The following is a 62505-nucleotide window of genomic DNA, read 5'->3' as shown; positions in this document are numbered from 1 at the left end:
TCTAAGTTTCTTTTCTTTTCCTCCTGTTTCTCGTGTCCTTTTTTCACTCCTTCTCCCATTCCCCTTTTCCACCCCGTTTAGGAACGTTTCTTCTCCTCTCTTCTTTTGTTTACCTTTTTTGAGTCCGTCCTTCCGTTCTTCTTCCTCTTCCTCTTCCCACGTCGTCGTTCAGTCCAAACAGTCCACATACAGCGACTCCTCCATCATCCTTACATTTGTTCCACTTTCCCAATCCGTCTTCCTCCTTTTTAACCTTTCACTCTTTTTCTTCACCTCCTCCCGTCCTTCGTCCTCTTCGTTTTCCTTCATTGTCGTCCAGTCCATACAGTCTTCCATAATTTTTTTTATTTCTTCCCTTTTTCCAAGCTGTGGACGCGAGGGTGTTTGTGACGGTGAACAGGGACGAGAAAGAAATAATTACCACCATTATTCGGCGAAGCGACAAACTGTAACGCCGGCACCGACCTGTGAGTGCCATCCTGGTCTTGCTTAGTTGTCTGGTTCAGTGTCTGGGTTAGCGTGGCACTTGGTAGGCATATAGTAGGCAAATTGAAACCATACACACTCCAAGTGCACCTGTTGAGCACCTTAGATGAATGCAGTTCTTAAACACATGTTGTCTAGACACACGCACTTATTAAGCTTTATCCACAAACTTATCCATACACTCAGTAGCTCCATTAGTCATTCAGTCACTTCCCCAAAGCACTTCTTCAGACACCAAGAATTGCATGGAGATAATCACTTATCCAGTCACTTATTCACTCAGTCTCACATGCACTCTTTTATTCCCTCACAATCACATATATTGAATCACATGGTCAGTTAGCGACCCATTCATTCACTCACGCATTTGTTCACTCCCTCACGGTAGCAATAGTGTAATCATTTGTTATGTCACTCGGTCACCCGGTCATCAATCACACACTCGCACACTGTACGCCTGCCGGCCTCACCGCACCTGTCACCTGCACCATTCAGCACCATGATAGCATTTTCTTTTGACCGGATGGTAAAGAGGTACGCAGAATCAAGCAAAATGCTGACACCAGAAAGTAATTCAAATGTGTGTAAAGCTGGTTGACTTACACACACACACACACACACACACACACACACACACACACACACACACACCACAACACAACACTGAACAAAATGGTGTATTACTCATTGTGGCTGTGCTATGCAAGGCTTCTGTGAACACCGAACTTTACAGGTGAGAGTACAGCGGCTCACCTGTACTGGTCTTAGAACCTGTCAAGCTGTCATTTGCACTCTTTCCGAAACCCGTGATGGAGAGCCGTGGATCAGTGTGCCGGGCACTTACGCTCCTTGTTTGTTCGTGCTTTTGCTTATGCCTCTCTCTCTCTCTCTCTCTCTCTCTCTCTCTCTCTCTCTCTCTCTCTCTCTCTCTCTCTCTCTCTCTCTCTCTCTCTCTCTCTCTCTCTCTCTCTCTCTCTCTCTCTCTCTCTCTCTCTCTCTCTCTCTCTAATCCTTCTGCTTACTCTGTCAAACTGTTCTCTCCGTTGGCCTCGTCTGATCACAACCATATTTCTGTATCCTCATCTGTCCTCTAAGCTCATGTACTCCCTCTGGACACACCGAAGAAGCGATGCTTCCTGGCATTTGCTTCCAGCTCGGTGGGACGACCTGAAGATATATGTTTTCCGATTTCCCGTGGAATGATTACTGCTTCAGGAGAGAGATACTCTGTGTGTGCTTGTGTCCAGCCATTACAGAGGTGATTGTCATCTGAGATGGAGTCCTAATCCCCACGTAAATTTCCTCTACTCCTCATGCTAAAAAGCCTTGGTTTAATCAAAGCTTGTTTCCTCGTGCTATTAAAAGATAAGAGGGCAGCTCACAAAATGTACCAGAGCCATCCCACTCCCATAACCATGATCTTTACATATCTGCCCGGAATCGTTTTTAAATCTATTCTTATTTGAAAACCTCTTTCATCAATAAACAGTAAAGCAGCACCTCGCCGATCCACCTCAGCTACTCCTTCCCTTTGCCGCCTTGGCGCTACACGATGGAGTTCATCTACGCCGCCCTGCATGATCGTCTCTGAGGAGAAAGAGCTGGCGATTTCGCCCGATCGCCTTGTACCCTCTCTCCTTAAGAAAGTGACAGGGAGCTCGTGAGCACTACCGGTTTCCCCAGGCATTATTATTTATTGAGCTCATCCAGGAGGTTGAGCCCTGCCCCTAAGGAGGAGGACAAGGAGGTCACGCCATGCAATACCATACACACACAAGTTTTGGTGACCTTAAGACTGATCCAGCCAGCGGTTCCTTTCAGCACGTCATAGGCACGACGTATGCAGTGAAGTTCATTCTCATTAGTCCTTTTAATACTCAGGTTTATCACTCTGCCAGGCCCACCCCAAACTCCAACCACTTTTACTCTTTTCAAAGTGATTCCTTAACCACTATTACCATTCTAAGCTAACAGGAACCATGTATAGGATGTGAGGAAACAGCAGGTAAGATTTGGTTAAATTTAATGGTTTAAGAGTTAACCCTAACCAGTAACTTCTTATAACCCAACTGGTCTGCAGCTCAGCGAAAATGTAATAAATAGCTTCAAATGCTTATTTACCTCCCTGGTTAAAATAAAATAAAATACAAAGTTATTATCGCGAGTGGTGACATGTGGAAGAAAACAATACACAAAAGTGTGCTGTGTGTGTGCACAAAGTACTTAATAAAAGCATAAAAATGCAGCACAGTGAGAATGGGTATACTTTCTGGAATAAATACCATTCACTGAACAATCTCTTTACTTAATTATTCATAATTTCATAATGATTGAATAAATGTACTTAGAATTAAATTCACTAAATATATATATATATATATATATATATATATATATATATATATATATATATATATATATATACATATATATATATATATATATATATATATATATATATATATATATATATATTTTTCCTCTAAATCAGTGAGGTGCAGCTGATTTATCTTAATTGAAGAAGAGAATTTTATTACAATAAGTTTGCAAATTTTACTTGTAAGGTAAGGTGATAGAGAAATCCCCAAATGATGCTTCAAACAATTAAAAATTAATGCATTTCAGGGCTTGCACAGGGCAGTGTCAGCATACGTGTAGTCAGGACAATGACAGCTGTGTTGAGTGACATAGCTCGACAAGAGATAAACCATGACCTCCACGATGCATGCATTGATGGAGATCGGCAACAGCTTTTGCAAGAGTTCAGGAGTTTCCCTCAGGTTATTGGTGCCATTGATTGCTGAATTCCAAAATTACTAGGGACTGACGAATGAGCACATATGATATTGGTCTCAGGTAAAGAAATTACATGAATAGATTTACAATCGAGCCTTATCGCTAAATAATATTTATTTGCATAATGTTTATCAGCAGGTTACTCATATTTCCATTAAAGGCACCCCATGAAAATGGGGCTGCCTACGTGAACAGGAAGAGGTACCACTCTTTCCAACAGCCATCAGTTGTGTAATGTGATGCTGCTGGTATGATCATCAGCTATTGTGTCCATTTTCCAGGTAAGTGTTTAACTTATTGATGATATCATTTATTGTTGAGGCATGTTAATAGTTAAATCACAAACATCCCTTACCTGCTACAGCATTTCTAAAGTTTGATTTTAGCAAGAATAATAATTGCAGATTAGCTATTTAGGCAATGGAACTTGAGCATTTGAAGATGCTAAGACTCCACCAGCGTTGGGCACACCAAACCATGCTACAGCTTTCTCTCTTGAGTCTGGCCATTTTTTCCAGTATTAACATATGTCCATGTTTTTGGAATCTTTTTTATTCTCCCCTTTTGTGCAGGTCAAATCCACGACTCCTTCATCTGGCACCATTACGACCTATATGAACGCTTTCGCAGAAGGTGAGTTTAGGGGACTACCTGCTCCTTGGTGCGTATCTGGAGGGGATGTTGATGTTCTTGACAAATGTTGCATTACATTATGTTTACATAAATACCTTTTTCAGTAAATGTACTTAGTGTTACAGTAGCTTTCTTAAGTAGTTATTTCACATCCTGAAAATGATATCTTTATGACTTAATAATCTTTACCAGGTGACAGCAGCACATTATGCATTAGAGCCATTTTGATGACTCCAGTCCGCAACCCCCACAACAGAGACCAGAGGAGCGCTACAATAGGGCCCATACACGGACTACGTGTCGTTTGTGGAAACAAACCTTTGGAATACTAAAGAGCCGGTTCAGGTGAAACTTCTTTCCTTATTCCCAATATATGCATTCACATATGCTGGCCATCCATTAGAACCCAGTGAAATTTAGATTACTAACATGTTACAACAATAGAAGTGATTGGAAAGCCAATTTAAAAATAAATATTTGGTGAAAGTGAGCAGACGTGGGTTTGAATCCCCACGTTACCACCTTGCAGTTTTTCAGTCACCGCCAAGTGGCCTCAAGACTACCCAGTAGTAGGTAATGGTGACAGTGACGGGACCAAAATAATTCTAAAGCATGATCAAGAATTTGTAGCCAAAAAAATGACGTCGAAAAAGAATTTTGGCATACGTCGAGATTTCAGCCGGCCGTGCGGCCAGTCAGCCAGGCAGCCAGTCAGCCGGGCGGGCCAGCCAACCGCGCGGGCAGCCAGCCGCCGAGGGACCTCCACTAACCAACCGGGGACTGGTCACAAACCTACCCAAAGTGACCATTCCCCCCACCCACCCAACCCGCAAACACCTACAGCCTTCCACGCCATCGTGTCTCCCCGGAGGCACCTGAGCGTCACCCTCCTGCCGGGGATTGGTTGGGGCGTCCTTTCGCGCGCCGTGCCGGGCGTCGCCCTCCTGCCGGGGATCGGTTAAGCGCGAGCGGTGCCTTGTTCAGGGGATCGGTTAGGGGCGTCACTTCGCGCCGTGCCAGGGCGTCACCCTCTGCCCACGGGGATCGGTCCTTTCGCACCGTGCCGGGGCGTCGCCACTCCTGCCGGGGATCGGTCCTTTCGCGCCGTGCCAGGGCGTCGCCTCTCCTGCCGGGGATCAGTTAGCGCGCGAGCAGTGCCTTCCGCATTCAGGGGATCGGTTAGGGGCGTCGCTTCGCACTGTGCCGGGGCGTCACCCTCCTGCCGGGGATCGGTCGCTTTCGCACCGTGCCGGGGCGTCGCCACCCTCGCTGCCGGGGATCGGTCCTTTCGCACCGTGCCGGGGCGTCGCCCTCACTGCCGGGATCGGTCCTTTCGCGCCGTGCCGGGGCGTCGCGCCTTGCCCAGTGCCGGGGATCGGCTAAGGCGTCCCTTTCGCACCCGTGCCCTTTCGCACCGTCCTGCCGAGGGTCGGTCCCGTGCCAGGGCATCACCCTCCTGCCGAGGGATCGGTCCCTTTCTCGCACCGTGCCGAGGCGTCACCCTCCTGCCGGGATCGGTCCTGCACCGTGCCGGGGCGTCACCCTCCCTGCCAGGGGATCAGTTGGCGATCCAGTTGGCGAGCGGTGACTTGCTGAGGCGGAGGCCTGCAGGCTACACTGCTTCCCCTCCTCTCCTCTCCCGCTATTGATTTTTTCCAGTTTGCCAGCATGTGTGTGCGTGTCCCCCTCTTGCCCCCACCCTCGCGAGCGGTGACTTGATGGTCAGTCTGAGGTACCACTACCCTCCCTCTACCCTTTGCTATTGATTTTCAGTTTGCCAGCATATGCGTGTGTGTGTGTGTGCGTGTGTTACTGTTGATTTTCCATATTGACTGGAGTTATATCGATTGTTTTTTTCAGTGAGGTAGGAACGGAAAAAGTAGATTTTATACATTTTTATTGAAATATAGTGGAGAAAAAAAAAATGGTATGACAAATTATTATATTACCTTAATCTAGTCTATTTTATTTATTTCTTTTTCTTAATCCAGGCTAATTTGTTTCTTTCTTAATCCAGACTAAATACATGCTATGCCTACTAGTCTATTTTATTGTTGTTCTTTCTTAATCAGGAAATAATTTGTTCTTGCTTAATCCCAGACTAAATACATGCTAAGCCTACTAGTCTATTTTATTTGTTCTTTCTTAATCCAGGCTAATTTGTTCTTTCTTAATCCAGACTAAATACATACTAAGCCTACTAGTCTATTTTATTTGTTCTTTTCTTAATCCAAGACTAATTTGTTCTTTCTTAATCCAGACTAAATACATGCTAAGCCTAAAAAGCAAAAATACACAATCGCCATAAAAAAAATAGAAAAAAAAATACTGTACTAAGCACATATATATAAAAATAATACACACACAGAGCGAGTACATATATAAAAAAAAATTGCTAAGCACTAAATATGGGACTCTCATCAAAGAACATTTATAATATTATTTCACGTCCATGCTATGAGAAAAATTCAAAGAATTGAAAGCTGAAGGAAGGTCAGTGCTTGAGAAGCTTTCATTTGTTCGTCCGCACTGAGCCGCATTGGAAGGCCGGTTGTGGCGCAGATTTTCTCCAGCGGCCGCTGCTGCTGCACGCCGCGCTGGTGGGTCTTCAAGACGAGTTTCTTGGTCACAGAGATTTTTTCTTTGGTTTTCCCCGACCGTACGCCGCCGCTGAGGAGAAGAGACCGCCTGACGTTTGGCCACCTGGAAGTTTTTTTCTCCCCAACTTTATGGAGGCTCTTCTGAGACAGTCTTGGGTCCCAGTGTTCTTGCTGCTTCGGCAAATTATTCTTTGTCATTCTTCGCCGCCGTTCTTGTCCCCGGTCGCGATCTTGTTGTCTCTGGTGCGTCTCCTGCTGCTGGAGCTGCCGCAACACTTCCGCCATACTGCATTTTTTTTTTTCCAGTCGTGATTGACGCATTTCGCGATCTTTTGCTGCAGACGACTTCGCCGCCGCTCTCGCGATTCAGCGCCCGACGGAGAAGTCAGACACACCATCACCAGCGTGTCTGTTGTTGTTGCCGTGGACTTATGAAAAGATAGAGAAACATTATTAGACAAAAAAAAAAATCAATCTCTCTCTCTCTCTCTCTCTCTCTCTCTCTCTCTCTCTCTCTCTCTCTCTCTCTCTTTTTTTTTAATAAAAAAATACTTAATATGCGTTACGCTGGCCGGTGGGTCGTTCTTCAGACGAGACACTGGTAATGGAAATATCACATCCTTCAGAAGTCGCCAGAAGCCCCTCTCTCAACGCTCCGCCCCATTTACCGACACCTCCAACGCCGCGGTTGTTGTTGCTTAATGACTCGCCCGTGATGTGTTCACCGGTAGACTTGGGAGTTTCTGTAACATCCCCCCCCTCACCACCACCAAAATCCTCTGACATGACAAGAAATATATATATATATTTTTAAACACACACACACACACACACACACACACACACACACACACACACACACACACACACACACACACACCAGCGCTTGTGCGCGCAGAAAAAAAAAAATACAAGAGGCGGATATCTCACCTCCGTTTCTGGGATGTGATGTGTTATCCACGGCTTCAGCTTGGGATGTGTTATCCATGGCTTCAACTTCTAATGCGGCTTGACCCATTATCTGATCGTCAACATCGTCAGCATGAAGAGTTGCAGCGGCAGCGTGGGGCTGTTGTTGTTGTAAGTTCATGACGGCGAAGACTTCCTCCGCGATGCTCCTCTCGCAACGTTAGGGGACTGACTAAGCTACCCGGGGTTATTTGGGGCATATGCGCGCACTACAAGCCTTTTCTTCTTCCGAGGCTACCTCAGGTTATAGGGACACGCCACACATGTATGCAAACACGCGCGCACATGCCCAAAACCTGAAGCCATTCTTCTTCCGAACAATAGGAAGGCGTGAACAAACTCCACACCCACCGGTCACGTCGCACGAAAAAAACAGAATCCTGTTCTTAATAACTTCATATAACTACACACGCCATAAATGAATAAACTATATACTACTTCTCTACATTTTTACATAGGGAAAGCGTGAACAAACTCACACCCACCGGTCACGTCGCACGAAAAAAAAAAACAGGCGCACACTACCACAAGCCTTTTCTTCTTCGAGGCTACCCCAGGTTATAGGGGACACACACATGTATGCAAACACGCTCGCACATGCCCAAAACCACAAGCCATTCTTCTTCGAACAATAGGAAGGCGTGAACAAACTCACACCCACCAGGTCGTCGCACGAAAAAAAAACAGAATCCTGTTCTTAATAAATACATATAACAACACACACGCCATAAATGAATAAGCTACATGCTACTTCTCTACATTTTTTACACATAGGAAAGCGTGAACAAACTCACGCCCATCCGGTCACGTCGCACGAAAAAACAAAAAACAGAATCCTTGTTCTTAATAACTACATATAAATGCACACACACACACACGCCATAAATGAATAAGCCACATGCTACTTCAGAAAAATAGGAAGGCGTGAACAAACTCACACCCACCCGGTCACGTCGCACGAAACAAAACAACAACATAATCCTGTTCTTAATAACTACATATAATTGCACACACACACACACACACACACGACGCCATAAATGAATAAGCTACATACTACTTCTCTACATTTTTTACATAGGAAAGCGTGAACAAACTACGCCCATCCGGTCACGTCCTTTGAAAAAAAAAAAACAGAATCCTTGTTCTTAATAACTACATATAAATGCACACACACGCCATAAATGAATAAACCCATGCACTGCTCTACATTTTTACACACACACGCACATTGTAGCATTTAATAAGTTAGCCACATATCTTAGAAATACAATGCTTGTAAGTCAGTCCTTGACTAGATTGACAAAATGTTTTTTTATACATGGGGCATTTAAACATTCTATAAGCATATGTTAACTCCTTTCTGTCATTCTTCAAAAAAATTCCTAAATCATAATTATCTTTCAAAAACTGACTAGTCCTCTCTAAGCCTATTTTATTACATAAGTATACGAATTGAATGCAATACACGCCACACAGAGTTTTGTCCGACTGTAATCTTGTAGCAAGTTTAAAAACAGGATAATCTTTATGCTTATTTAAGAAACTTCGAAAGTACTTAGAATATAATGATGGGGTCAGGGCGTATGTGTCGAAGAAATATATACACTTATCACTAACATAGAACACCACCCAGTGACCCATTTTCGAAGCTTGCAGTGCGCCTAACACATTAGCAATAAAGACAATGGAAGCATCTGACTCCTCCTTAGATTTAATTTCGCTTCATCGTCAGCGGGAAGACAGCCTAAGAAATATATATTATTGTGATAAAGTCTTCCTTGTAGACTTTCATAATTTGTTGATTATTCATTATGCTCTAGTGTCACAAGACACGTGCCTCTCGAGTTGATTGACAACACTCCCTTTGTATCCCCAAAACAGATAATTACTAAATTTTCATCAAGCCTTTTAAGCTGAAGACTTATGCGTAAGTTTCCACTGTGTTCAAGAGGCACTGTGCCTCGTATGTCTTCAGTTCTGAATAGAAGGGCATTACACTCTTAGCTAGGTTTGCGAGCGTACTAAAAATACCGCCACCTCTTTGATGTAGTCTTGCAGGATGGGCGAAATGCAGTTCGAATATTGCAAAACCACCCCCACCTGATGTGGAAAGCTACTCAAAGACTTGAAAATTCACCTCCGTAGGCGGAAGAAACACTGTTCGCAACGATGACTGCATGACCACTAGTTAAAAAATATATAAACATCAATTTTTATAGCTACACAGTGGTTTGTGTCTGTCGCCCATCCCCGGCAGTTGAGGCTTTCGCGGGAGATTCTTAATCCCTCTTCCTGCCCCAAGAGCATTACCTTAACGTTATTCAAATCTGGTTGGTGGGCAAAGATCTTAGCTCCTTCAAGTAGGCCACGTTCCATTCATGATCCATCTTACCCCTTCGTCCTACGCCGGTAGGAAAAATGACTTTACTAATGTTTTTTTTTTCTGCTTTACCTAATCACCTAGCTCATTGAGGCAACATTTAAAAATTATCGCGTCTGCTTTTTGCTTGGTGTCCGACATTAAACCGTTCACATAATGCATATCTCTGCTGGTTTCAATAAAATATCTTGACACGTCATTATATTCTACAGATTCACCTGACAAAATTGAGTCACCATACCCACCACAATGGGATAATTTGATTCCGTAGGTGGTTCCTTCACTAACAACGACCCCAGTTTCGGTATGTCACTCAAAACGACTCTGTTCAAATTATAAAGTTGTTTACGATTTTCTAAGAGATTAGCATAGCCATACACTTCAGCCAAGTCCTTGGCTATACCGCTAAGTTTAAAACTGCTGGCGTTGATGGTGGCTACTAAACACACACTGTCGTCAATGAACTGGCGATCGGTCATTCGCCCTTCACAGGAATGATGGGATAGTCTGACATGTTTATAGAAAATATATATTAATTCTCGCTCTTACTCACGCTTAGAGTCTCCCCTGTCCTGCGAGGTCACACAAGTATCTATATCCCACCCCAAAACAAATCCTTTTTATACGCGATAATTCTCCCACGTCATACCCGGCATCCGCGCGGGGCGGAGAAAGAAGGCGTGGGGCGTGGCTTTGCCCGAGTGGGGCACTTCTCCTTCCTCCCCACCTCCTCCAAACAGTTGCTTCCTTGCCTTATTATTGCGTATAAATGAGGGATCTAAGTTTGTGTTGTGGAAAAGCATTTTAATAAATGGTATATCATCAGCTTTGAAGCCTAATTTGCTGTTGACGTCATAGGTTTGCAATATATCAATGACGTTAAAATTATTAATGGGGCTCAAAAGATTTCCGTTTGTATCCATGTAATTCCTGGGTATGTTTCATGAGGCTAAGCTTTGGCGTAATCCCTGAGCTGCTTTCATTCTAACATCAATCCTGTTATCTATGGCGGGTTTCGAATCGATAGTATTGGTGGGGAACGTCGTGCGAGGACCTTTGGCCGCTATAGATGGCAGGTGGTTGTTTTGGGGTTAATACATCTTGCAGCGCGCGTCTCTTTATATTTTTAATGCAGTTGACGCCTTGACCGTCGAAGCCGACAACGGTTTCCGCTCTCTTTTCTTTTTCCTCGTCCGTCTTTCTGTTTCGTTTTATGTTACGGCTCCCCGTAGAAGACTTGAGTAAAATTGTTCTGCTGTTGATTTCAGGGATGAGACAATATTCCTTCATTTTGTTAAAAGACCAGTTATGACACTGGCTGCCAGAGGTAACAGCACAGAGAGTATAGCGCCGCCCGCTGCGTTCTCAGTAGTTTTTTTTTAGTGTACTTACCCCTTGTTGGCGACTTTCCTTATGTGTTTTTATATTTGTTCAGGGATTTCACAATCTTTGTATTTCGCGTAAGATTAGTTTTAGGAAATTTAGAAACACTTCTGACAAACAATCTATATGTTTCTTGTTCAACACTGCAATTACTTTTTCCGCTTGTCGGGGAGAGTTTAGCCAACAACAAAACAAGATCCTTGTGAACAAAGGCGAGGGGAGGTGCTTTTTTCTTCTTGTTGGTGAATTCGAGGTCATTAGGAAATATCTTGAGCGTCGCCCACGAGTCGAACAATGGTCCCCGATGTTCAGCACCACGACTGGCTTTACCTTGACCTTTTCTCTGTTTTATAATTATGCATTTCTTAAACTGACAGATGATTCCTCGCGGGTCCTTCATGGCATGTACTTCGGCTGGGGTTTTTCCTAGACGTGCGTGAGGCGATGCAGTTATAGCTCTCGAGTACCTTCTGCAAGATGAAATATACTCAGGTTATTGTGAGCTGTCATATACCTATATATTCGACCTTTATATCAATGATTGCTTTTGGCGCGAGCTCTGTCACCGTTACAGCCACTCGCGTGAGCTCCTTTGTCTGAAACCCAGCCCGGTGGGGAGGAATCTCCATGCTATTCTCGGGGGTGGGAGGGTGAGGATAAAGGCAACCGTGGAGATGATGTTGACGCTGCTGGTAGCTGGCGTGATGGGGAGACGTTGGTTTCTCTCCTCTTTCTTTTGTTTGATCGATTAACGTTCTCTACGTTGTATTTCTATATCTTTTCTCCATAGATTACACGCCACTGGTCTAGTTCCGTGACTATACACACCCTCATCACCACTTTCACTTAAAGTATCCCCGACAACGTATGAGTAGTACTAGCAGTAGTGGCAGTAGTGGCGCGGCTAGTGAAACGGTTTGAGATGTCCTCCGCATTTGACGCAGATTCTCAGGTAAATCAGGGTGCATGGCTCTCGTAAAAACACGAGAAGGATTACCCGGCATGCTGTCATCAGAGAGCAGATGCACTCTTTTGTTGTCTAATGCGCTTAAGTCGCCTTCTCAATGGAGGTAGTGCATACCTGACCTTTCAGGGTGCGGATGCTATAGAGGCGTGCCTTATCCACCCCCCCTTACGGTACCTGTCTGTATTTTCATGATTATAGTTTCTCAAACTATAGTGAGATTACCCTTTAGCTTTTTTATTTCTGCATCCTCGCCGCTTGAGGGATCATGCAATTTGATAGAAGTGCATCTGGGTTTCAGGCAAAGCACTTCCTTTATATGGGCCGCACTTCTGACAACATACCCCTTGACCTTTCTTGGAAGTGTCATAGGCAGGGGTGGGTGGTAAAGGAAGTTACTAAAATTCATTATGGATTTTATGAGTGGAAGCGAATAAAATTCACTAATGTCTTGGAAGTTAGAGATGCATATGGCAGCCGAATCTGTGTCGCCGTAAATATATGAGACATTCTCTGCGCCACAGGCTTTTCGGGTTATGTGGTAATAGAAGTCGTACATTTCAACCTTAAGCTCCAAAATCTGATAACCAATGTAATTTGGTTGGTTGATGCGAATGTTCTTCCTTCCTCGAACAACAAGGACTCTGTCGTTACTAAGAGGTATGAGTCTCTTGAATAATGGGTCTCGTAACCTGCGCCGTAGTGCTGACTTGGAAGTTACAATGTCTGTATTTATGCTATATTTGACTGGATCCATAGGGTTCGACCAAATATACTATTTGAAATGACTTTATAGGCTTTCTGTAGGATTTTACTGCTGGCCTCGCGTCGTGCTGATGTTACCCTCCATAAACTCTTTAAGAAATGTGGATTGGGTAAACTGATAGATATCGTAGATTTCTGCAATTTTACCTCCCATTCCCAAGCAAAACTGCAACATGGGTAGCGTGGTGAGGGACACCATACTGAGCGCAATGCGATCAACAAGCTTTCGCGTCACCCCTAGGGAGTTGCCATCCTGTTTTCGCCATAAATGCCTTGCTGTGTTCAGACAGGTGTTGCTCGCTATCTATGTCCATGTGGTGGATGTGTGAAACTCATCCGTTGACCTAGCCACATCGGACTCAATGGGTGTAAGTCGCAGCAGAAACCAGTACCCACGCTTCCATTCGTCTCACATTTGCTATGTCATGGGTTCTTAACCACTCCTTTCTTTCTTCTACCGATAATTTTAAAATTTCTCTCAGGAAGCAGCCTACATTACTGTAGGATACAGACTATTCTTATCTAAATAGATAATGTGTGTTGGGGTGTCTCGTTCGGGGTTGAAATCAGGATTAATGTGATGGTTATTTACAACTGCCTGTGGTTGGACTACTGTAGTAAGCCTCCTCTTACATTGTCTCTTACAAGATGATACAAGTCTGGATCGCTCGGCTGTTCTATTTTGGCTTCTGTTGATTTTAGAAGCTGTCAGCGTATCCGGGGAGAGAGACATAATGTGTTATATCTAATCCATATGTTTCATACAACACGCTTCGCCATTTCTGTAGAATGTCAGCAAGCAAGCCTACATCTACTAGAAGGTATGCGCGCATGTAGTCTTTAGGTTTGACAACCCAGGGCATTCCACACTGCTTGCGCGTGGCTGTGCTCCTCCTCACTTACGCCGCGGCTTTTAAGCCTGCTATAAAAATCTTCAATGTCTGGAAGTGACTGACGCGCTAATTTGTCAAAATCATTGACGAACTCGTAAAGAAAACATTGCTTTCCTGTGAGGAGCTCTCACGCGCCAGTGCAGGGAAATGATTTATGAGCGCTCGGTGACAGGTAGAGATTCCCCGAGGCAATATGTTCTGCGCTGAGATGGGCCAGACTGCCATCAGAAAGGCTCTCGCGTCGAGAAACTTTATATTGTCCACATCTACCCTCAAAAACGTAATCCCTTTAGTGATTACGTTAGTTTTCTTCCTATGGAAACTCCTGTCGGTCGGCTTCTTTCAGTATCAGGCTCATATCATAAGTCATGTGAAAGGCAAATGTAGGAAGTTGACAGCGGTTACTGACACATAATGTATTGCATCTTCTACATAATGCACCAAGATAGTTTGGGCCAGGTCTGGTATGATCGTGATGGTGATGTTTGTCTTTTGTATTCTGAAATTCTTTCTTACAAATCTGACACGTCGTCTGACGTTTGAAATCAATTACCGCCTCGGGGTTAGGACCATGTCATATGTTTTCCTTTCCTCTTTAATTTTCCTCCAGGAGGAGGCCAGGTTCTTGAAAGTGTGACGCTGCATCTCTCCGCAGTAATTATGTTTGCAAACTACAGAGCCCGCTGAATCCAAGATGCAGAAGGCGTACGCCGTGGCTCTGTGCTGATTGATAACGTGACTGTTGGTTCAGAGTCGTCAGAATGAACTCAAAATCAAAAAAGGCAGTGTGCGATGGAGGGTATGTTTTACCGCTGTCAGTGAATTGCAGCACTGATTTTGAGGTGGGGAATACAAGTTTTGCTGAATCTGACAACTGGCTTCATGGTCCTCAAGGTCGGCTGTGTGAATTTATCCAGTCAAGCAGGTTTTGCAATAGCTAGAGTACTGATTCAGCGTCTGGCCTTTTCAGCGCCGTTTATGACCTCTCATACCTGCGGGCATGAATTTGGCGAAATCTTTTATGAGGGCAAAATGTTTGCCCATCCAGTAATAATAAAGCAACATATGTCCCAGTAGCTGCACCTTTCGGGTTACATAAATCTCGTGCCTAGTCCCACTCCAACTATTTCCGCTCGTCCGACGCATTCTTTGGCGCCCCTCCTCCTCCTCCTCCTCCTCCTCCTCCTCCTCCTCCTCCTCATCATCATCATCATCATCATCATCATCAATGGGGGCTACTGCGTACAGATAAATGGAAACTTATTCATCCGCTCGATTAGCGCAATATCTTCCCCACGCTAGAGAAATCTATATCTAGCACAGTCACTAATTTCTTGCATTGTCTCAGTGTTTTTTGTTTTGCGAGGAAGGTCCTGAATTTAGGATCTTTTTCCAAAGAGCGTGAGCCGCGAGACATTGCACAAGACAATAACCCTCCTCGCCCGAAGGGTTAAAAATAGTGCGAGCTCCCGAAGCCCAATGGTTTATTGACGTGTATACCTATCGCCGCTCGATGACCTGTTCTACCTAGATTACTTTAAACATGTCAATTTCAGTATCATGAAACCAGGCCTTCTACTTCATTCAAATGTCTTTCCAAGCGTTCCGCCATGTACTGGACTACGTTTCTACAAAACGCAGGTACCTCGCCCTGGGTAATGAGCTCTGATGGAAAAACCATATAAAACGGACTAATATCCTCTTCCTCGCCCAATCTCACAAGTTGGATTCGCATTTCAGCATACGCCCTGACTTGGGGAGGATGATCCATAGCTTCTATCTCATCACGTAATGTTTGAATAAATTCTACTCTGTTGTTTCTAAGAAAGCTCTGTGGATCGCTAGCGTCATCTGGAGGTATACTAAACTCTAAATAAAGTAAATCGCGATCAAAGGCGTATTCCCTTCTGATGACTTCTGCGCGCTGTCTCAACGTTATCTTCATCAGCGGGTGGTGTGTCGCTATCAATATTGCCGTCACCAACGCTCCTTCCTCTTCCTCGCTGGCAGCAGGACACCCACTTCCACCCCGCGTTGTTGGCTGACCTCATCTTTGCTTGCCGCTGGACAGGCCCTCTTTTCCCCTCCGCCCTTTCTCTGACAGGGGTATGCGCAAACCCCTGTCATCATCATCATCATCATCATCATCATCATCATCATCATCATTAATAGCATTGTCCTACAATCTTCGCCCTCCTCCTCTTCCTCCTCCTCCTTCTCTTCCTCCTCCTCTCCGTCCCATTCTCCACGCCGCTGCTGATAGTAATGTCAGCAATTTATCTAACTCCTCCTTTCTCTTTTCATCGAAACTCAAGCAAACATCATCATCCATCTCCTCCTCCTCCTCCTCCTCCTCCTCATCCTCATTCTCCCTCCTCCTCCTCCTCCTCATCCTCCTCCTCCTCCCCGTCCTCCTCCCATCCTCCTCCTCCCCTCCTCCTCCTCCTCCTCCTCCTCCTCCTCCTCCTCCTCCTCCTCCTCCTCCTCCTCCTCCTCCTCCTCCTCCTTCTCCTCCTCCTCCACTGTTGATAATAATGCCTTGGAGTTTATCTATCTCTTCATCAAACTCAAACAATTACCGTCCATATCCTCTCTCCTTCGCCACTGCTGTTAATAATGTCCATGGGTTTATCTACCTCCTCATTTATCTCTTTTTGAAACTCAAACAATTATCCTTACTATCGCCGGTATCTTCCATTTTTTTGAGTTCATTTATATAAAATATACACAATTCATGCGGATTTTTTCAAGCGCGTGTATATAAAATATGCGCAAATCACGGGACGTCTCCCCACCCTTTTCAAACCTCAGCCGCCGCCGCCGCCGCCGTTCGCGAGGATCAGGGGCTAAGCAGCCTCACGCTAGCCCAAACACATACCCATGCTTCACCGGGGGGCGTCAATGGTAGCTGGAGGAGGCACGCGCCAGCATAGCGTGAAGATAGTGGTGGCTCCCCAACACGGAGCGAACAGCGCCATTAACCGATCCCGGCAGGAGGGCGATGCTCAGCGCAGCACACCCTTTTGGTCGGTTTGACTGACTGTCGTCAATTTTCATATATAAAATACGGTCGTGGGAGATCGGAGGTATACGCCGCCAAATCACACCGATAAGCGCGTTCCCCACACTCTTTTTTTTTCATAGACGAAACGGTTACGCATATACACCACTTTACTCACGCTCGTGTCTCCCTTCCTTCGATTGTCGCAGATGGACTGAAAAGAGACGGCGTGGCGTGGTGGTGGCTGCTCAGGCAATAAATAACTCGGTCACCAAGCCGAGGCCTTGCTTCCGCTGTTCTACTTTTTTTTCCCCGTTCTCGCTCCTCTCTCTCTTTCTCTCCTTATAAGTTTATAAACTATACTTTTCACAGACTCATTCGTGATAAAATGAGCAACTTTTCTTCAATAAATTTCCCTGGGTGGAGGAGGTAGGGAATGGTAGCCACAGGCCTCCGCCCAAGGAGGAGGTGGGGAATGGTAACCACAGGTCTCCTTAACAAGCCGACGCTCACATAAGGGTGGGTATAGAGGGGAGGGGAGACATGGTGGCGTGGGCACGCCGGACAAGGCGTAGGGGACCAAGCCGCATGCACACCAGTTGTTTTTTTTTCCCTTAAACACACATGTCGTGCTCCAAAACTCGAGTCTTAAGTCCACCCGGCAGGAGGTGACGCCCGGCACAGTCTGAAAGGACGCCCTAACCGGTACTCGCTCTGTGTGTATTATTTTAATGTATGTACTTGTGTTGTGTATTTTTCTTCATTTGTCTATGTACTCGTGTTGTCATCCTTGTATGGGCTGTCTTTTGGCATGTACGACATAAGTTTGTAATCTGTCTCTTTCAATTAGGATTTATTTTGGGGGAGGGAAAAAAAGGGTAGGATGGGTGGGTTTCCATTGTATTTCTTTGAGCCTGTACGGTGTGAGTTTGTAATGTCTTTTTTTTTTGGCGATTGTGTGTTTTTTTAGTTTTTAGGCTTAGCATGTATTTAGTCTGGATTAAGCAAGAACAAATTAGCCTGGATTGAAAGACAATAAAATAAGACTAGTGAAGCAGTATGTATTTGGTCTGAACAGAAGAACCGTTATTTGGATTGGAAAAAGACAAATAAAATAGAGCTAGTAGGCATAGCATGTATTTAGTCTGGATTAAGAAGAACAAATTAGCCTGGATGAAAGAACAAATAAAATAGACTAGATTAGGGTAATATAATAACTTGTCATACCATTTTTCACTATATTTCAATAAAATGTATAAAATCTACTTTTCCCGTTCTACCCCTCACTGAAAAGACAATCGATATAACTCCAGTCAATATGAAAATCAACAGTACACGCACACACACACACACACACGCATACACACACGCGTGCTGGCAAACTGAAAAATCAATAGCAGGTGGGGAGGGTAGTAGTACCCTCAGACTGACCATCAAGTCACCGCTCGCGAGGGGTGGGGCATGCGAGGGGACACGCACATGCACATGCTGGCAATCTGGACAAACTAATCGATAGCGGGAGGGGGAGAGGGAAGGGAAAGAAAGTAGCCACAGGCCTCCACCCAACAAGTCACCGCTCGCGCTAACCGATCCCCGGCAGGAGGTGAAAGCCCGGCATCGGTGAAGTGCGAAAGGACCGATCCCCCGGCAGGAGGTGACGCCCGGCACGGTGCAGAAAGGACGCCCCTAGCCGATCCCCGGCACGGCGCGGGGACCGATCCCCCGGCAGGAGGTGACGCCCGGCACGGTGCGAAGGACCGATCCCCCATGCAGAGGGTGACGCCCCGGCACGGCGCGAAAGGACGCCTAACCGATCCCCCGAACTGTCACCGCTCCGCGCTAACCGATCCCCGGCGCCGGGGCGACGCCCCGGCGCACGGCGCGAAGGACGCTAACCAATCCCGGCAGGAGGGGGTGACGCTCAGAGCCTCGGGGGAGACACGATGTGGCGTGGAAGGTGGTGGGTGTTGCAGCAGGGGTGGGTGAAGATTGGGGTGGGGGATTGAAATTGAAATTGGGAATGGTCACTTTTGGGTAGGTTGTGACCTCCCCGGTTCGGGAGTAGTGGGAGAGGTCCCCTCGGCGGCTGGCTGCCCGCTTGCGGCTGGCTGGCCGCCCGGCTGACGCTGGCCGCCCGGCTGACTGGCCGCGCACGGTACCGGCAGGAAATTCGACGATTCTAAAAATTTTTTCGAACGTCATTTTTTTGGCACCGCAAATTCTTGATCATGCTTGCGAATTATTTTGGTCCCGTCACTGTCACCATTACCTCTTACTCTACCCGTATGCCATAGGCGAAGATGTAAACAAAAAAAGACACGACGGGAGTGCTTGGAAGATTTGTATTTCAATTGTCTTTGACTCGGTAATTTTGACAACTAATACTATTTACAGGTGCCTTCACAAATCTGGGGGTGCCTTGCAGTATGCTCCCATGAAGTTCCTCAACATCATCACCTCTTGTTTACTGCTGCACAACCGTTGTGTCCAGCGGGGTATTCCACTTCCCCAGCAGGTGCAAATTTATATTTCTGTTAGGTGGAAAGTTAGCTTTCAGCCATTCTTTCATGTGCTTCCTGTTGGATAAACTTTGTTGAGAACATAGCAACTTAACTTTGAAAGTTACAATCATTCAGATTTATGGCTGCAGCAGTGCAATTGCTATTAATACAGTAGATGTAAAAATGCAACAGTGTATCAGCAGACACATTCAGCAGAGCAAGAGTAATATAGTACTTTGTAAGTGGTTTTAAGATCTTATTTCCTCCTTAGCTTGAAGAGGATGAGGAAGAGCAGGATGCTTCTGCTGCTGTTCTTGAAGCAGCTGCTGGCCGAGGAGCTGGAAGAGCAGTACGTGAAGCAATAATTGCTAATTTCTTTGGGTGAAATGGTGAGGTGTGTATTTTATCGGTCACTCTTGAGTAAGAGCTCAGTAAGTTTGTCACACATGAGTCCCCTTTTCTGGAATCCATACTGTTTACTTGTTATTAAATTATGCTCTTCTAGAAATCTCGTCTATTGTTTCTTTATCACTTTTCACATATTTTACATAGTACACTGGTCAATTACACGGGTCTGTAGTTCAGGGGTTCTTCCTTTCTTCCACTTTTGTATATAGGGACCACTTTGGCCCTCCGCCACTCCTTAGGCACTGTACCAGTATTTATCGGTGTGTTGGTGTGTGTGTGTGTGAGAGAGAGAGAGAGAGAGAGAGAGAGAGAGAGAGAGAGAGAGAGAGAGAGAGAGAGAGATGAATGTATTAAAATATTTGCAAGTATTTTCTCTTTTGAGACCTTACTCAAAGTAAGTTAAACATGTGACAATGTTCTGTATTTTAGACTAATTAAAATGTACATAGTGTACAAGTCTCTGTGATTTTCCCTTGTGTGCTTGTGTTTCGGGCCCTGTGAGCATGTTAATGCAGTTTGTCTTCTGGTCACCCCCTTAAAAGTTGTTCTGCCAGCCCCTTAACCGTCAGGCCTCACAATTGATCCCTGACACGCAAACCAATATTCAAGGAATAAGAATATTTTAAGTTACGGCAAAAATATATTGAGCAATCCTCACATGTATAAAAAATATTGAATGACAAAAACTATTACACTTAAACCAATAATAATAAACTTATTGTAATATTATAAAAAAATAATTAGAAACTAAGGAACTATAAATGAGATCAAAATACATACTGCAGAATGGGGATATCCAGCAGGAAAGGAATGTCAGTCCCATGAGGTTTAGTTTAACCCGGTAGCAGCGGGGATCATGTTTCTTAATGGTACTTCTAAGCAAGAAAAAAAATTGAGAAAAAAATCATCACTCACACAAACCATTTCATAATATATATCGAAGCATTTGTGATCAGTTTATGTATCATCTATTTTGGGGGGTTTAAATCATGGCACACATTTGGTCCGTCGCTGCTACTGGGTTAATCATACCTTTTTAGGCACACTGTTTGTGAATTGCATATGTAAAGCTGTTTTTAGTAAAAAAAAATGTTACCTGAATTACACGGTTGGAAACTATGTCATTGAAGATGCAAAATATGTTTTTGATATTTTTTATCTCTTTATGCATCATGATGTTCCACTAGAAAATGGCCAGGAAAGAACCGTCCTACACTGAAGATGATGATACCTGTGGTCCGGCATCTGTAAATGATGTTAGGACTATACGCAAGGCAGGTAACGTCCTGTTCATGAACATTATACAGGCAAGATAGAAAACATGACGTGCTGAATTTAAAAAATATAAAATATAACACAACTTGGCAAAAATTAAAGTTCAGTGTATGATGGTTCTCTCTGAATTTTTTTTATAGTGGCATATCATAATGCACTAAGAAAAAAAATATGGAATGATTCCTGTCGTGCTGGATATCCCCCCTCTGTGGTATGCATTGGCTTGACAAACACCATCAAAGATCTTAAAGTTAATAATGAAAATGATTATATAAAATATTCTTATATAGAAATATTCAAATCTTAATTTATGAAAATAATAACTTAAAAAAAAAAAACTACTTTCTTGAACTGATAGTCCCCGTTATGGCCATCAGTGTCTCGCCTATTTCCCTAAGACTTTGGCCAATATCCAGTACATGGTTGCCTAAATTCCCCATTTCAGTAAAACCTCGGGCGATATCCCGTAGATGGTTTCCATTCGTCCGTTGCTCCTCCACCAGGTCCTTCAGCAGACCTCGAATTTCCTTTTGGGTAGTAAGGAACTCAGGAACCAGTTGTAACTCGTGACCTGATGAATATGCAATTCATTAGGATACATCTGCTATTTGACGAGCATGTTCTGATGAATAGTAATGCCATTTAGTATTCCAGCAGAAGCAATGATGATTGAACAGCAATGGCATTCAATATATAAGAAGCTATGCAAGATCACTGGAGTTTACTATCTGCAGATGAGCAAGGCTTGGTGAACAACTAAGTAGGCAGTTATTTGACAGCTAGGTAAATAACTACAGTATTTGCTTGATGTTTGAATTACACTTCAACTTATGTTTGAAAGTAATGACTTTCTATTTCTATTGAAAAAAAAAAGGTATATAAAGAATGAGTAGGTACCTGCTGCTGTGGGAGTTGCTGGTCTACTACCACTTCTACTGGCAGGAAGGGAAGTTGACCTTTGGGGTTTATGGGCACTGGGTCGTCGGACACTGGATGAGGCCGATGATGGGGGCACTTCTCCTGTTGGTTCACTATTGAAAGAAATCAAGGAAAATGTCATTGTTTCACAACACTTGGATTATAAGACTTTTTCTAAAGGACATATATTAGAAAAAGTGAAAATAAATGCATCTGCTGATTAAAAGGCACATATAATGTATATAATTACACAAATATGAACTGGTAAGGAGTAATATGAAAGTTCTCAACCAAGTGACCTTGTGAGGCCACTCTCTTGAGGTGAACCCAGAGGTGTTCTAACCTCCTCTGACACCTCGATTATTGTCGTACTCATCGAGGGAAACAGGTCATCATCAACAACATTTGTAGATGAGGAAGGTCCAGCAAAGGCACCTGAAAATAATAATAATAATAATAATAATAATAATAATAATAATAATAATAATAATAATAATAATAATGAGAACTATGCCATAGCGCCTGGGAAAAAAAAATGATCAGCTCAAACAGAGTCCTTTTATGGAAAAGGCATGGAGACAGTAAGCAGTAAGTAGAATAATGATGAAAAGTGAGGACGAAATCACTGCCTATCCAATGCATTATCATGTGAGTGTTGACTTTTGCTTTAAACTTATTAATCTCAACATTTATATATAATTAGGGAAATAGGAATGGGAAAATTGCTTATTTGTCCAAAAAATATGAATCAGCTTCCTGCTAACACACACACACACACACACACACACACACACACACACACACACACACATAACAGGACAACATGTGGGTAGTCTTAGGCCACTTGGCGGTGATTGATTATAAATATATATATATATATATATATATATATATATATATATATATATATATATATATATATATATATATATATATATATATATATATATATATATATATATATATATAATTTTTTTTTTCAGAAGATTTACCATATATTTTTTTTTTCAGAAGATTTACCAAAATATAAGGGTAAAGTTCTACTTTCCTACACTTCTCATCGGTTAGATCTCATTATTCTACGTATTTTGAACCCTATTTATGTGCGCCGTAAAATGCTAGAAAAGCCGCTAACAATTTCTGAAAAGTTGTGAGTTTTTTGCGGCCGCCTAGGAGAACAATGGAGGGGAGCAGATTTAAGCAACTACATCCGAACTTTACGACCTGACAGCTAACAGGGGGGAGGGGGGGGCTCGCTCCCCTCGACCCGACCCCCATATATGTGACTTATTTCTGTGAGGAGGCATTTCTCCCAACACCGGCTGGACCCCCGCCGCATATGGGTGCACTTCGTCGTGCTTTACATGAAGCTTTTGTCAATATTATCCAACTTTTCAAAAATCGATATCTGCGAAGTCCCACGTTAAAAGAGAGTCTGTTACTCTCGTCTGGACTCCGGACGCTGACGCCGCTTTCCTCGCTGCTAAGAAGGCCCTCAGCGACACAGTCATGCTGTCGTTCCCAGCCCATAACGCGGAGATCACCATAGCAGCAGACGCCTCCGACACTGGGACAGGTGCTGTCCTACAACAGTTCGTCGACAACGCCTGGAAGCCGATTGCCTTTTTCTCCCGTAAGCTCACCAAGTCTGAAGCCAAGTACAGCGCTTACGACCGGGAACTTCTCGCCATCTTCAAGGCTGTCAAGCGTTTCCGCTACTTCATTGGAGGCCGTCGTTTCCACGTGTTCACCGACCACAAGCCCCTCAACACTACCTTCCTGAGGAACAAAGACTCCAACACCACGTCAACTTCGCCACATGGACTACATCTCGCAGTTCACCATCGACATCTAGTACATCAAAGGTGCAGACAACGCTCCAACTGACGCCTTCTCCCGCAACATTACCGCTGTGATGTCCTCTTCACTTGATTACGCCGCCATAGCCGCCGATCAGTCCGGTGACGCAGAGCTGGAGAAGCTTCTAGACAACCCGGCGCTTCAAATGAAGAAAATCACACTCCCAGGCACCAATGTCACTCTACGCTGACGTCTCCACGGCCAACGTCCGTCCTTACCTGCAACAGCGACACCGCTACCAGGCCTTCCGTCAGATCCACGACCTCTCTCCCCCTGCCATCTGGATCTGGCATCCTAGCCTCGCAGCGCCTGATGAGGTCCGGCTTCACTTGGGAGGGATTTAACAAAGATGTCAGACTGTGGACTAAAACCTGCACCGACTGCCAAGCCTCCAAGGTGACGTGACACACTCACTCTCCACCCGGCACCTTCACGCCCGTCACGGAGAGGTTCGACCACGTCCACATACACCTTGTCGGTCCCCTGCCACCCTCCGCAGGCCACCGCTACATCATCACTTGCGTGGATCAGTTCACACGCTGGCCCGAGGCCGCCCCCATCGATGACATCACTACGGACGCCGTCGCCCACACCTTCATCGCTACTTGGGTCTCCAGGTTCGGCGTCCCTCTCAGCCTCACCTCGGATCGCGGCAACTAGTTCGACGTCCCTCTCAGCCTCACCTCGGACCGCGACAACTGGTTCCTGGCTCTAACCTTTGTCCTCCTCGGCATCAGGTCCTCCCTGAAGGAAGACTTGCACCACTCCTCGGCTGAACTAGTTTACGACACCTGCGGCATCCAGGACTTCGCCCCCCGCCTCAAAGGTGCCATGAGGAGCCTTCAGCCTGTGCAGCCTCGCTCTTCCCCGAAGAAGACCTTCGTCAGCCAGGACCTCGCCACTTGCACCCACGTCTTCCTGCGCGTGGATGCCGTCCGGCGGCCCCTGTACCAGCCCTACCAAGGACCCTACCGCGTCCTGAGACGGACCAGAAAGATTGTCACGATCGAAAATCATGGTTCTCAGGACGCGGCATACTTGTTGGCCTCGGACCTGTCGCCCCAGCTCTCCGTCACCAAAACAACACCGCCCGTGCCACAACACCCCCGTACCAGGAATATATTGTTCGTTCTTTGAAGTCATTGGGAGGGGAGTACTGTAGCAGCCATAGTCACCCCTGCAAATGGACACACGCTCTCTCGGTGACTCTTCAGAGAACGTGGCCCGGGAGCGCAAATTTAGTGTTTTCATTATTCCTGGTGTTCCTGTCGCTGTCTCTTCTCTTTGATGTCCGTGTTGCGTCTTAATTGTTTATTTATTACTACGTGTTTATCGTCCACTGTCTGTCCTCGTCTTGCTACAGTTCTCTTCTACATATTGTTCTACATTTACACCAACACTTCCATGTCATTCAAACTACACAACCTCCACATAAACACAAATACACTCAAACACGTCTTCTGTGTGTCTCGTCAATCCCTATGACCTGTGATTTTTTGTGAATAAAATAACCCTGACGGATATTACCTTCCTCTATCCGTGAACCAATTAGCGCTTAGAACACTCACTAAATCACCTACAACCCCTGGGGCTGTTGGGTGCGGTCTGGCCCCAATATCCAGCCTTCCCTTCTTGGGCTCTGTGGTGGGTGGGGGTGTGGTCAAATGAAAGACAAAAATAATGTATCGGTAAAAACAGTTTGCCCCGGCCTGCCTCACTCTGACGTCCGCCTGTCTCCGGAAATTCCCACAAGGTCCTCTCTGATCGCCACCTTGGAGCCTGTCACGGTTCCTGACGGTGCTTGTGGGAAGTCCCTGCCACCTAGAGCAACGATCGGCAACCTGCGGCTCCGGAGCCGCATGCAGCTCTTTCAAGAGACCCGTGGGGCCCCTGCCATCTAATTAAAAATGTCCAAATTATCTGGGAATCACTTCACATTTAAATGAAATTAACAGGAAACTACAAGGAAGGGGGGAAAGACTGCATTGTTGCTTTTGGAAGAAGTGCTTTCATTTGAGCGAAATTTATCAATGTTAGTCAGATGGTTTGTGAACGAAGTAGAAGTGGGGTTGTCGATTTTGTATCCCCATATAGAATGGGAATTGAATGTGAAAAGGAATGCAAAATAATTTTGAATGGTGAAGAAATGGAGAAGGTCAACGAGTTTAAGTACCTTGGATCAGTTATGTGTAAGCATGGTGGTATGAAGGGAGAGATAAGAGAAAGGGCATTGCAAGGAAGAAGGGTAATAGGGTCTTTGGGACGAATCACGAATGGCAGAAGTGTGAGCATGGAGGTAAAGAGGGATTTGAGAAATACAATAATAGTACCAACCCTCACATATGCAAGTGAAACGTGGGCCTGGAATGAAAGTCAGAGGTCTAGAGTGCAGGCAGTGGAAATGAGTTATTTGAGGAGTGCTTGTGGTGTGAGTAGAATGGATGGAATGAGATATGAAAGTGTGTGTGAGCGTTTTGGAATGTGTCACAGGGGTGAAGGGAAGAAGTGTGGAGTGGTGGAACAAATGAAATGACAGACTTTAAAGTGGTTTGGCCACATGGAGCGAATGGAGTAGAGTAAGATGAACAGAAGGGTGTATGTGAGTGAGATAGAAGGAGGGAATGCTAGAGGACGACCTCCAGTGAAATGGAGAGATAGGATGCAAGATTATGTGAGGGAGAGGGTGAAAATCAGTGGGGAACTTTGAGCAGGCAAGGATAGGGTCTGGATAGAGAAAGTTGGAAGCTCTTCTGCCATGGCCATCCTTTTGTGGGAGCTCCCAGGAGCAGGCGTCGATGAAAGATGATGATGGTGTTTCCATTTATACTCAGTGCAATGAAAAGAGAACTTAATGACAGGAAATGTAGTAAAAATAATCAGTAGCTAAAACATTGGGAACTATGACAACACTGTTCAGTTGTGTGGGCAGGCAGACAGACAGACAAACAGACAGTTTACTGTCAACCATCACTGGTCGGCCACTCACGCGAGGAGGGAAAGTGTGCTACTTTTTTTTGTAATTTTGTTAAGTTGTTACGCTCATTTCAATGCCGTATACATACAGCAACGTGGAATATGCAAACATGGTGTTCATTATACGAGCTCTGTTACGGGTAACGGGAGTGCCATGGCTGCTTTATAATACTCAAGAGAATACCTAAACAGTAAATCCTTCCTTCACACACACACACACACACAAAACATTCCTCACAGGACACCCTGTATATGAATATAAATAGAACCACAAGTCCACAACCATCCTGCAGTCAAATTTGCCCCTATTTTTGTACTTAATTTCATTCCAGGATTTCCTGGGATGGATGTGCAAAAATATCCAAGGATTATTAAACCTTGAAAATTGTCCGGGATTCCGGGAAACAATTCCTAGTATCAAGTATGTCAAAAAGTTTAAACTATATCACCCTCACTGGTTTGCTTGTTTGTTTCCCTTAGTTTCATTCAAGCTCAGAAACTTCACACAAGAAATTTCTGAGTCAGAAAAAAAATAATATAGTTCTGTAAGTGACTCCTTACTGTGAGGTGTCAGGTGATGGCTGCACAGGTCCCTGAATGCTGGAGGGCTGCAGTCTATCTCTGTGGTCCAATAAGTGTCTGAAAGATGGTTCATGAAAAATTCTAATTTATAGATAAAGCCTACCTTCCTCTTCTACCCTGAACCCTCCTGACAAGAGAGTAAGATATGAATGATTTTCAATTACATATTGATGGGCTGGGAAAAAAATACCTATGAGTGATTACTGTAATTACACCTCAGTACAAGCTATATGCAGGTTAGTGAAACACAACACTATGATAATTACCTGCTATCATTACATGTTCAAGATTTTTCTACACTTGTTACAAAAATGCTTAACATTACATGCAAACACAGCCATAAATTGCAACAAGTTGACAGCTCAAACCATATGCAATGAAAATTACTTACTTATCAAAGTAAAGCATAATAAGCACATGAAGTATGAACATATAGTTAAATATAAGAAAGGAACACCACATCACAACCGCACAGCTGGTAATAGCTGTACACACCTGTCACAGTGCAACTGGCTCTGGAGGAATGGCCTCAGGTTGTTGTATGGAGTACGGCTCTTGAGCTTCTTCCCATTGCTCACAGCCTCAAGTGCCACACGGTTTGAGGAGTCGATGTCAAGGACTCTGCTGAGTGTCAGTAGGTTACAGAAACCTAAATGACAAAAATGGAGCACACACAAAAATACAATTCCTTTAACATCAGTACTCACTTGTATGGACCAGTCCACTTCTGCTCCATTATCCCACCCTTCCGAGTCTCATTGCGAAGGTTTCTTTTAAGAACCTTCATCCCTACAGAGAAGCTGAAGGTCTTCACTCCTCTTGCTTTCCTGTTCCTGTACTCAGCCTTCTGCTTTTCTTGGGCTGCTTCAACTCTCTGTTCCCGCTGCATAATAAAAGTAAAAGCATAAGCATTGATAGCACTATGATGACTGGATTAATTGTACTGACATATAAATTTCCTTGTGCAAAAGATGCTTGTAATGTATGGTACAATATGGATGAAAGAATGATCCTATGTAGCAGGACTTGAATTGGAATAAACGTCGAGTGTTTAATCTGGCCATATATCTGCAGTCATTACATTGAAATAGTTTGGAGACCGAATAAAGTCGGGCTAAAGCAGAGAGTCAATCTGGCAATGAATGTACTATGCTGAAACATAAATTATAGCATCAATGTAAAAGTTATGGTATTTTTCTTCGGTACTACTGCCAGACTTAAGAACATTAGCATCAGGAAATATAACACATGACGTCCTTAGCCAGACCTTGGAGTGCAGTTCTTCACGCCTCTGGTCCTGCTCTTTGACACACTCCGTAATGTCCTCGGAAGAGGGCAGTTCAACAAGTTCTTCAAAGAACTGTAACAAAAAGAAACTGCAAAAGAAGATTACTTGAGAGGCACTAGACATATTCTTCAATTCTTGTGAGATATACACTTTTCTTCCAGAATTTGCACATTACATATGAATCTACTTTCTACTTACTTCTGGTGTGGTACTCCTTCCCTCTGGTTGTGCAGAAGCCTCAGGAGCAAATGTAATTTCTTCCTAAAAATATTTTTTTCAATTGAACTGAAATTACGGTCATTAGGCACAAGAACAACTCTTCATATTTTTTTGGTTTGTGATTGAAAGCTTCATATTTTAATGGAACCAATAGGAGTTGATTTCTTATATTAATTCAAACACTGGTGGTTACCTGGTGAAGTGGCCGGTGCTCACGAGCAAACATCAACCGGAAAGGTGTGAACCCGGTGGTCCGCTGCTTTTGGGTACGGATGCTATAGGCGACTTCATCCAGGAAGTTTGGCCAGTCGGTCTTGGTCGCGTTGCAGAGCTTGGAAAGCCTGGTCTCCAGAGTCTGGTTAATTCTCTGCCAGTCCATTAGTCTGCGGATGGTAGGCAGACGTGATACTCCTCCGGATCCCGTAGAACTTGCAGAGTTCGTCGTTGATCTGTGGGGAATGAAGAGGTCAAAGTAGCAGCAGTAATACAACAGGTGTTATAATAGTATCATTTGTTTGCAGTGTTAATAATACCTGAGGTTTGTTCAGCATCTTAGAGCTAACGAAGCATTAGATGATGTAAATGTCCTCCTCTGACAACTGTATTGGTAATAATGCACCTCTCAGGCATACCTGAATATAACATTACATCCTGATGACCATTCCATGAATTACAACAGAAATAACAGTAACATAAAGACTTACCGAGGAACAAAACTCACGTCCGTGATCAGTCAGGATCCTTGCAGGCTTGCCCCACCTAAGGAAAGCAGATGTCATTACACATGAAAAAAAATCTGCATCTTTTGTATCACATTCTTATATTATGCCTAAACATAATCAATTGATGGTTATGATAAAATTTCATAATTAGTTCAAACAATATGGCAAGGCAAAGAACTTTTATACAAGAACTAAAGTGAGCTTTTAATTGAAATACAATTGATGAAATAAAACAGTTGTGAGAAGCAACAAACAGAGAGAAATATATGGAGTGGTACGACTGCACGGACTTTTACATGCATTGATGACAAAACATGCTGCAACCTCAAAACAACTGTGGTAATACATGATTAAATAAATAATGATTACCAGTAGCAAACTCATCAGCTTGGACTCATTCCGTTTCACTAATTTTCAAAATAGGGAAAATATCGTGGATGGATTGTATGACAGAATTTTCTTTTAAATGATTCTACCAATGATGAATATGTTTTGTTTATTACATCAGATTGTTGAATGTTTGCATATTTTTTGAAGGCAAAAATCAGTCACAGTGATGATGAGGTAAACTTCAAAGGAAAACAATGAAAACTAAATTAATCTTGACATCAGGATACCTTTTTAAGATGGATTGTTTAGCATCCAAACTGACTATTTGAAATTACATTCATAAGTAGTGATGACATGGCAGTAAATATTTCATCCAAGTGCGGAAACTAATGATAAAATTTACCTGTGGATAAAGGAGCGTATGCACCTGGACACCCATAAGCTGTCTGATCTCTAAGTGTGAAGTAGTCGACAAACTTTGTGTTGAAGTCGACAAACGTGCAAATGTACCTCTAGACTTCATCACTAACAGCCATTGTACCTGGATATTTTAATAAATCAGGAAGCAACACATACATCATGCAAAGCCATCAAAACCCAACATAACCAATTACATCAGCTTGTGCAGACACTAGGTAAAGCTAGATAAATCACCCATGCTAGATCAAATTATACAGGCAAAGAGAAAGTGCATTATAACCCAGAAAAGAGAGAGAGAGAGAGAATTATTGTGTTCCATGAACAACAATGAGAGCTAACTACCATGCATTATAAAGCATTGTTCTTTTCATATTTACAATTATCATAAAGTAAACCCAAAAGAGTAAGATGGCTGGCATTTGAGGTAGCTCACATATGTACAAAGTTTTAAGCAAGGCATTTGACAGTTAAAAAAAGGCAGATGGTTCCTGAGAGATTGATTAAATTGGTGAGACTTTGTAAGAAAACAGGTTTCATACAATGTGAAGGCTCCACTTGGAATGTTATAGGAGTTTAGCATCAGGCGGAGAAGAACAGCCTATATATAGAGATATAGATGAGAGTTGCAACCAAAACCAGGCATTCCAAAAGCACAACCCAGAAAAGGCCCACAAGACATCAAAATGGTATCTGACCTGTCTCGTGACCTACAACAGTAACTATACATGGACAAAAGCATGTATATAGATATGCATGCATATATGTGTGTGCAAGGGAGTTCTACAATTATGCAAGGGATAAGTTTTTGAAAGGATCATGTAAATTTAAGCTTGAACAGAGATAGTGCGATTTCAGCTTCAAAATCTAACTTTGAATCACTCATTTGTTGTATCCTTGTGTATGAGAAATATGAGCCTAATAAGAACATAAGAACGTTGGAATCTGCAGGAGGCCGGTAGGCCTATACAAGGTAGTTCCTTTTAGCCTAAGCTCCCGTGTATCTAACCCCACCTAATATCGCTGTCCATGAATATATCTAATCTATTTTTGAATGTGACAATTGTATTGGCACTCACCACATGACTGCTAAGCCTATTCCACTCATCCACAACCCTGTTAGTAAACGAATTTTTGCCTATGTCCCTGTTAAATCTGAATTTATCAAGTTTAAACCCATTACTTCGTGTCCTACCCAGTTCTCTTACCAACAAAACCTTATGAATGTTAAAAGAACTAACAGTTTTCCTTTGTGCTATTATAAATTTGCGAGAAGACAAATTCGAAGAGTTAGGAATTCTGTGTCTGTGTGTGTGTTGGAATATATGTACATTTGATTTCTTAACTTTTTTGCTTACCTAATACTTGTACCATTTTTAAAAGAAACCCCAAGCCAAACCACCCAGTAACACTTTACACATATCTGATCCTCACCGACCAAGTCGACTCCAATAAGTTCCAACGGCTCCTTCACCTTTATGGGACGCATCTCTGGGGCCTTTGTCTTCATTGGCGTGTAGTGCTGGCACTTACTACATGTTTCAATCTAGAAAACAAATGTGAAAACTGTGAGAAAATTGCTTGAGGATTCAGCAAAACAATTCTGGAGAGTATTGAATTAGCTAACAATCATTTTAATTGTATCAACTTTCTGTAAAGATGCACTACTTGTGATCAGGTATTTCATGCAATACATAAACAATATTTACATACATAATGTTTCATGTCCTGGGTCATGTTTCGCCAATAGTAAACTGAGGAGACATTCTGACAAGTGGTAACCCAGCCGCTATGCCCTGCAGTGGGACTGCTGTGATCACAGCAGCAACCTCCTCAAAAGACCTCACCACGAGCTGCCGAGGCTTCCCATCATGGTCCACTCTGTACAACTTCTGATATGTTTATAAATGCATAATAATCCCAGTATGAGAAATGCAAGAGAAGCTTCCATACAAGGCCACTCCACGACAATGACAACAGATTTTAAACCACAGCTGCAACTTGCTTTGACACTCATCTTTGCTTCCATGAACCCTGCACCTGTGCTAGAGAGAGCCTGTCACTCAAAGTTGTATTAAATTTAACTCCTTCAGGTGGTTGGGACACAACCTCTGACAATGAGCTGGTCCTTAGCACTAATAAGCAGTGGGTAGGGACACTGGCAATAAAGCAGCAACCCATCTCTTTCCTACCTTACTACAGAATGGATATCAAAATGTTAGAATCGGTGCAGAGGAGGATAACTAAGATGATTCAGGGGTTGAGGAACTCTCCATACGAGGAAAGACTCAAACATTTAAACTTGCATTCTCTGGAAAGGCGAAGGGTGCGTGGAGACATGATCGAGGTTTATAAATGGATGAAGGGCTTTAATAAGGGGGATATTCATAAGGTTTTTTTGGTAAGAGAAACGGGCAGGACACGAAGTAATGGGTTGAAACTGGATAAGTACAGATTCAACAGGGATATAGGCAAAAATTGGTTTACTAACAGAGTGGTGGATGAGTGGAATAGGCTTAGCAGTCATGTGGTGAGTGCCAATACAATTGTCACATTCAAAAATATATTAGATAAATTAATGGACAGCGATACTAGGTGGGGTTAGATACACGGGAGCTTAGGCTCAAAGGAACTGCCTTGTATAGGCCTACCGGCCTCTTGCAGACTCCTACGTCCTTATGTACATAAGGATGAAAAGTGGGATATCTTTATTTCTAATCAGTATACCATAGCATATCTTATACTACAGCCATGGCCATGAAATCAATCCCTTCTCCCTTTCCTCTACTAATCACATTATCAAAATAAATCATCATTAAGCTCATGAGAGAAAATCATGAACACAAACTGCCGCAAAAGTGTACATTCTTCAACACATAACCACTTTAATTAATTTAAAATCTTGGCCTCTGTTTATTGCAGATAGCATCAAACAGACTTTCAAACAGATAATCAAAAACAATCACTTACCCTGCTCATCCCACTGGAAGGGGCGTGCCCATCGCAATACTTTCCGCTGCTCAACACCCTTAAGTCCAGAGGCATGCCTTCTGGTCCTCAAGTAGATGATGAGTCACTCATACATGATGTTGTCCTCAGCAAACCTCTGTCTGCAGGCCAACTCATACTCCTCAGTAGTACAGTTGGACCTGATGATGAATTTTAATTATCAGTATTATGCTTCACTGCAACCAGTCAAGTAAAGTTGCATGTCAACTTGACATACACTGAGAAAATAATGACATGTGGTAGGGTATGTCTTTTCTGAAACTATACGTGTTAATAAAAACACTTTCAGATATATAATATATACATACATATATACAATAATATAATACAATAAATATAACATATACAATATGTAGAAGCACAGGCAGTAGAAAACCAAACGATGAACAGATGCTGAAACTAGTAAAGTTTGCCAGTGAACTAAATAATAATTATATCCTTGTAACAGCTGGTTTAATTTTCCAGGTAGCTATAAATTGGCTGGATATGATACTGTTAGAGGCAGTGATATGAGTACTCCATTTAAATTTCTGGAATGTCTTGGAGGCTGTTTCCTTATTCAATATGTACATATCCCTTAAATATTTAGAAGGAAGTCAGAGCTCCACCCTTGATTTGCTAATCACTTCAGAGGAAAATGTGAGCAATTTAAAAAGTGAAAAGTCTATTGGGTAAAAGTGACCATGTTGTATTAAATTGCGACTATATTTGCTACAGTGATGAGAAAAGGGACAACCGATGAGCCCATTGGTTTTCCAAACTATATTTCCGTTTGGATTTCTGCAGCTGAGTCTCACTTAAAGCTGTTAGATAGTGTTCAACCAGATTAAATTTCTTCTTCTGAATCTTGAGATTAATCTTCGGCATCGTCGCCTGGTGGGATAATTATCCCATTTTTTCAAAATTATGTTTAATATCGACCAACCATTACATCGTCGCTTGCCTGCCCGATGTAATACATCACAATTTTCCTGGTGTTTCATCCCAGCGACCGTCAAATTGTGGGATACACTTACTAATGTGATTATTAATTCTAGTAATTGTGAAACATTTAAAGAACATGTGAATGGGTTTCTTCTCTCTTAGCTCGCTACCTACTAGATTTTTCTCCATCTTCGTTTTCTTTGCTTTCTCCTTCATTCTGTATTTTCCGATATCGGTGAAGTGTCGCCCGCTGGGCCTTTTGGCTTATATCATTTGTGCTTTCCGGCAGGTCACCTTCATTGATTCATATAATAATAATAATAATAATAATAATAATAATAATAATAATAATATTTTTCAAAAAGGGAGATTGTGAAAAAAATACAAATTTGATAAATGAAACAGACTGGAGACAGGAGCTTGATGGAGGGTTATTGGATGAAATGTAAGAGAAATATAAAAGTAAAATGCATAAATTCTATGAAAAATGTATAGCAGTGGCAAAAGCAGGACAAGACAGAAATAAAAAGCCACCATGAATGAATGCGAGAGCCACTAGAGCCAAGACAAAGAAGTATTTTGCATGGAAAGTAATATTAGTAATATTAGTACACCAAACTTTCCCTGATCCAACCATGCAATAACATCATTTGTTACACTACACAGAGCAGATTATGTAGAATATAACTTCCTATAGGCAGACTGCTTATCAGGTAAGGCATGGATAGTTGATAAATATCCCAAAAATTGAACTAAAATTACATTCTCCACTATCTTAGACAAAAATGAAAGGTTAGAGACAGGTCTATATCAAGTATATGATATAGGTATCAAGTATATGATATAGATATCAAGTATATGATATAGATATCAAGTATATGATATAGATATCAAGTATATGATCAAGTTAACTTTTCAAGGTGGGTCTGACACTTCCCAGCTTTTCTTTCTGAGGAAAAACACACTGCTGGATACTTGAATTTATAATGCATAAAATAAATTTTAAGAGCTCATAGAAGCCTCCCTCACTAGCTATATCAGATAGGGGCATCGGATCGTTCACACAGTACGTTACCTTAATAGGTTTCATTAAGTCACGTAACTTCTCAATACTAATATCATGAAAAGATGACAAGCCAACATAGGGGATATCAGGCAAATAATTTGATTTCATCACCAAGCCTCCCTGAAAGTTACCAACAATTTTTTTAATCTTTTCATCGAAGAAGTTTATAAATCTATTAGCTAGATCAGCATCAGTATAGCCATCTGGAAGCCTTCTAGTGTTGCTCCTATTACCCGTTAGCGTGTTTAAGATTGAATACAGCCGTTTAATGTCTGAACCAGCTTCAATAATCTTCTCTCTATAATAAGTACACTTTCTTTGTCTAATTAATCTATTCACAGTATTCCAAGCACTAACATAACCACTGCGGGAATCTTCCGTACGCAAACTACGCCACCTCTTTTCCTTAAGTTTTCTAGTTTTGATGGCATTCTTAATCTCGGTATTGAACCAGGGTGTGTTTTCCCTCACTTTAATGTCTTTAGTGACTACTGGACACATGTTGTTATATTCAGTCTGTAGTACAGTATTATAAAGGTGAACCAGACAAACTAGACAACCATCCATTGTCACATTGTTGCTGTGCTCATGGGGACAACTTTTCTGGATTTCAGTTGTTAATTTGTTCAGTACATTATCAACTAATGCTTTAGGGTCATAGCTACTCTTAAGTCTAAAAGTGATAGTTTTCTTCGTTTTCAAGTCTCTACTCCATCCACAGTATATGTAAATAACTTATGATAAGGAGATATAGTAAAATCTGGCTCAATATCTAACTTATTGACGCTAACACCCATGGGATCACAAAGCACAAGGTCAAGCATGTAGCCAGAGCGAGAGGTTACATCGTTTACTTTATTTATACAATATAAAGAATCTAACAGCAATAAAATCACTCCTACACTGATCATGTACATCATCCATCCAAATATTTAAATCCCCAGAAATAAACATTTTACCATGTGAATGATCACAGCCCTCCAGATATTCAGTAAATTCCTCAAAAAACAGCTGACAATTTGTATTTGGTGGTCGATAAATGACAACAAAAGTTAATATGGTGGAGGCAATTTTCTTAATTGAGAAAATTAATTAGTATTAATAACTATTCCTACTCCACCTCCCCTTCTAGTACCTCTTGAAGTGTGCATGAATGTGTGAGTAGTGTCATTTCCACAATTTCAGATTTGTCGGATTCATTTAACCATGTTTCCGCAATACCCAAAACATCATATGACTTTTCAGCGATTAATTCTCGTAGTTCAACAGTCTTATTCCTTACTGACTGAATATTAACAAACCCACATTGAATATTACCATTTCTCCTAGTATCCATGATCAGTCATATCCCTCAGCCTGTTTAGCTCAATTTCTAAAGTTTTACATTGCCTGCTGTTAACCTTATGGTCTGTTTCTGGCATTGATAGTCGCACACAATTAATACACTTATACGAATTACTGGAACTCTCCCTAGTCAAATGATTACCAGCACACTTGGCACACACAACAGCATCACCATTTTTCTTAAAATTACAGTTATGCTCAGTATGTCTATACCTTTGACAAAAATAGCAATTAAATACATGATACCTATCCCTAACATTATACCTGGCCCACTGCAAGCACACATCAACATGCCTGTGAATGAGCTCTATTATTTCTGGGGTGCACCTTAGAATGAAATGACTAGTATTACCATGTGCAGGCTTAGTGAAAATCAATTCAATCTCGTCATGGACACCTTCAACTGACTGAAGATAGCTGTTCTTAGCAATTAAATATTCATCATCATCATCTTTACACTCTTCCATGGACACATTACAAATCATTATCTTGGGAGCAAACTTCTTAGTCATCCTAGTTTCGACATTCCTCAATACACTACTTATCTTATTAGCTGCCCTTTTCCCCTCTTGCTCGTTTGCAAAGTCCATCACAACATTACCTCCTCCCGTAAACTTCGTGTTGACCACTGGTACATCTTTCAGGACTTTAACCAGCTCATTCTTTCTACTGACAGCATTATTATGTGAATCAAGTGACTTTACAATTAGCACATTCTTTTTCTTTTCTGCAGCAGCATATGTATCACTTTTCTGACCTTTATCAAAGTGCAAATTAACCATAGTGTTAATAATCTCCTCTTCCGTGTCAACCAGCACATTTTTCTTTTTATCTAACACAACTTCAGCACCTGAACCCTCAACAGTGACTACATTTACAACTGCGCTGACTATTTCATCTTTAACTTCATGAATTTTCTGGTGTAAGCTCTCTGAATTGACCACTAACCTTGACATGCACTCACTGATCTCTGGCATTACTCCACCCTCCTCCAACTTTTCTGTAAGTGCACGGTTCTCAAGCTTTAACTGCTGATTTCCCTCCGTCAGCTTGCTAATCACACTCTTCATGCTCTCAGACTCATTGTAGCAGTCCATCACCTTCTTCCTACATGGTTTACACATCCAATCCACCTTCTTTAGATCCCCATCCTGTACACTATGAAGAAACAGACACTTCTTAGGCGACCATTTCTCACAGACATCACACGCTACCCAATTTGAGGAAAATTCTTGCCCCTTAATACACTGCTGACATTTAATAGGGCCCGCCATTCTGTACCCATATGCAGAATACAGTATTTCAGACACGACAGACTATGTAGAGTTGAGTAGGTTCATACTCTTAATGCACCACTGCCCGAATGCACCAACCCTAGGTCTGAATGTACCAAAGGGAGGGTAAAGAGGGTTGTGACAGGTGTGTGGGGCGTACAGAGGGTCATGGCAGGTGTGTGAAGGGCAGGGCCGTAGCAAGAAGTGAGGCCCCCCCCAAAAAAAAAAAAAAATTGTGGGGCCCTATACAGACAACCGAGTTTCGTTCCGAGCTGCCCCTTACCCGCCCTTTCTGTCCTCAAAAAACTTAACTCTAAGGAACTGGGGTGACTAACCAGGTGCGTGAACCCTCAACACAGCACAGCCCATTCTTAACCAACCCACGCCACAGCACGGCGTCACGCGGCATGCGGTCAGCACCCACCTTGAAAGTTATCTTTAATTTACCAACTGAATCGAAATGGATACCAATATATAAATACGTACGCCTCAAAGGTGTCCTTCTCCATGTTGTTGAGATCTGAGGTGGTCTGCATCACAAGTCTGATGAGGAAAGTCCACTCACTAGAGTCAGAGCAATGTCAGTAACACCCAACCTTAACAGAGTCTAGAGAGCTCTTGCTCTTGCTCTTGCTGTACAGGTGACCCGTTGGAGAGCCAGGCCTTCGTATCGGCACACCCTGTAAAAATAAAACAACACAAGCAGTATCCATTACAAATCTTCCAATTCCCTATTTCTTGCACACCACATCTTTTCCAGAAAACTCTTCATGGCTTCTATAATTCTATCATTTGCTTCATCACTCAGTCCCAGCAGCAGCAACATCCATTCCCTCTCTGTCCTTGCAATCCTCCCATTCACATCCCAGCCCATCTCACTCAGTGCCACCCTCATCATCTCCGTCCTTTCTCTCCGGTACCTCCCGCACACCAGTATCACATGCACGACAGTTTCATCCACACCCCTGTCACACATCTGACACACTTTGCTGCGGGACTCAGACCACCTGTAGTTTCTTGCATTCACATTCATACACTGCGCTCGAGCTTGGAAGAGAAGATCACCACCCAGGCTTCCATCATACCAGCTGACACACTGCGGGGCTTCCTTTTCCCTGTACCATTCCAAAGTAGTCTTTCGCTCCATCACATGCTTCCACCTCCTCAGACCGTCACCTTTCACTGCACTGTCTATCTCTTTCTTCCACTTTCTCACATTCCATTCTAGGCCCTCACTATTTATGTCAGTCACCTTCCATTCAAAGAAACGCCTCCCTTCCTCTCTGCTCACCCACCTGACTCGCATACCACTGTCACCAACCATTCTCATGCAGTTTTTAATCCATTTGCTCTCATGCACACTCCACAAGTAAACCTTCCGTGCCAATCTCGCGTCATCCTTTCGTTCCAGTCTGACTTTGTATCTAAAGGTAGCCTTCCTAAATCTTTCCCTAAAGGTACTCCACCCCATATCACCCCTCAATGCTTCCACCGCTGCATACCTTGGTGCATTCAAAGCTAACCTACCGATCCTATTTTGCCCTACTTCCAATTTATCCATTTCCAACTCACTCCATGTAATCACCTCCATCCCATACATCACACTCGGCACTGCTACACTCTTCCACACCTCTCTCAGCACATCATACTTACACGCTCTCATTCTTGCCGCACTTCCCAGACGGCCCACCCATTGATTAACTAGGCTAATCTTCTCATTCTTTGTCCTTTCACATCCTCTCGGACTCATCCATACACCCAGGTACTTGTATGCATCTGTTTGCCCTAGCTCTGTGTCTCCTAGCCTCCAGGTCCTATTTCTCTCATCTTCTGCCCAATTCACAACCATTATCTGACTTTTCTCACTACTATATTTCACTCCAAAATCTCTCCCATACTCATTTACCACATCTAATAGTTCCTGCAGTTCCTCCGCTGACTCACTCATGACTACCACATCATCTGCATATAGAAGCACACTTACCCTGTCTTCTCCCACTTTTACTCCTGCATTCTTTCTCCTCATCCTGGCTGCCAACTCCTCAGTGTACAGACTGAAGAGAGTTGGAGACAGGATGCAGCCCTGCCTAACACCTCTTTCACTCCTCACCCACTCTGTCTCTAATGCTCCTAACCTATACCTGGCTCTTGTATCCACATACATGCTCCTAATGATTCGCACTATCTTATCACTCAAACCTACTTTCTCCAGTACCTTGCACATCACCTCCTGTTCACTCTATCATACGCTTTCTCAATATCAAGAAACCCAAGATACAACGGACTTCCATTCTTCCTTTTCCTCTCTATCATCTCATTTACCACATACATATTGTCCTCTGCTCTCCTGTCTGTGCGAAAACCATTCTGCTCCTCACCCAGCACTCTCTCTCTTTCAATCCACTTACACAACCTTTCATTCAACACAGCACAGAAAATCTTTCCCACCGTATTCGCCAGGGCTATCGGCCTATAATTCTTCAGCTCTTTCTTACTCTTATGTCCTCCCTTGTGTATCAGAGTCACTCTGCATTCGTTCCATTCCCGAGGCACTCTCTCATTCTCCCATACACAGTTGAATAGCTCAGTCATCCTGTCTATCACCACCTCACCTCCATTCTTATACAATTCATACGGGATCTCATCCAGCCCTGCTGCCTTGCAATTCTTCTGCTTCTTCAAACATACCTCGACTTCCTCTCTGCAAATTCTCTCATTCAGCTCACCCGCATCCTAGCATCCTAGCAACTAGCGTGTAGCGTCGGTCGCGGGCTGCGGGCGGTGGTGGCCGTGCGCAAAGAGACTACATACGAAGAGATAGTGGTATGTAGTAATTCCTCGGGCGTGCGGAAGTAGCGCCATCTATTGCAGCCCACCAAAAACGTCACTTTTCAGGGGTAGCTTAACTATTTTTGAAGTACCTGCCACAGCACCCTATCCAGCCCTCACTTATTTTTTTTTCATTGTAAAATGATTTACTAATGGGGTAAAGAAAAATATATTTGTTCTTATGTTTTATTAGGTATTATCTACACTATATCAATTTGTTTTTTTAGGAAAAATATGATGTTGAAAGCATTTATATATATATATATATATATATATATATATATATATATATATATATATATATATATATATATATATATATATATATATATATATATATATATATATATATATATATGTGTGTGTGTGTGTGTGTGTGTGTAGCAAACATATCCAGTGCTTTAAATACAAGCAAAGCATACAACATTCTATGCATGCTAAATTACTATAATGCCTTTGCGACTGTGGTAACCCGGATGTCACACTGGTCCTGTGTCCCAGGGTAATGGGTTCCCTAACACCACAGGCTCATGGGCTAAAGTTACAGAGATGAGCACCGAGGCCACGTGCTGCTACAGCGTATGCCCCCAGCCTTACCTTTACCTTTTGCAAAATGCTCTTAGCTGAGTAAAAATATCATACTAACTGTACAAGTGCCAGATAATGGCAAGCATTGCATACTGCTTGACAGGGCAGAGAACAAAAGCTTCTAAGCATTACAACTGAAATAAACAATGGGAGACACTCAAAGCTTGTTAACTGAACATGACCCAATTTATAACAGGCAAAACCAACAATGGTGCGTTATATACAATGAAAACTGTATAAAAATGTTGCAAGGCACATCAATATAAGAGCAAAGCATCATAAAACATGCTGAAATACATAATGGAGGACATTAAGAAGGTAACACATGAGTTGTCTTAAATGGAATGCAATAACTTGGTGGTCCTGGGAGACAGGCGAGCCGGGAGGTGAAAATGGAATGTAGGACACGGTATGATCTCACAAGCTCTGACCTTGGTGTCAGGGTCATGAAGATATTAAGCTCAGCAGGCACAACTATGCAGCGGAGGCACATATGATAAAAGCAAATGAGACAAAATAAGGCAACTCATAGTGTAAGAAAATAGCAGGAAAGTGATATGTATTTCATAGGCTACATCAGTAAACATGTAGCATTTATTGCAGGAAGCACACATTAAAGTTGGATGTAATAAAATATATGTTTTATGCACACATTAAAGTTGGATGTAATAAAATATGTTTTTAGCACACATTAAAGTTGTATGTAATAAAATCATTTGATATGAAACTCCTTGAACTGGCCAACCAAACAAACCACTCTCTGTCCCCCCCCCCCCCCCCTTCAAAAAAGCATTATTTTTCACAAGGTTTATGAGGCATTAGTCAAGAATATCAACTGCCATTACATTTTGTAAATCATACCTATGTGATTATGTATATCATATAAAGCAGAAAAAAATTTGCAAGCTGTAATACAAACAAGATTACTCCTGGAAGCCTCATTAATGATGCCAGACACGTGATGATAGACACTTAGTGTGATGAAATTACATGCTGTATTTCACATTATGAAACCAAGCCAAGTGTCACTGCAGGACATATTAGGTAAGGCAGACACCAAAAGCTTGTTACCTGAACAAGATTAAATATAACAGGCAAAATCCACAATAAAGCATTGCATACTGTTGGGTAGGGAAGAGAACAAATGCTTCCAAGCATTACACCTGAAATAAACAATGGCAGATATTCAAAGCTTGTGAGCTGAACAAGATCTGATTTATAATAGGCAAAACCAACAATGGTGCATTACATGCGATATCTGGCAGGGGATTCCTTGCATTACAATTGGAAAGTGGCAGACACCTAAAGCTTTTTAACTGAACAAGATCTGATTTATAACAGGCAAAACCAACAATGGTGCATTACGTGTGATATCTAGCAGGGAAGATAAATGATTCCTTGCATTACAGCTGGAAAGTGGCAGACACCCAAAGCTTGTTAATTGAACAAGATCTGATTTATAACAAGCAAGCCCAACAATGGTGCATTACTTGCAATATTTGGCAAAGTATATGGAAAAAAATTCTTGGCGTAACAAGAGTAATACTAAATAATGGCAAATCCCACGAAGTTTCTCTTTTGACAAAGCCTGTGCTTTTGCTGCAGGGCTGTCAGAGTCTGTTTGCTCCAGCCAACATGTACTGAAATACCCCTGAGTCATGATTGAAGTGTTGAAACTGAAGACAAGTGAAATACTGTGCTCAGAAATCTATTAGCATTTGGACTTTGATAGTATAAGGCCAGAGCAAACCTCCTCTCTTGTAACCCATATCTCCTACTAGGCTTAGATCTTGGCATCTTGCAGCATGTTGAACCTGACCTCAGAAAAAATCCATCCCTATTGGATCTAAAAAATTGCTGGCTCTAGGCAAAAACTGCCCAGGATTTGTAACAGCCTGGGCTTTGAGCTGCCTTGCCTCCCGGTGCAGACGACAGACTGTTGTGTGCAGCAATTTTCACTTTTCATGTCTGAAAATACATGAAAAAATATTTAATCACAATTAATCACAATTCTAAATAATAAAATATGTGCATGTAATTGCATTATTTTCAGTGCTATAAGGACAGTGAATCTAAGCATTGACATTATGTCTGCACGCCAGCATCGATGGAAGGCTTCACTTAGATTGCCTGACAAGAGTAATATTTTCAGGAGAGATGGGGGAGAGGATACAACTGGAGACTCTTGACAGATATAATGTCAAAATCTACAAGCACCCATTTACCATATATATCTTTGATGTTCAGTCCATACTAAAACATTTGTCAATGTGTTGCCACACTAAAAATATAAAAATTCCCTGTTTCTGCAATGTTAGTCATACCTAAGCCCTGCTAAACCATCCAAGTGAATCAAGAATGAGTTCTGGGCGGCAGCATGAGCCAATACTAAATGGCACCACTATAAAAAAAAAAAAGCCTGCATCATGACGGGCCTGGGCCGACCGCCAGGCGCATGAAGAAAACCTACCGGCGCTATAGGCAGGTGGAGAAAAAAAAAAAAATCACATCAGAAGAATGGACAAAGGTTTGTTAGTGGCACTTCAAGGTTATGCTACCTCTTCAAAGATTGGCCAGTGATGGTTTAAAGTGGTACAGGATAAACAAGAAACAGGTAGATATCTGTGGACACTACTGTTACTATCAAATGCCAGCCTATGGCAAAATTTGAACCTATGCTATCAAAAACATAAGACCCATATGCTGATCACTCGACTAATCGTAACGGTACTACACTCATAGAAACATAATAAAGAGTTTAAATATATCATTCAAAATTTCAACCTTTTTACATATTTTTTATTTGAGATATGAAGCCTGGTGTAACAGTTGAATATTGAACTCAATTTGTATGCAGAGATGTGAGGTATGTTATTAAGCTGTAATGTTTCCAACATATTAGTTGTGATTAAAGCAACACGGAATAGTAACTAAAGAGGATAAATTAGCACTGAGAACAAGAGGTTCCTTACTATATTGTGGTGAGCTTGATGGCCAAGTCGAGTTTCCTCCAACCCCATCAAGTTCACACCTGTTGAGAGGCAATTTTTTAATCAAAGTGAAAAATGGATGCAAATGGTCACTAAAACTAGTTATTATACTTGGTGTCACAAATTTGGGCAAAGAATTTAGGGAAGGACTCCTGGACTTGGCGTCACTGATGAGGTAAATGATCTCATGCACTCATTGGGCTATAATATATACATTGTTATAATGTGTATTATTGTCTTGTTACTATATATTACCTACTGATAATGGAAATACATGTCAGGATTAATCATCAAATAAAAGGAAAAAAGAAGCATGTATGGAAATTGTGAACTTTTAAGTTCATGTAACAAACAAGGTTTATTATACACAAAAAGGTTGGATACTTCAGATGTAAAAGATTTTTGGATATAACATCACCCCCTTCCTCCATATTGGTTCTTTAAAGCAAGGGTTGACTACAGCTGATTATTATTTGCGGCAGGTTACACGACACTTTTTTTAGTGCAAACCATCTGGAAATCAATGATCATTATAAGGAATACTTCTCATGAGTAGCTACTAAAACTTGACAACCTAGAAGGATGCACCATCAGACTGTAAAGGATAGATATATTATAAGACATAGCTACATTGGTGGATCCAAAGGGGGGCCCAGGCCCCCCCAATGTTCCTGAGTGATACAGGAAAACTAGCTCAAAAGCACGCTGTGGCTAAAACAATGCTTTGGCACAAAGTCCAGGCCGTTATACCCATTGATTTAGGTCACTTCACCAGTTTTTCAAGACCATGACTGCCTAGAATGGCTAATCGGTAATGCTAATGCTCCTTCCACCCGCAAAAAGTCTGATGTCCTCCCAAAAACTCATTTCCTGGATCTACACCCAAAGACATACCGTAACATGGTTCAGTGATCATGGACAAAAAAAAAAATGTTAAGACAATCAATATCCAATCATTTCAGGATACATAAATCAGCATCAATATGAAGGAATTCTACAACTTAAAAGTGATGTTGAGCAGGGCATGTGTTAAGTGACTTGCACAGTCTATTTTGTGAAGTCATAATTAGATTAATAACACAACAATCAACAAACACTAGATGAAGTATTCATACCAAAATCAGTACATGGAGCTGGTGCACTGCAATGGGAAGTACATTCCTGCAGCTCACCAAGAGGGTTGAATGATGCCATGTACTTCAGGGGGGGTGGCTAAATGTCTTCACCCTTGGCCTCTTTCTTGGCCTCTCCCCCTTCAGCTGCCACATTCTCTTGGATGATATCGGACGTGTTCGGATCTGTTGGGATGTGGTTGTGTTAGATGTGGAATAACATACGACTGTGGAACATGGAAGGAAAGAGTATGTCCACACGGTAAAATACAGAGATGAGGATTGCACTGCATTAGTTGAGTGATTACAAGATGTAAATTGAAATTCTTTGGATACTGAAAGGATGTACGGGGACAACTGGGTGAGAAGGGAGAGAGATGCAGATTTTTGTTATATAGCTAGATACACCAATGAAGACTTAGGACATACACATTCAGAAAGACCACAATTTTGGCTGCTAGACAGAAAAACACTAGATGTCAAAGTGCCAGGACATTGAAGGAAGTAATAATAAGAAAAGCAATAATAATTTATGAGTATAAATATATTTCTGATATTTTTGTTTATCTTAATGCTAGTATTGGAATTTTCAAACACTAAGAATATAATAAATAAATATTGATAAATTAATTAAAATAAATACATTAATTGTACTAATACTACCACTAACAATATTAACAGCACTGCATCTAATAGACTGAGCAATAAACTGAGTCTGATATGTAACCATAATTAAACTGTCTCTGTCTGAGTGTTATGTGAAGCTTGCTCCATGCACCATGATAGGAATGGCATAGATGCATGCAGGTTGCTGAGATACTTACAGTCACCAGCCACTTGTAGATATGGCACCAAAATGTGTTGGAAGCATTGGCGGCCAACTTCCATTTATTTATTTATTATTTTCTTTACACAAAGGAGACAGTTCAAGAGCAACAAAGTGTACTAGAAAAAAAATCCCCACTACTCACCACTCCCAAATAGACAAAAGTAGAGTCTTGATACACTCTTCTTGAAGGTCAAATTATAGGCAGGAGGAAATGCGGACAATTGAAGGCTGTTCCAGAGTTTATCAGTGTAAGGGATGAAAGAGTGGAGATGCTGGTTAACTTTTGCATAAGATGTTTGGCAAGATAGAACATGCAGTAATTGACTTAAATTAGAAAAGTATAGATTTAGGAGGGAAATGGGCAGGCATTGGTTTAGTAATAGGGTGGTGGGGGAATGGAATAGATTCAGCAATCACATAGTGAGTGCAGGGACGATAGCTTGTTTTAAGAGTAGACTGGATAGCTACATGGACGAGGCTGACAGGTGGAAATGGGGAGGAATCTGGAGCTGCCGTGTGTAGGCCATTCGGCCTCTTGCCGCGGGAGGAGCAAGTTCAGAACAGCTGTCAGCGTGAAAATGATTAGAATTTCCACATTATCATTATTTATATATATATATATATATATATATATATATATATATATATATATATATATATATATATATATATAGATATATATATATATATATATATATATATCACTTACCCCGGCTGGCATCCTTCCGTAATAAATGTAGCTTCACACCAGGCTGTGTCCTCTTTATCACCACAAAGGGACATGATTTGAGGCTCCGGCTGGTAAACGTGGCGGCCGCGGCGGTGTTATGATTTTTGAACGAGGCAACGCGCGTTGCAATCGGAGCAGAGAAAGATATTGCTGCGAATAGCGGTATAATAAACAGTATAAGTTAGACCGATATAATTATATTCACCCACTCTTTCCCCCTACAAACCAATGACTCAATGTATATATATCATCATTACTGATGGAAGTCAGCGTGCGTGCTAAAACAATGAGTTTGGAAGAAAAAACATGATCACATAGTTTTAAAGAACGGCAGTAGGGCTACAATTCCTTGGTTCATTCCAGTATGTATACAGAAAGGTTAAACACATAAAACACATCTAACCACACATGCAGAGAAAATAATATAATTGCGGTATAATAATATAACAATAATAGCATTACTCATGACATGCAGTCAGGCGCTATATCTACCTAGTAAATATATACAGTATATATAGTTCCTACTGTTCATTTTAATATTTATCTACCTTTATTTTTTTTTTATTTAAAATGGGAAATAACCAGACTGAAGAAAAAAAGTAGCAACATTTGCTGCTTGATCCCATGTAGCAACACTGCTGATTGGTTCTGGGGGTTGGGGGTGGGTCTGGAAGGGGGGAGGCGCCTGGATGTAAACAAAGCTGCTCCTGCGCCATCTGTTGCAACCGACATACACCAACACCCGCCCACGGTCTCCCATAAAGGCCCCCTCTCCTGTTCTATAGTCTCCTTGGTGCACACTGACTCGTGTCGCGGCGGCGTGCAGGGAACACATCACCCGACTTTTTTTTTCGCATCACATTATGGGTATAGCACTCCACGTAGTACCCAAGTTAATTTTAATTTACATATATTAATAATGATAACACAATGATTGATTTACAAAAAAAATCAATCGAAGAGGGATTCACGTCACTGGTGAATGTTAATTGTGCTATGTGTGTGTGTGTGTGTGTGTGTGTGTGTGTGTGTGTACATAAGTGTATATACTATATGCCCATGGTCGTTTGCAGTTTCTGGAAAGACCGATGGATTCATTACCCATCACGCATTTACACCATGTCACTGCAGGAGACGATAATTAAAGTCGTTGGAGTACGGAGGCCCTCCGTCGATTTGACGTCACAAATTTTGCTGACGGTGGGCGCCCTTCTGCCGACGGTGCTGGTTTGCTGGGAAGGACGCGTCGGTCAAGTAAGAATTCGGACTTAGCCCGTTCACGTTTATACTTAAGATGCCAAGGACGCGTCGGTTAAGTAAGTGATTAAAAGCTTGTTTATCGAAACTCTCTTGCTCTAAGTAGAGGTGTATCTTAAGGACATACCTTAACGAACAGGAATCTGCAAAGCTTAGTATTTCTTATAATTATTTACTCTGCGCTGGCTTTCCTTTGTATTGCAGCTGACCGGCCGCCCTGATGACCAACTCTAACCTAGCTCGCCTCATGAGAAGAGCGTCTCCGTGGCCGAGTGGTTAAGGCGGGGCATACCCGCCTCGTTGATCGCTGGTTTAATCCCCGACGGGAGCAGGATTTATTTTTTCTCGTGTGTTTCGTTACACAGCTTTCTTATGCATGCCATGACGTCACGCTGCCTTCCAATTGGGGGAGGGGGAGGGGGATTGGAGAAAGTCTGCAATCAGCATTTCACAACTTCCCTCCCCAGCCTAACTCCTCTACTTGCTAATGAATTGGGTAAGTGTACATTGTAAGTAGTTCTTTGAATAAACAGGATTTATCTTCATGGTTTCTGGACCTTGATTTTCTTACTCTTGAGTAGTTTGAATGTGGAGGTCAATTACTTATTCATCTCCAACATATCTTACTCAAACATTTCAGCAAAACCAGAACCATCACAGTTATTTAAGGCGGGGCAGAACATTGATCAAAGTTTGGCGCTAAAATGCTTTGTAACACAATGAGTAAGTTGACTAATATAGTGGTCCAGCCAAAGTTAATTATTTTTATTTTTACTTATGCGGGCATTACATGTTATAATCAGGCATCCATACCAGATCAATCAGTTTTAGAGTAAAGGAAAAGTTTGGGTGGATGCCACCCTGAACTTTGACTTTCAGTGTCAAACAGCATAAACAGGTTGATTTTTATCCAAAAAAATCAAAGTATGTTTGGTAATTTTAGTCTTTAGGGTTATATGTTGTTTGAAGTATAATGCATACAAGCCATGTAATTATTCTACACATTATCACAGTTAAATATGATGTTACCTCCGCGAGATTTGATTATGTATAACGGTTTAAGATTGATGACCGTTCACACGTTCAAACATGGACATGCACCTGTTGGGACCCAGAATATGGACAAACAGAAGACGACCATAGCAGCACAGTTAATTAAAAGTGACCCCAATCAGAGGCAAATACCGAGTGGAGATATGGAGACAAGAATTGTAAATATGACAGGAGAGGGAAGGAAAGCAATTAGTCAGATATACAAAGTTGTAAACATCTGATAAGCACTAACACTACTGAGAGGTTATGGAAAATACCCAGACCCACATACAGAAAGCAGATACCCAGTAGGCGTGGTCAGGAAGTGTGGATAACCATTCAAGAGGACTCTAACATGTCACGTGCGGTGTGACGAAATGCTATAAGCGAATAACTGAAAAGAGAAGTCACTGTGGGAGTGTCTTAAGAGTGAAATAACAAATAGTAGGAGAAGTAAACAATATAACATAATGAGCGAGCCAATGGTTGTTGACAGGAAGTATTGGCTACTGGTTATGTAGAAAATGAAGGCGTGTCAAAGATGTAGTTCCGCCTCAAGCAAGGAAAAATGTGACCTAGACAACAGTGATATGGGCAGACCGAGCCTTGCACTCGCTTCAAGCAGACTTGCTACTCACTCAGCTGAGAATGGCTGTTGTGATCTTAATCGTGAGTAGAAATTCGAGAATCTAAGGGAAACCGACTGTATTGTCCTGGAGATTATAATGTAGGAGATGTGAAGTAGGATTGTGAGTGGGACAGGATTGTGATTATTTGTTTGCGATGTAAAGCAAAGGTAGAAAGCACTGGGTGTGGTATAATTTGGTGCTTCCGTGAAATTGTAGTAGATTATACTATAGGAATGTGTTATTAGGATGTGAGGAGAGCATTTAAATATTGTGATGTAAGCAGAGAGAAACAAACCACTGCTTGTGGAACGACGAGTGTTATTATTATTAGCAACAACTGAGCACAAATTGTAGTATTATGTTTAAGACATGTCGTTTGTCATATGTTGCATCCATTGCTGAATGTGCCAGCGTTATGATCGTCTGAGCATAGAATATTACGTAAGGCAATTACTTTCATTTAATTTTAAATAAATGTATATTTTCTTTTTCCCTTGTTTATCCCCGAACTCCAGTCTCCAATAACAACTTAAGCCGGATCACGCTACCAGGGATACGAGACGGTGAGATCATTTATGGAGTAATTAATGAGTGATAAAAGAGTTGATTTAATACAAGAAAAGAAGGGTCCAAAACTGGTGGCAGCGGTGGGATAAATAGGGACATGTGCTTACAGTGCTTTTGTTTAATTTACTCTGACGAGAAAACGCCTCTTATTTTCATTAAGCTTTGCTCGTTTTAAGTGGCGGAAATAATAGTGACGATTTAATTATATAATTAATGGTTCTTCCGGAGGACATGGACTTTGACGATATGGAAATGGAAACTCTGGCCAACCACTGTTGTTCTGTAGTGTAATGGGTAGCACACGCGACTCAACCGAGAATTCATGAGTTCCTTCCCGGGCGGAGTGGAAAGGGATGGGCAGTCTCTCTCCACCCGCGCCGCGATCCATTCATCAGTGAGAGGGTGTCAGGTGACAGGCAGCGGCAGCGTCCTGCCTCTCAGGTTTGTTTGTTTTAGGATTGTTACCCCAGGATGGAGGGGAACACGGGGCTCTACGCCTCACAGGGTGGTGGTGTGCCGCGGGGGACATGCAGCCATAGAGTGACATTATAAAGGCCTAACCCGCGTCCCCCAGGTAGGAAGTGTAGAGTATGATCTAGAAAAAATGTGAAATACTAAGAAAAGTGTGAGCTATGGATAAAAAGTCATGAATGAAAAAAAAAAAAAATGAAGCATATGGACAAAAGTGTGAAGTATTAAGATAAATGTGTGAAGTAAGAGAATCAGAGGAAGAGGAGGCCAGGGTAGTGCCCCCCTCAGTTAACTACTACAAATAACATTAAATAAACAAATGAAAATAAATAAATAAATAAATAAATATGCACACTTGCAGTGGAAAAAACGGAAAATGAGCGAAGAACAAAACAGGGAGTAACCTTTAATATAATAAGATGAAGGCTATAACGAATAAGGGAGTAACCGCCTCACATAAATATAAGGAAAAGAAGGCTATAACGAACAAGGGAGTAACCTTTATTATAATAAGATGAAGGCTATAACGAACAAGGGAGTAACCTTTAATATAAGATGAAGGCTATAACGAACAAGGGAGTGACCTTAAAACTAATGACAAGAAGGCTGTAATTAACATAACTCAAGAGTAACTTTGTTAGGCAGATCGCACTACTCATGATAATACATGTGCAAAAGTGGCAGCACTCCTAGAAACAGGAGCGTGTGTGAGTTTTTAACGGATGAAATTATTAAAGAATTAGGGCTCGCAGTAAATAACTGTGAAGCGAAACCCGTGAATATTGTCTCTGTGCAAAGATACCATATTGAAAATGACGGTAAAAGACAAGTTAATATGGAAAGAAAAAGTAGTTTCCAAGACTTATTGATAACACGCGATGTAGATTTGCCGACTCATATTATGTTGAGTGCTGATTTGTCGTGTAGCACGAGATTATTTTAAAAACATTGAAACTAAATGAGGAACAAAAGAACGAAGCTTAAAACTGATAGTAGAAGGGGAAACCATACAATTATGCCAGGAAAAATATGTCTTATATCTAGAGGTGAAGGATCTTAGCTAAATGTAGATGGAAATAGAGAAGGTCTCACTGAAAATAAGGCCGTACATTGCCAAGCAGCGGAACCTTTGCAACTGCATGCATCTGTTGCAGGTTACATAACGCTAGTGACGCAACTACAGGCAACTGAAGCTTTATTTGAGCCTTGTGTTAGTACTCATCAGGCTTGAGTCTTGTGCTCAGGGATAGTTAAGTTAACCCCTTCATCTGACAATCAAAGATCTTATGTCACTGTGCCGTATTTGAATATTGAAAGTGAGTGTAAAGATAGATGATAATACAACGTTAGGATTTGTGAAGCCTGTCACTCATGAGCTATACGCTGATCTGCCACAAGTATCTAGTGTACAGACCGCTGACACAGCTAAAACAGACTTGAAGCCCGCAGAGCTTGAAGTAAGGAAGAAAAGCCTCTATCAAATTGTTGACGCTAAATTCCCAAGTGAAGAGAGAGAATCAGGTTTTAAAGTCCTTAATAGATAAATATATAACAGTGTTTTCCACAGAACAAGAACCATTAACAGTAACGCCCTATTTTTTTAAGCACTATCAAGCAAAACACTGATGAAGTAGTGTACAGGCGTCCATATAACATTCCTATCAGTTATCATGACAGAGTAAATGAACAACTTATATCGCTCCAGCAACAGGGTGTGATTCGCCCTTCGCGATCACCCTATAATGCCCCACTTATCCCAGTGCAAAAAAAGATGGAGTACTACGACTTTGTCTGGACTTCCGGGCACTTAATAAAACACTACGGGACGACCGGTACCCACTCCCTAATATAATTACCATACTCAATCAATTGGGAGATAGTAAGTTTTTTTTTTCATGCCTAGACATGAAACAGGGTTACCATCAAATCCCCCTAGATGAAATCAGCAGAGAAAAGACGGCATTTTCTTCTCCAGCAGGACATTGGGAATTTACTTCCCTCCCCTTTGGCCTTAAAACAGCCCCGTCCTGCTGCAAGAAAATAATAAACACTGTCCTTACAGGACTATCAAGCAACAAGGTTCAGGTGTACCTTGATGACATAATTATCCTGGGCGATATATTTTCTAATCACGCAGATAACTTAGAACAAATTCTGGATCGCTTAAAGGAAGCCAAACTGACTCTTAAGATGGAGAAGTGTAACTTTTTAAGGACAAAGTAGATTACCTGGGCCATCCCATCCGCTCAGAGGGAATAAGACCTCAGTCTAGCAAGATGGAGGCCATACAAAACGTCCCGGCCCCCCAAACTGTTCATGATTTACAGTCATTTCTTGGATTGACTAATTATTATCGCAAATTTATTGCAAATTATTCACAAATTGTTGCTCCTTTTCTAAAGATTTACAAAAAGAAGAAAGGTACACTAAAAGAATAAATAAAAATAAAATAAAACTCCACTCATATGGACGGATGAAACAAAAATTGCGTTCTCAACCCTTAAGGATAGAATGCTTGGTACAGTCACTCTACGCGTCCTACTACAATACTGGTGGAGTATTGCAATAACAGGATAATGATGATAAACTAAGACCTGTATCTTTTTTTGTGAGAAATTGAATACGGCAGAACAGCGGTACAGTATAGTTGAACGAGAGGCTTTAACTGTAATTTATGGGTTACACGTAAACCGCCCATTAATACTGGGTTACCCTGTTGAGATCCACACGGATCACAGACCTTTAGTATGGTTGTTACAGGTAGCTAGTCCCAACGGCAGGATAGCTAGATGGCAGACTCTCATGAGTGAGTATGGTTTCACAATCAATCATTTGCCTGGCAAGGAAAATATATTAGCAGATTTTTTTTTTCAAGGATGAAGGCTCAACAGGACACTGAGATTGAATTATAAGGACACGCGCGATAATGTTTGTGGATGAGGAACAACAAAAACCGTGGAACACGTGGATAATGAGGGGCAAGGTATTGCACTAGTGCAGAAAAAGAACAAGGCGCCGAAAATGAGAAAATAAAATATATGATATGTATGGACCTGAATAGTGAGTGTATTGGCCACACACTTGACTGGAGTATTCAGGAGATTAGTGAGCTGCATGCTGAGCAGCCAGCATATAAGTATGCTAAAAGAAGGAAGCCCCATGAATGAAAATTGAGCAAAGACTCAGAGAAAAAAGGCATAATGTGAGATGCCGCCCCTGTTAGAGGTACAGGTGGAAATTATGTTATATTGTGTTGAAGATGGGCATAATGTGAGATGCCGCCCCTGTCAGAGTTACAGGTGGAAATAAATGATGTGTTTTAGTGAGTCCGTACGGAGAAGCCACTAAGGTGGTGATTCTACCCCCCAAGTATTTCCAAGGCGATAACTCTGGCTCATTCGTCGCCACTGCAGGGCACGGAGGAACCAAAGTTACGTTATGTCGGTGTAGAAAGTTCGCTTTCTGGCCTGGAATGAAACGTGATGTAGAAAATTATGTAAGGAAGTGCGTCATGGTAGTCGTTTTAAAAGTGAGTTGGGAACTTGCACCCTGCTCCTTGGCGGCAATATCCAGACGTCACCGCTCCTTTTGGAAGAATACACATGGACCTTGTGGGTCCCATGGGTGTATCGGACAATGGGGTTCGATACGTAATGCCCATAGTTGATGTTTTTAAAAGGTATTTGATTATAGTACCCTTACGGAGTAAGGAAGCCCGCGAAATGGCAAGGGCGTTGTACGTGGATGTTGTTTGTGTACACGGTGTTCCTCAGACAGTTGTTACATATCAAGGTTCAGAGTTCGTTAATTCCGTGATGCAGGAGATAAATTAGAAGCTACCTGTGCGACACGCGAATAACGGCTTACCATACAAATGGAAATGGAATAATAAAGCGCGCAAATTATACTGTTGTTAACATTTTGAGGAGAATGTTCTAGGAAATGTGTCCGTTTGGGATATAATGCTACTTATAGACATCTTGGCCTATAATGCTGCGTATTATCGCACCATAAAGGAGTCCCCATTTTATCGAGAGAGACAGAGAGAGAATTTTTAGAGATCCTCCTGTACCCTACACTATGTTAGAAAAAAATTCAGCAGCCCTGGTATGATATTTACTCCTATAAAGAGGAAATGACTGCAATTGCAAGGAAAGTTTATGATATATACTCCTATAAAGAGGAAATGGTTGTAATTGCAAGGAAAGTTTATGATATTGACTCCTATAAAGAGGAAATGGTTGTAATTGCAAGGAAAGTTTATGATATTGACTCCTATGAAAAGGAAATGGCTGCAATTGCAAATAAAGTTTATGATAGATGCCAGGTTTACATTGAAAAAGGTAGAGAAGAAATAGAAAAGAAATACAAAGCTTCAAAATCAAAACTATCAACGTTGGAGACAGTGTTCCTCAAACGAGACCACAGAAAAAAGTAAATAAAAAGTTGTAACTTATTTTTGATGGACCCTACAGGGTAATAGAGAAGATCAGTGATATAATGGTAAAAATTATAAACCTCAGGACTAGTAAGGTTTCAACGGTCCCCACAGATAGAGTAAAAGTCCTTCATGAAAATTGCATCGACGTGCAGCAATGTCCAACGATTAGGCGAGCATACCCTTTAAATCCAGAGACAGACACTGATCTATTCTTTGCATTGCTCAACCCTGAAATCGCTGAGAAAAATTCTACCGAAAATAATAACTCGTACCGGAGAGGTGACTGCTACTCATGACACATTAAATAATGTTCGTTCTACAACAGCAATAAACAGCTGATGCACAGACCGTACCTTCTCAGGTTACTCCCAAACTTTCAGAGCCACCTCGGCATAGATAAAGCCTTCGCTATTCGACGGTACAAGAGTTGCCTAATGTAATGTTAAAACTAATACGATATAGAACAGGAATAATGCATAAGGATGAAAATGCAATAATTGAGCGGAAATATGACGAAATAAACCACAGATTGATTTGACTCTTTCAGTGTACGACTCATTGACACAACAGGAGTCCCCAACACGTGCTGGCCAAAGTTTCACACCAACATATTATCTATATTATAGTCCTCACAGACAGAGACTATAGTACCGTTTAGCCTCACAGAAGATATTTTAGCTGCATTATATAAAGCACGGATTTTAACTGCTTCGTTACTTGAAATATTATTCAAATGTCACCTGAGTATCCAGCTGTAAAAGCAATAAAATACACACTCTTTAATTTTGAAAACGAATTCAGTTTATTATTGCATTATCTAAAAAAAAAAAAAAAAGGTTTAGGCTATGTGATGACTACCATTCAAAACAAGCTGCATGCTTCTATGAATTATAGAGAAAAGAAAAAAAACGGGAAATAATTTTTTTGAGGATCCTTGTCTAATAACCTATTTGGTACCGCGACCCAGGCTCAAGTTGATGCTATTCATGAAAAAATAGAGGACTAGAGTCATTAACTGAGAAAGATTTTATATAGTTAAATGTTTATTATGGAAAACTCAACATCATTAAGTAATATGCATGCCATGCAATCTGCCTTTAACAGGCTATATTCAGCTGTAGATGTATTGAACCAAGTTGTGCGCCAATTTTCTATTGACTTTGGCATTAGGAAGAGAAAAAATCTCATACAAGCATTGTTAAATTTTGACTAAGCATTGAGACACATAAGTCCAGGTAGACAAGATTTAAAGGTGAGTCTGCAGTCTTCCCTGCAAACATGCATAACTCCAACCACTATGTGAGACCAACAGTTGTTAAGTACATTAGAGGAAGCCTAGGTTCGGCCTCCAGGTCTTTTATTCCCTGCAGTTCCTGATTTTTTAGCTCTATATAGGGATGTAATAACTGTCCTCCAGGACAACGGCTTTGCACGATTCTCGTAATTTCTATTTCACCAAACCTTTGCGAGGAGATCCGATTGACACCTTTGATGTCTTTCGAATCGACTCCCTTCCATTTTCTGTGCAGAATAGCACTTGCTTTCTTATGTATAGTGTTGATTCAAGATGTATTGCCTTCAGTGAGAATAGGAAAATATATTTTATGCTTTCTAGTATAAAACACTGTAACAAGAATAACCATATGTTAGTTTGTCCTCCCACAGGCCCCGTCCATGAGGCAAGTAACGCAGCCTCTTGTGAATCGGCTGCTTTCTATAAACATGAGTCAGTGATCAACCTCTGCCACACAATAGTCTTGAAAACATTTCCCCCTATGTTTATAAAAGGTCCTGGCTACTGGACCTGTTCACTTGCCTCCCCCATCACTCTGGCACTCACAGGCCCTAACCATCTTGTAAACAAGCATACTGTCAGCCTGACGGATAATGGGATATTGACGCTTCGGCAAGGTTGCAGCGCCCACAGCCCATCCCTGACACTTCCTGGACAAGAGGCAGTTGTGGAGGGGCCCCCCATCATGGTCTCTCTCGCCCCTCTCCCTCTCCACCTCCCTCCTCTCCAAGAATTCTTACAGGCCATCTTATCTGGTCCGTTTTGCCTGACCTTCCATCTCTTCGCAGTGCTGAGTCCATCCCCCTACAGGAGCTAACAGCTGGCTTGCAGCCCCTAAATTCTGTGGTCGAGCCGGATCAGCCCTTTCAACCCGAAATCCATTGGTGGATTGTCTTCGCCATTGTCGTGATCCTGGTTCTTCTACTGGTGACGTCTGCCGTGGGGTATTCCTATGTCCTGCGCTACGCACGACGACGCCTGCTTCCAGACTCGAGCCCACTGCAGACATTGAAAGGCATATCTTCTCCACCAACACCTGTGAGATCTCAGGGGCGAGATCTTCCGGAAGGGGAAGTATGTTGGGACCCAGAATATGGACAAACAGAAGACGACCATAGCAGCACAGTTAATTAAAAGTGACCCCAATCAGAGGCAAATACCGAGTGGAGATATGGAGACAAGAATTGTAAATATGACAGGAGAGGGAAGGAAAGCAATTAGTCAGATATACAAAGTTGTAAACATCTGATAAGCACTAACACTACTGAGAGGTTATGGAAAATACCCAGACCCACATACAGAAAGCAGATACCCAGTAGGCGTGGTCAGGAAGTGTGGATAACCATTCAAGAGGACTCTAACATGTCACGTGCGGTGTGACGAAATGCTATAAGCGAATAACTGAAAAGAGAAGTCACTGTGGGAGTGTCTTAAGAGTGAAATAACAAATAGTAGGAGAAGTAAACAATATAACATAATGAGCGAGCCAATGGTTGTTGACAGGAAGTATTGGCTACTGGTTATGTAGAAAATGAAGGCGTGTCAAAGATGTAGTTCCGCCTCAAGCAAGGAAAAATGTGACCTAGACAACAGTGATATGGGCAGACCGAGCCTTGCACTCGCTTCAAGCAGACTTGCTACTCACTCAGCTGAGAATGGCTGTTGTGATCTTAATCGTGAGTAGAAATTCGAGAATCTAAGGGAAACCGACTGTATTGTCCTGGAGATTATAATGTAGGAGATGTGAAGTAGGATTGTGAGTGGGACAGGATTGTGATTATTTGTTTGCGATGTAAAGCAAAGGTAGAAAGCACTGGGTGTGGTATAATTTGGTGCTTCCGTGAAATTGTAGTAGATTATACTATAGGAATGTGTTATTAGGATGTGAGGAGAGCATTTAAATATTGTGATGTAAGCAGAGAGAAACAAACCACTGCTTGTGGAACGACGAGTGTTATTATTATTAGCAACAACTGAGCACAAATTGTAGTATTATGTTTAAGACATGTCGTTTGTCATATGTTGCATCCATTGCTGAATGTGCCAGCGTTATGATCGTCTGAGCATAGAATATTACGTAAGGCAATTACTTTCATTTAATTTTAAATAAATGTATATTTTCTTTTTCCCTTGTTTATCCCCGAACTCCAGTCTCCAATAACAACTTAAGCCGGATCACGCTACCAGGGATACGAGACGGTGAGATCATTTATGGAGTAATTAATGAGTGATAAAAGAGTTGATTTAATACAAGAAAAGAAGGGTCCAAAACACCGAGCAAGCTCCGCCCACAAAAGTCAGGCCCGATCAGACATCCGTCAAACACGTTGGTCCAACATGTTTACCCCTTTCACACGTTCAAACATTCTCTCAAACATCGTGTTGTCAAACGTGTTGGCCAACATGTCTGACTGTGTAAAAACCCCTTAACGAGTGTCGGAGCATGTCCCCATTGGATAATGTATGGGGGGGAGAGATCCTCTCGCCGCGGACTCACTTGTCGTTCTGCCGGGGTGCGGTACGATATGCTGGGTCGGTCACTTGATTCAGATCGGTCAAAATATCTCGCCACACCGGCCTCACGACACAAGTCAGTGTCACAGTGTGCACTGTGGACTGTGGAGCGGGCGGCGGCGGGTGTGAGTCGTGTGGTACGTGACCGTCTGCTCTTCCGTGTTGTATTTTGAAATGCTTTTCTGTGCAATGTAAGTTTGCTGAAGTTCTTTGGTATCTTATGCTTTACTGTGGTAGTTAGTTGTAATAAGTGCATAAGATTAGCTGTAACTGGTGAAATAACGCACTCATAACCTGGTAGCCTAGCTACGTACTTTACTTTGTTTTCTCGTGATTTATTATTTTTTTTTTTACTTAAATTCTCTAATTTTTTTCCTAATATTGTAATATTGTATGTGCCAATGTCAGATTCGTTGTCATAATATTTATTAATATAGTAGCCTACTGCATAGTGTAAGTGCATAATGTTTTTTATAGTTTCCAGGATGTGTCCGTAGTGGGGAGGGGAGGGGGCTGTGTGATCAATCAATCAGTCAATCTCCACCCAGACCAATCAGTGGACGCGCGGACACGTGAACGCTCGTGTCAATCAGCGGCGATTGAAGGGCTGAGTTTCTTCCATGTCCACCAGGACCATTCAGTTGACACACGGACACGTGGACGCGCGTGCCAATGAGCGGCGATTGCGAGGGTAAGTTTCTTCCATCTGCAGCCAAACCATTCAGCTGACACACAGACACGTGGACGCGTCTGTCAATCAACGGCGATTGAGGCGGTAAGGTTCTCCCAGCCCTGTGTCAAAAAAAACGTCGATTGAGGGGGTAAGGTTAATCAATCCCCGTGTCCTCCACCGAAATGGTGGGGGCGGGTTTGGTGGAATGGGGAACTAGCGTGGGGTGGCTCTGGGGGCGGCTAAGGGACTTAGATGGGCGGGTGGGTATTGTTTGGGGGGGCCTGGGGCGGGTTCTTAGGGCAGAGGCTGGTTGGTGAAATAAATCAGTCCCTCGTGACCATTCGGATGACACATTCACATGGTCCGGTCTGTGGACATTGGTTTCAGTTTAACGGTGATTGAGCGTCTAAATGTAACCAATTACTGTCTTGGGCATCGAAATGCCGGGTGGGACGGTCACGGAGACGAAAGTGAAAAGTATAGTAGGAAAGCGAGCTTCTGAAACATTCCAAGATTAACTATGACTCTCATTGGGTAGCCGCATAAGGCGTGTCTCGCCTCGTGCAGGGTCCGAACTGGGACACGCAGCGCTACCACGTGCCTTAGGGTGCGGTGGGGTTGTAGGGTACTAATGTACAAGGTACTCAGAAGTCTCTCAAGCTTCCCGTGTATTGACGCTGGGGAAGAGCCTACACCTACCCAAATGAAACCTTGGTGTGCTTCTAATACAACGGCCAGAAAATTGACCGGGGAATTGAGTGAGAATATTACTACCCGCGATGGGGACAAACGGCGTAGGGGCGCGTCCCCCGGTGGCGGATGGGGGAATCCTCTTTGAGGGTACACATAAGTGTCGCGGACCAACTTGGCCTATATGAGAAGGAAAACTCACATTCCAAACCCCCTACTATATGTAGGTGTCTTTATATATATGTGTTATATGCAAACTACAATTGTATATCTATTACAGGTAGATACCAAATAAAACAAGTACAATGACAGATAAGCAGAGCCAGAGCAGCGAGTCTGATATAGACGACTCAGACCGTGATGAACACTTCGATGTGCGAAAGTATCATCAAGCTACAAAGCGAACAAAAGAATGCCTGTCCTTTTCAGAGGAAGAGGCAATCCTATCGAAGTACCCAAAAGAACTCTGGGAACAAATGGAACGTAGAAACAAGAGCCAAATTGAGGATCAGAGGCCAGGTATGTAAATGTATACAAGTATATGTATGTTATATATCATACGCATGAGGATTATAATTCTTGCGTTCTACTGTTGTATGATCGCATGAATGATTGATAATTTATTTCAGGCTGTAGTCAATGGACTGACGGTAGTGCACAGCCCACACCAGCAGAGCAAAACCCTGCAGGTACAAGTTGTTTTCTGCAAGGAAATTATTTGGTAAATGTGACTGTGTTCGAACAATGTGTTGGTACATGACTAGCCTTTACAAACAGGTTCTTCCCCAGGTGCCTCATCAGAGGATGAGACAGGGGGTGACATGTCTGTGCCAAGGCCAAGGTTAACCGAGGATGAAATGGAGCTACTTGCCTGCCAAACCCAAGGCATGGGCACCTCGGAAATCCTTGAGAAGGGTGTCTTGAATCCTGCAAAACGCAGACGGATCAAGAAGACGTTTGAAGAGCATGGGACTGTCCCAACTCTGAAACAGGTGGAAAGTCATTTTGCATCTCAACTCGCCTACCATGAAGGGGAAATAAAAAAAGTTACAAGAGATGGAAGAATCATGGAAGACGTTGGCAGAAGAATTTTTGGCTGGGTCTGAAGGATGAGCAGGCTGCCAGACTTCAGGCACACCTCGGGGAGCACCGGCCACGTCCAAGGAAAAGGGATGCTGTGAGCAGGGTGTAGTAAGTAAAATCATGTAAAAACTGAAACTGATTTTTGCACAACACCAATGCTAATAAACTGACTGTCCAGTTCAAAATGTAATGCTCATTGGTAGTTCTATTACAGGCGGCTGTGCCCACTGGCGTGGTGGAAGGTGCATTAACATCAGGCGACACCTCAGTCAGTGCCATAAGCATCTTAACAAAAGTGATATTGATACGTTGATTGAAAAATACTCTTCACTGCAAAAAGTAGTGCGATCAAAGATGCTAAAAAAAGCCTCCAGTTAGAGACAACTCCAGCAAACAAAAGATCAGTAAAAATTATCCTTCCAGACAGTGCTATGTCTGCGATAAACAAGTAAAAAGACTTGACATTCACGTTGGGAAGAAACATTCCGTGAAGCGGCGCACAAATACGTTCAGGGATATCATGCGCCAATCTCTGGTGCTATAGCAGGGCACTGATGAAATTGTAACTGTGGAGGTGGCATCTGGGAAATGAACCATTTTAATAACAGATGGAGTAAAATAATTCCTGAACCATTTTGAGGAGTATTTGAGGATCTGCGCTCCGCACGCTGACTCAACCAAAAGAGCGCAAAGGCGAATGGCGAATAATGTTCTCACCCACAAGGTTCAGAACGAGATTCTGACGACCCTGAGTGACTCTGCCATCTGTAAGCTGCTGGTGAAAATAGATGAT

At 42.3% G+C, this 62505-nt stretch overlaps 2 long non-coding RNA genes across 2 annotated transcripts; both read right to left on the bottom strand.

The window, feature by feature from the left end:
• Positions 1 to 20292: 20292 nt before the first annotated feature.
• Positions 20293 to 30097, bottom strand: LOC126994728 (uncharacterized). Its single transcript, XR_007749528.1, has 8 exons — positions 29602 to 30097; positions 28658 to 29346; positions 28098 to 28273; positions 27886 to 28011; positions 27370 to 27447; positions 22319 to 22410; positions 21955 to 22088; positions 20293 to 21628 (listed from the first exon to the last, which is right to left on the bottom strand). It is a non-coding gene; the product is annotated as an uncharacterized LOC126994728 (long non-coding RNA).
• Positions 30098 to 42178: 12081 nt separating this feature from the next.
• On the bottom strand, positions 42179 to 47174 carry LOC126994727 (uncharacterized). Its single transcript, XR_007749527.1, has 4 exons — positions 47041 to 47174; positions 45563 to 45688; positions 44373 to 44431; positions 42179 to 43368 (listed from the first exon to the last, which is right to left on the bottom strand). It is a non-coding gene; the product is annotated as an uncharacterized LOC126994727 (long non-coding RNA).
• Between the last annotated feature and the right edge of the window lie 15331 nt (positions 47175 to 62505).

The sequence above is a fragment of the Eriocheir sinensis genome, unplaced genomic scaffold, assembly GCF_024679095.1.
Source record: "Eriocheir sinensis breed Jianghai 21 unplaced genomic scaffold, ASM2467909v1 Scaffold857, whole genome shotgun sequence".
In the NCBI taxonomy this organism is placed as follows: Eukaryota; Metazoa; Arthropoda; class Malacostraca; order Decapoda; family Varunidae; genus Eriocheir; species Eriocheir sinensis.
This window is presented reverse-complemented; position numbering and strand designations above follow the sequence as displayed.